Source organism: Colossoma macropomum, unplaced genomic scaffold (genome assembly GCF_904425465.1).
Source record: "Colossoma macropomum unplaced genomic scaffold, Colossoma_macropomum, whole genome shotgun sequence".
NCBI lineage: Eukaryota > Metazoa > Chordata > Actinopteri > Characiformes > Serrasalmidae > Colossoma > Colossoma macropomum.
In genome coordinates this window covers 29,405,644-29,469,376 of record NW_023494801.1, presented here as the reverse complement: position 1 = coordinate 29,469,376, position 63,733 = coordinate 29,405,644, and the positions used below count along the sequence as shown (strand labels likewise).

Sequence of the window (63,733 nt, the reverse complement as noted above, 5' to 3'; positions counted from 1 at the left end):
CTCTTTTTCACTTTTGTTTTCGAGACATTAGTTAAGACCTGTGAACGTGCACAGTAAAATCATCATTATAGACTCATTTTAAAAAACTATGACACTTTTTTATTGAAAAGTGTTCCCAAACTTACCTTTTGAACTGTGATATGAAACTTTTGAATGGTACTATGTCTACTGTAGTGGACACAGGTCAATTGAAAAGAGGTTGAGAAGACTTTTTACTCTGACATCAGCCAATGGTTGTGAATTTGAAAGGTTTTCAGACATTTTTATATGACTTATCTGTTATGTAAGTAATTTTGAAAGAATATGTCGGTTTCACAACATGTAACAATGACATATATTTCCAAATGTTTGCAGACACCTGTTCATCCTTTAGTTCTTCTAAAATGAAGCATATTTAAAGGGATTTGTTCCTCTTCAGTAGAATGTTCAGTAACATTCTGTACTTTTCTGGGAAGACTTTACACTAGACGATGGAACATTGCCAAGATGATTTGATTTGCATTCAGCTAAAAGAGTATTAATTAAGTCAGGTACTGATGTTGGATGATCATCCAACTTATCCCAAAGACATTGGATGGAGTTCCAGAGAACACAGTTCCAAAACTTCACAGACCAATGCAAAATTTCTGACAATGAGGGCAGCAGCAAATCATCCAAGGGTTTCAGGAGGATATCTAAGCAACTGCAGGGCTGTCTAGCTTCAGGTCAGTCAGTGTTCAAGACTCCACAGTAAGAAAGGGACTGGCAACAAAAGTGACATTTGTGGGAGAGCAGCAAGGCAGAAAATACTGCTATGTGAAAAAAAAAAACCTTAATACTTGTCTCACATTTTCAAAAAAAACAGCTTAAGCCTCTAGCAGATGCTTGGCAATGGGCATGGTTAACTATTGACAGTGCTTTTCTGTGGAGATTATACAAGCTGTGTGAGCACATTTGAACATCAACAATGGGTGCACCTTAAATAGATTCACTTATCAGAAGGTATATTAGTATTTTTGGACAGAACACATACATATCTGATTACAATTTATATCTAAACACTAAGATGTTTATGCAACACACACATACATACACTCACACACAAATATATACAAAGAAAGAATGATCGGGACCCCCGCTCTTGGTTTCAGCTCACACTGGCATTACTACATAAATAATATAAATATCACAGTCAAAACAAGTGGATAAAAAATCTTAAAATCTCATATCCCACACACATACACGCCACATCATACAGTGCTTAAATATGATCTGACCCTTTTCTCTATTGTATGTTTTTCACAGTGAATGCTTTTAGATCTTTAAATGTAATATTAAACTTATCAAACACAAAACACATTTTTAAATTATTATTTCATTTTATAAGAAGAAGCAAATATGTCCAAAATGTGAATCACCCATTGGAGAAGGTAATTGCCCCCTAATTACTCAAGCTACAATTTAATCAAATTCAATTGATAATGAGATTCAGCTGCTTGAACACAGCCAGGCTTGAATGTTGCCAGCCCTACTGAATGTAAGCCTGACTCATAACGTGATGTAGTTGGCACAGAGTTGTTAGAGCCACACTCAAAAGAAAATGTGGAAGAGATGAAAAAGCTGTAGAAATATATCAGTCTGGTAAGGGTTACTGTTTCTAACGTTCTATGACATCACCGAGCCTTTACCTACAATTTTTGAACACTGATTAATCTTTCCAGCAGTGACCAACTTGACAAAATTTTCACAAGAGTGCAGTGGCAAATCATCCAAAGGTTCCAGGGAAAAATCCAAGGAACAAGGCTCTCTATAGGCTCAAGTAGTCAGTAAGTGTTCACAATTCCACAAAATAAAAGACCATGGCCGCAAAAGTCGCATTCATGGAAGAGCAGCATGGCAAAAAACACTCCAACTGAAAGAAATTCCAATGCTTGTCTCACATTTGCAGCAAAAGTACCCTAAGCTTTTTAAAAACAGACCATAAGGTTTTGGACAACACCGGACTTGGACAACATGCTATCGTTGAAGGAGTCAAGAAATCTGTTCTGTATCAGAGAATTCTTAAAACCCCTGGCAACTCATTCACATGATTTTCTTTCAACTGCTATCTGTAGTTTTTGTGATGTTTTTACAAAGAACTGGCAAGAAAGAATGATGGTGGTCTTTTCTCCGGTGTCGACCAGAGGAGGATGGGTTCCCTTTTTGAGTCTTGGTTCCTCTCAAGGTTTCTTCCTCTTGCTTTTAGGGAGTTTTTCCTTGTCACTGTCGGCACTGGCGACGCTCATGGGGACTTGGACCCGTATTTTTCGGTAAATCTGCTCTGTGACAACACCTGTTGTAAAAAACGCTATATAAATAAACTTTGCTTGCTTGCTTCTCTTCATACATTTTTGGAAGTACTTTTTTCCTACCATTTTTCTCAAATTGATTTGACTTGGGTGGGACTAAATTTGGCATAGGTGACATTAGATCTGAAAGTACATTTCACGGTTACCTTTCACATGTCTACGTCAGGTGCTCATGTTCCTCTCTCTCACATAAAGGCTCTCCTCGTGCTCTGAGGCCTTGACAAAGCTCCCAGCAAATAGATTATTTTGAATTATTTCTAAGCTTTTCTAAATTTGTTAACACTGCTCAAAGGTTTATCACACCATTGCTTTTAGCAGAGTTAGAAGCTGCTTCCTCCTTGTGTGTTTCCTACTATAAAGCAATTTATTTCATTTATGAGAGTGTGATAGCTAGCAGTACACCAACCCCAGGAATAAAATGATATTTTAGCTTAGTATTACATTTTCTACTGTCCTAACATCAAGATTCACAATGTTTCCCAACAATTGTACTTTTCAGGTGTGGTGAACAATAACGCACTTGAGACATTTCTCCATATAAGTGTTGACTTATAAGCTTGTATGACCTGCGTTTTAGAAGTTTGGTCCAACAGTTCCTAGCTAGCCATTGGTTATGGATAACCAATGGCTTTCGTCAGTAATCCGATTAACGCATTTACATGCACTTGAGTAATCAGATAACGGGGAAACTCTGGGTCTACACGAGTCAGGCAGTAATTGGATTTCAGCTTTGTAACCAACCAGTAAGCTCACAGAAGAAGATGTGATGTAAACGTAACGTTAACTCAAACCCTATGCCACAGCTTTTTAAAAAAATATCTCGATACTTTGCCTGAAAATGTGAACATACAACATCTAAAAGATAATATTTAAATCCTTCATTTCATCAAGCATATAGCTGGTTTCAGTGTTGCTCGAAAAGTGTTTTGCTGCCATCCCGCGGCAACACTGCTTGCTTATTTTCGGTACCACCACCTGTTTTCGTGCATGCACAGACCGAGAAATCTAAAAGAAATCTGAGTGTACATGCTCCAAGAAATTTGATAATCTGATAATCCAGCTCTCTTTATCAGATTACTTAATTTGACTGATCTGATCTAAGTAATTAGAGTATTCTGTTTACATGACCATTTGAATGATCAGACAACTGCAAAAATTATGATCAGATTATTGAGTGCATGTTAAAGCACTTAATGTAAAATGCTGATAACAAGTAGCAGTTGAAATGGTAGCAAGTAATGCTGCTAAAGATGATGCAACAAGTTATTAATTTTAAAGGGGCTGATTTGCATGTTGGTCCTAAGAAACAGGGAGTAACTGAAAGAATGTATTTTGTGTTTGATAAGATTCTCTTTGTATTTATATTTTACTTTAAGATATAAAAACATTCACTGTGACAGATATGCAAGAATGGAGGAAATCAGGAAGGAGGCAAATACTTTGTAACGATACAGATTTTACTGTCTTCTTATCTGTAAGTCTGTCAACTTGGACAAATAAATGAGAGGAATAGATCTACTTCATTCTTTATCACTTCATGAGATGGGTGAATGCTGTCTGGTGAGTAGTGGCATGACGTCATTTGCCAAACGTCAATAATCACGACAGGCAGCTCCCTAAACATCACCCTCAATGCACAGTCCAGCTGCCATGACAACCAGTCGCTGCTGTAAATGTCCTTGTAGCCTGTGTTAGCTGATTTGATCAGCACAAGGGTCTGCGGTGCCCTCTGAAGGAGGGCCAGGACAGCTCTGCGGATTCCAGCCAGGCTTTTTAGGTACGTAGCCAGCGGAAAGGTAGTGAAGTGCGCCCAGATGGTGAACATCACAACAGAATGTTGACCTCCAGCTAGAGCATCCAGCTCTGAGGTGATGTAGTGTAAGTCCTGTAGAAAAAAAGGAAATATACAGTTAAGTTCTCTTTGATTTTTACTGAAATACATATTTCCACTATCTGAAATTAAAGAAAGGTCCAGAGCAGGTGGTTAGAAACTATTTTAACTTTTTGTTTTTAGCCATTTAGCTCCATTTACCCTCATTCATTCAGGACTTGTTCACGGGCACACTCGGGCATTTAACAGTCATGTTTTTCATACAGACAAAATAGAAAGCAGCAAGGTTTCCTTTAAACTGGCTCTGGTTTAAACTTGATGGAAGAGGAGACGTTAGCATTTTTGTTTTTGTTCATATTTTTCAAAAGAATATTAGACATGTGTTTTATTGGAGCAGAGAACCAGCCTAGAACTCTGTTTGGATGGCTACACCTGCCCATATTTTAGTGATCCAACGTGGTCAACAGTCTGTGAAGTAAGCATTTTTTGTGGCACATGCTAAGTTTATATCTCAGAGTTCTAGCCTAGTTCTGTGCCCACAAAAAAAGTAGCATAAGGCCACTTAAAGCAAACCCTACAGCAGGGGTGTCAAACTCAACCACTACAGGGGCTATATTTAAAAATTTCAACAAATCTGTGGGCTACAGAAAAAAAAAAGTTTTTATTTCATGTTGTGATTTAAACTGAACTGGTCACTGTTCATTCAAAATGCTAAAACTTCAGCAGTAAAATCTAGGTACTTGTAGTATACCTTAAAATATTACATGAATACTTTAAATATTCAAAATGTTATGTCCCTAGGAGCTCAGTCTTTTAAACCTACCTATTTGCTTGAATTATAAACCTGTCATCCTTTTTGGCCGCAAGTTCATTAATACTTGTGAGTATTTATAGCGTGAGTATAGAGTGTTTATAGTGTTCATAGTATATTTTCAGTTTATCTTGGTTAAACTGCAGCTGAAATGGAGGTGTGTAGAATTGTGTAGAATTGAGGTGTAACCATTGTCCCAAAGATTGCTGTTGGGGTAGGAGAGTCAGCGCACACATTGCGTTGCAGTGTATGCTGGGGACTGTAGTGCAGTGCGTTGTGAAACGGGCTAATATTAATAGAAAATTAAAATACTTTTGCGGGCCGGATAGGATTGTGTCGCAGGCCTAATCTGGCCCGCAGGCCTTGTGTTTGACCCATGAGCCCTAGAGGGTGCCACCTCAGTGATAGCTTTTGCTCCCTGAAAGGAATAGTTTTTTTTTCTGAGAGTGTAGGTGGAAACATATGGCTCCATGTCTATCTTTGTCATAGTCAGTCTCGATGTACCAAAATGAAAATACATGGCCAAAACTGACACTGTTTTTTATAACTGGATTTTTTTTCATTATGCTTTTGAATCAAATGTTAGTGAGGGAAAATGCAGATGTAGTCAGCCCTTTCAGTAAGAAAAATGGAGACAACAATCCATAAAACAAGTTAAAATAATGTTCATAAACTTGTTACAATATGTATAGTAGATTTACATGAAATCCAGTCTTCTCAAGTTGGTCACTGGATGCAAAGAATTACTTTTGTGTAGTCTGCACTTTGCCACCGTTATTTGTGAATTATCATTTAAAAAACCTCTGGGTACAGATGGTGTTGGTGTACTTTTCTGTTGTTTCACTGTGTACTGCATGTCAAGCAGGATGTCATGTTTTTTGGTGTTGTACTTGCTCTTTTTATTTGGCAGGAACAGTGATTATGAATTGCGTGTATAATTTTCTCTCATGGAAACTATGAAATATGTGCACATAATGACATTTTACTGTTGATCTGTGACCACTTTGGCTGTTTCAAAGCATCTGCTCTGACCACTGCAGAAGAGCAAAGGGAAAAATATGCTTTGTTGATCACTGTTTTTAATTTTCATTTCCATTAAAGTTCTTTGTAAAGTCATGATCATTGTCAGACTTTGACACTTGCTTCTAGCCAACTTAATTGTATTTGTAAAACCTTTCAGCCTAAAGTGCCATTTTCCACCATTTTTGGCCAAAAACAGGTTGCTGAAATTTCGGGGCATCCCTAATACAGGGTCCCCATGGATCCTTGAAATGAGTTATTGAGTCTTTGAGTTATTGACACATTTGAAATGTCAGTGAAGGGTAATGTTTAATCCCCTACCAATACGGTTTAAATGTATACACTTTTTGTGTTAATATTAAAGACATGCAGCAGATCTGTTGCCTACAGCTAGCTGGCTGGACTCTGCTTCTGAAACTGACTGACTTATTGTATTCCATTCCTGTAAAGTACAATTGCAGGGAAGCACTGTGAGCCTTGATGTTACGGGGTAGTTAATGTATAGTTTTATGCCTACAGTTAAGGTAAACTGCTAGCTTTCACACTCTGTTAATTGCTTATAGTAGGATCCTGAAAATGGTGGCTAACACAACAAGCAGCATCTAGATACATTACAAACAACTGTTGCGAAGGTTCATTACACAAACACTGATAACAAATTTAGAAAAACTTGGCACTCAGGACAGCAGTTTCTTTATGTGAGAGAGAGCTGACGTTTACATATTGCTAAATCTGATATTTGGCAGATCTGATGTCACCTACACCAAATTTAGTCCCACACAACACAAATTGTACTAAAGAAAATGGCAGAAAAAGTTCAAGAATCTCTTAAGAGAAAAGTCCAACAGCATTCTTTCTCTGTCTCTGTCAAAACTATACATAGAAGAAAAAAAACACCCTTCTCTGTTCCAGCATGACTGCACAAAGCAAGTTCCACAAAGACCTGTTTTGAATAGTTTCTCCTGCGGCATGCACAGAGCCCTATATATAGCGCTATACTTACAAAGAAGTGAGACATATTGGAAAAAAAGGAATACACAAATGGTACATTAGAACTCCAACATGAGATCATTTCAGTAATCCAGCATGTACACCCCAAAGTATGTGTAGGTTCTTCCCTCTGGAGTGAAAACAGTGGCATAAGTGGTCACTGAGCTGTGATGGTGATGAGGTACTTCTCACCTACTGTAATCTATGGAAAATAGTTTCAGTAGTAGTAAATCTTACTGCAGTACAGCAAAGAAATTCAAACACTGGATATTCTTTCAAGGCTGAACCACAACCTCTGCCTTGAGACTGCTGTACAATAGCAACATTAATCCATTCCACTACAAAGCCATCATGTTTCTCAGCTGAAAAGATTAAACATATGTGTGTGTAAATGACAACTAAGCAAACCTGACATATGAATTTCTTTTAGCATCAAAAGGCAAAGTGACAGCAGGAAACCAAACATTGTTCTTGCCCATCACATTCAGCACATTTTTAAAGCTTATAGACAGTAGATTATGCTGTACAGCATATGTATATATGTTTCAACTATTTAGGTCTGTCATATCTAGGTTCTCGATATATTAATTATCTCTCCTTTATCCATGAAATACAATGGAAAGGAGGAAAAGCTAGTTAAAATGCATTAAATATGGCTTTCTAACAGTGAGGTGCATGTGATGATTGTTGTATTATTACAAGTCCCCAGAGTAGAAAATGAGACGAGCTTGCAGATAAACCGTATTCAGCCTTTATTGAACAGCTGCTTGAACAACCACACCATACGTGCCTTCTTGACCTTATTTGCATATATCACGTAACATAACTGCATACTACAACATCTCCCTTTCTGAAATAAACACTGTCTAATAGCTTAATTTCCTTTCTCTGCTTGAGTGTATACATTCTAATAGGTTTCCTTTTGTTTTGAAAGTAAAAGGTCAAAATAAACTACATTTCTCCGTTAACACATATGCAACATTTTTTTTTCTAGAAAGCTGTGGTTAGACTACCCAACTTTCGACTGAGTGTAGGGATTATTCTACCCCAGGGCTCACTCAGTTTTTCCAAAGGCACCTGCTGCTAACAAAGTCTTTCAGGTGCTTTGGAAGGTGATGTTCTCTTTCTGGGTATCTTCTCTCCCCTCCAGCTGCTAAGTGAGGAGTCTCTGCAACAGGGTTTGGGGGAGGCGTGGCATCAGCTGGGTCTGGAGAGCTGATAGCTGACAGACTGTTGGTTCCTCAGGTGCAACAGACGTTGTCACTAGATGAGCTCTGTTTCTTCGCAGGATACCCCTTGGTGTGTCTATGAGGTATGACCTGGGCTGCTTTATTTTTTGACAACACAGTTCCTCTCTCTTTCATGTCCTTCACCCAAACATACTCCCCAGCATTCAAACAAGTCAGATCACGAGCTCTATGTCTCTTGTTAAAGTTTCTCTGCTGCTGCTGCTGCCTGTTGTAGTGCTTTTTCTGTTTGAGTTTGTGAAGATCTGTCCAGCCTGGATTCAGCTGCGAAGAACTGACTGGAATAGGAGTACGGATCTTTCTTCCCATGAGCAATTCTGTAGGGCTGTGGCCATTTGCTAGGGGAGTTGCGCGATACGCCATCAATGAAAGATATGGGTCTTTTGCTTTTTCAAGGAGGTTCTTTACAGTTCTCACTGCACGTTCCACCTCACCATTGCTTTGTGGAAATCATGGGCTGGAAGTTTCATGTTGGAAGTCCCATTCCGAAGCAAACTTCCTAAAGCTCTCAGATGAGAACTGTGGGCCGTTGTCTGTGCGGACAACAGCAGCAATACCATGCCGTGTAAAGATAGATTTGAAGTGTTCAATTACTGCTTCTGAGGAAGTTGAGGTGAGCTTTGCCACTTCAAAGAATCTGGAGAAGTAATCCACCACGAGTAAGTACTGCTGATCTTTAAACTGAAAGAGGTCTGCTCTGACTTTGTACCAGGGCAGATCTGGAAATTCAGAAGGGAGGAATGTCTCTTTCAAGTTTATTCTTTCTTTTGCACACACGTCACAGTTCTTGATTTCATTGTTTAACTGTGTACTTAGGCCCAGCCACCATACTGACTGTTTGGCCCTTTCTCTGCTTTTTGTAATACCAAGGTGACCCTCGTGTAGCTTTCTCAGGATATCAGCTCTCAGTGGCGGCGGAATTACTAATCTTTGCCCTTTTAGAAGCAATCCATTTTCCACTGTGAGCTCACCCGCAAAGGGCAAATACAGCTGAAAGGTTTGTTCGATGGAAAACTTGTCTGGCCATCCTTCAATGCAGAATTTCTTTAACTGCCGCAGAACTGCATCTTGATCCTGGTATTTCCGAATTTGATCCAGTCTCTTTTCTGTGGCAGGTATACTAGCCATCACAGCGTCTACATGGAGATTGGTTCCTTCTTCTAGCTTCTGGTCCCCTGTGCCTTCCACCGGAGCTCTAGAGAGCACATCCGCCAAAGCTATACTCTTACTAGCCACATGTGAGATTGTATACGAGTATCGCATTAGTCGCATTCGCAGATGCTGTATTCGAGGAGATAACTCGTCCAGGTTTTTTGAGCCTAGGAGTGAGACCAACGGTTTATGGTCTGTTGTGAAACGTGATGCCGACAAGGAATTCTGAAAATTGTTCACATGCCCAGGTGGTGGCAAGGGCTTCCTTTTCAATTTGAGCATATTTTTGTTCTGTGCTGCTCAGTGCTCTCGAAGCGTATGCTACCAGTTTCACCTGCTGATTTTCCTGCTTCCGCAGAAGTACTGCACCCAGCCCGTATGAGGATGCATCAGCCGAAACTGTTTCTGCTTTTGGGTTATACAGAGCCAGACATGGTGGGGTGCTTAGCTGCCTCTTGATTTCTTCAAATGCTTTCTGCTGGGCACATCCCCACGTTCACATGTTTCCTTTCCTCAGTAGGTCTCTGAGGGGTCTAGTTTGCTCTGCTAAATGAGGCAGGAATTTCCCTAGGTGGTTCACCATACCTAGGAAACGCCTAACCTCCCCGACATTTCCTGGTTCTGGCATGACGGACACAGCTTGCACTTTGGCTGGGTCAGTGCTCACCCCTGACCCTTCCACTATCTGGCCCAAAAACTTTATTCTGGTTTTTGAGAACTCACACTTGTTGTTCAGTGTCACTCCTGCATCTTGAAGTCTGGTTAGTGCTGCTGTGAGTTGCTGGTCATGCTCTGCTTGTGTTCTCTCGAAGACAAGAATATCGTCCGTCTGGCACACAACACCTTCAAGCCCCTCCAGAATCTCTGTCATTCTTTTTTGAAAATGTTCCGGTGCTGACGATATGCCAAAGCACATTAGATTGAAGTTGCTTTTAAGCATATCCTGCTGCTTCTTGACCAGTTCGCTTTGTCGAACTCTACTAACTGCTCTTTCCAGCGTCAGTTCGGGGTCCATTTGCAACTGTTCAGACAGCTTCTTATCACGTAAGCTGTCCACGAGTCTGTCCCGTATCATTTCATTGTGTAATGCGCCATAGCCGCAGTGCTCCAAAAGACAATAAAGAGCTGTGATGAAACTATAAGCACTTTCTCCTATTTCTTGCTGTGTTTGATTGAATTTAGCTCGGTCAAATATCACATTCCTACAAACTACGAAGTGAGCGTCTAGCTTAGCCTTTACCACGCTGTACTCACTGGATTCCTCTGCCGTGAGTCAAAGCGATGTAAGCACGTCCTCGGCTTCTTCACCCATCGTATAAATCAGGGTATTAACCTGATTTTCTTCAGCCTGAAGTTCTAAACCCGAAGCGATTCAGAATCTTTCGAACCTTTTTATCCATTTCGGCCACTCTTCTTGTTTACTGAAGTTAAACTTCACCGGTGGGGGAACTTGAAACCATTCTCTTCTCTGCACCCCTAGTTTCGCTAACATTTAGCTTGTTAAGCTAACAGCTTGGGTAGCCTGTAACTCGCTGACTAAGTCTCGAAACAACCGCTTTTTTTTTTTTTTAAAAAAACATCTGCCAATAGTGAATTCTGACACCATGTTGTATTATTACCCCAGAGTAGAAACTGAGATGAGCTTGCAGATAAACCATATTCAGCCTTTATTGAACAGCTGCTTGCACAACCACACCATACATGCCTTCTTGACCTCATTTGCATATATCACGCAACATAACTGCATACTACAACAATGATATCAATGTTTCCATTGCTGATGTTGGTGAGCTTTTTTAAATAAAAGCTAATGTTAATGAAACCAGTTACAGCACTGTTATGATGCGGTATTATAACTGTGAACAATTCTGGTAAGAGGGCTGTTTAAAAGATTATTATAATTTAAATTCAGTAATTTTATCAAATTATATTACTAAATAGGAATCTTATTTTATTTATTATAGCATATCTATAATGTTAATATCTAGCATGAAACAGGTGGTATGAGCAGTGTGTGTTTGTCATAATGGTAAGTGACACTGTTATTTTACTGAACAAAATCTGTCATGACAACTCATGACAGCATATGACATCTATAAATGTCATGGTTATTTCACTGTTATGTAGCAAGGCTGAAGTAAGGTGTTACAGTATTTTTCATGCTATAATGTTTACTGGTCTAGTGGTAGAGCAATAGAAAAAATAAAAAATGACAGCTGTAGGGTAGGGTAGCCAGTGCGGATTAAGTGAACCCCTTAATCATTTAGGTCCTCTGCTGGCCGCTCTGCATTCCAGTGTAATGGTGCAATTCACTGTAAAGTGAACTAAACTTCTAATTGTCATTTTTACCTGGTTTTGTTAAACTTTAAAAAAAAAATAAATAAAAAAAACAGTAATGAGCCGATTAACTTGAAAATTGTCATGAAAATTGTCAAAGCTGAACAGATAAACCTGTGTTTTTGTGGATGGGAGGCCAAGATGCAGAGAAAAATGTTTTCATAAATAAAAATGGGCTTTCGCTAGCTTTAGCTTTAGATGCTTTGCCTTTGCTAGTTTTTTTTAATTGGCCATGTTCAGCAGGGTGATGATGTTTTAAATGTCTGAAGTTTTGTTCTGAACGCTTTCATGGCTGCACATCCACAGCTTATTTATTATCGAGCTGCGGGTTGTCCGCTAATTGCAGGGTTGGTAGTTGGTAGTTGGTCGTTCAATCCCAGATGCTGCCTGTCCATGGCTGAATTACTGTTGACCAAGACACCCATAAAGGTTCCCCAGGCACTGCATCTATAGCTGCCCACTTCTCCTGTCCTCCTATCTAAAGCTTGATGTCAACCCAACGTTGTTTTCTGATGAATATCTGATTTTGATTTCCAACAAAACTTCATCTTTCGATGTCAAGTCAACATTGGGTTTTGACATCAACCCAATTTTCAATTGCAACCAATGTTCAATATCTATCTGTAATATACAATATTATGTTCACAATGATGTACAAGTGTGAATCAAATAAATTCCATGCATTACATATTTTCAGTTATGTTTGTTTTGCATATGTGACATACTTGGGACTGTTTTCAGCAGGTACTCATACCACTGTCTCAATGTGGAATCTCCCATCATCAGAACCTGCTTCTCTTTCAAGCATGTTGCAGTCTGATTGGCTGTGTCAAAGGACTGGGCATGGCACATCAGTGACGTCCATTTATCATGAAGATAGAATCCAGCTGGTGAGGGCGTGTCTAGTCCTGGAACACACTTAACATTCATACCTTTACACACACATGAACACACACCCACACACATGCACATGTTTAAACGGTGAGTTGGAAAGTTTTTCTGCTTTTAGGCATGTTCATGCTAAGCAATTAATTCCTAAGCTTACAGTGTCAGAATTGTTCACAGTGATGGTGATAGGAGCCATGGTCTGTACCACATTATTTGTTTAGTAACCATGATAACCTTAGTTACGAATAAATTTAGGACAGTAACTATTGCAGAGCAACAATTCTTCATAATCTTATTATACCTCTTAACTATCCATTTCTATTGTTTTTGGACAACTGTTACTGGCAGCGTAATTCACTACTAGCATAATGACGTTATATGTATTTATATTGCAAAACTGTGGATTCACTTGTGAGATGTTTTTTTTTTTCTTTCTGCATTTTAAAAATCATAGACACTTCAGGCAGGTTTACCAGTTTGAATTTATCTATTCAGGTTGCTGATGCTTGGCCAGCGATCTATGTGCCAATATCAAACGCATATCTTCACTATTATTTTATTGCTCATCTGTTATTTACATGTGCTTATGCTGCAAGAACGATATCAAGAGCAAAATGTTAAAACAGATCATGCAGACAAAGCTCTGCTACATTCTCTGAAAAAAAGACATGAAACTGTCAAACTGTCACTGGGGCAGTACCCCTCTTGTCACTAGGGTGGTATCCTCAAGGGTACATCTAAGTACCTTTAGTCATAATAATACCATATATATATATATATATATATATATATATATATATATATATATATATATTTTGTATTGATTCCACACACCCCGTCTCCTCTCCAGGCTTTTTTTTTTTCATTTTATAGTTCGGTTTTAAAACATTAGGTTACGAAAAGGTACAGATACGTACTTTTCACCTGGGAAAAACTTACTTAAGGTACACAAGTGGACCCACTGTTGTAACTTTGTTTGGTTTGGATCATCATAAAAATCTGTTCCTATCAAGTGAACTGAAGCAGGATGCTCTTAGATGCTGACTGAGACCCATTTTTGCTGGACTGCAGTTCAATTCTTTGATGTGGACCTGAATATGGTAGAGTGTTCACATGTTAGTTTAACAAGGTAGTATTAGAACATATTTAAGTTTATATTAGCAAACTGACATACATGAACTGGGACCCAGTGCATTAGTTCATGTATTGCAGTAAAAACCTTTTTACTGTTTTTACCAGATGGCCAGATTTTTTTTGTTGTTTTTTACCAGATTTTTACCAGATCTTCTCATTAACCACAAACTCACAAAGGTTTTACTGTTTGAGAAATGCTGAAATTGGCTCTGCCAATGAGTTTGTCCCTGTGCGTCTATAGGTTAGCGCTGTGTGCAGTTTAGGGAGAGAGGAGATTTTCTCAAGTAATTCAATCAAAAAGTGCTGGTTCCCCGCCCTGGTACTTTGAAAAGTGGGGGGTAACATGCCTGCTCACCCCTGTGGTTCTAGCAGCAATGCTCTTCATATCTGTACGTCTGTCATCTTGGACAAACATATGAGAGGAATAGATCTACTTCATTCTGTACCACTTTATAAGATGGGTGAATGTCATCTGGTGAGTAGTGACATGATGTCATTTGCCAAACATCAATAATCACAACCGGCAGCTCCCTAAACATCATCCTCAATGCACAGTCCAGCTGCCATGACAACCAGTCGCTGCCATAAATGTCCTTGTAGCCTGTGTTGGCTGACTTGACCAGCACAAGGGTCTGCGGTGCCCTCTGGAGGAGGGCTCGGATCGCTCTGCGGATTCCAGCCAGCCTTTTTAGGTACGTGGCCAGCGGAAAGGTAGTGAAGTGCGCCCAGATGGTGAAGACCACAACAGAATGTTGACCTCCAGCTAGAGCGGCCACCTCGGAGGCAATGTAGTGTAAGTCAGCACGGGGGGTCAGAGAAGTCCGTATTGGAAGGCCATGAGCTCTCCATATTAGTCGAATGTTGTTGCCTGTGTCCACTGCCTCAAACGGTCCAGACTTGGCCGAGGTGTACAGGTTTAGTTGCTTGAGTGCTAAAAGAAGGGAGAAGGATGAGAAGATATCGTGTCAGAATGCTAGAACTAAGGCTTTCCTCTCCAGGCTTTTTTTTTTTTCATTTTATAGTTCGGTTTTAAAACATTAGGTTACGAAAAGGTACAGATACGTACTTTTCACCTGGGAAAAACTTACTTAAGGTACACAAGTGGACCCACTGTTGTAACTTTGTTTGGTTTGGATCATCATAAAAATCTGTTCCTATCAAGTGAACTGAAGCAGGATGCTCTTAGATGCTGACTGAGACCCATTTTTGCTGGACTGCAGTTCAATTCTTTGATGTGGACCTGAATATGGTAGAGTGTTCACATGTTAGTTTAACAAGGTAGTATTAGAACATATTTAAGTTTATATTAGCAAACTGACATACATGAACTGAGACCCAGTGCATTAGTTCATGTATTGCAGTAAAAACCTTTTTACTGTTTTTACCAGATTGCCAGATTTTTTTGTTGTTTTTTACCAGATTTTTACCAGATCTTCTCATTAACCACAAACTCACAAAGGTTTTACTGTTTGAGAAATGCTGAAATTGGCTCTGCCAATGAGTTTGTCCCTGTGCGTCTATAGGTTAGCGCTGTGTGCAGTTTAGGGAGAGAGGAGATTTTCTCAAGTAATTCAATCAAAAAGTGCTGGTTCCCCGCCCTGGTACTTTGAAAAGTGGGGGGTAACATGCCTGCTCACCCCTGTGGTTCTAGCAGCAATGCTCTTCATATCTGTACGTCTGTCATCTTGGACAAACATATGAGAGGAATAGATCTACTTCATTCTGTACCACTTTATAAGATGGGTGAATGTCATCTGGTGAGTAGTGACATGATGTCATTTGCCAAACATCAATAATCACAACCGGCAGCTCCCTAAACATCATCCTCAATGCACAGTCCAGCTGCCATGACAACCAGTCGCTGCCATAAATGTCCTTGTAGCCTGTGTTGGCTGACTTGACCAGCACAAGGGTCTGCGGTGCCCTCTGGAGGAGGGCTCGGATCGCTCTGCGGATTCCAGCCAGCCTTTTTAGGTACGTGGCCAGCGGAAAGGTAGTGAAGTGCGCCCAGATGGTGAAGACCACAACAGAATGTTGACCTCCAGCTAGAGCGGCCACCTCGGAGGCAATGTAGTGTAAGTCAGCACGGGGGGTCAGAGAAGTCCGTATTGGAAGGCCATGAGCTCTCCATATTAGTCGAATGTTGTTGCCTGTGTCCACTGCCTCAAACGGTCCAGACTTGGCCGAGGTGTACAGGTTTAGTTGCTTGAGTGCTAAAAGAAGGGAGAAGGATGAGAAGATATCGTGTCAGAATGCTAGAACGACATGGATGTTGGAAGGTATTCTTCACACACAAAAGTGTACTGTCCAGGTCAACTTTAGTTCTCACCGATGCGAACAAACAACAACATGTAAACAAGGTACAAAGAGGTCATTAAAGCAGCACTATGTCATTTTTTTTTTTCTGTCAACATTAAAACATAGTAGCATTACTACATAAAAAGAAGGTCTGGCTCGATGTTTGGGTCTTAAATGCAAAATCAACATTACACTGATGACAATGTTAGATGATTCACTTACACCCTCAGAAGACACATCCTTTACCAGGTTTTGAGTTAGTTCTCGCAATAGTTAGATTCATCCACTAGGGTAGGGAGTCTGAAGCACAACCGACATTACAAAATGTTCTTCTGCACATGTGTGCAGTTACACATTTCCACCAGAGAGGTCTCCAAATCCCCAAAACTTACAAAGTGTTATACTCACAAAGGGGTGAGACATATTGAAAAACAAGGAATACGAAAATGGTATGAGTAGTAGAACTCCAACATGAGATCATTAGAATAATCCAGTATGTACACCCCAAAGTATGTGTAGGTTCTTCGCTCTGGGTTGAAAACTGTAGCATAAGTGGTCACTGCGATTTGCTGGTGATGAGTTACTTCCCACTTACTGTTATCTATGGAAAATAGTTTCAGCAGTAAGAAATCTTACTACATTACTTCCATTTACAAGATGTAAACAACAGATGTCCTTTGAAGGCTGAACCATTCCCATGTCATCATGTTTTTTTCAGCTGAACAAGGCTTTCAGTTTGTCTTTCGGCTTTCTCCACATACTACCTCCACATCTAATGAGAAAAGTGTGTTACTCCTTGTACATGTTTTCACCACTCTGAGCTCTGGGGCCTGTGTTCTTGAGTCTTTGAATGGATCACACATTAAATGCTTCATGCTGCTTTAGAAATTAAAATATTATTTTTAAAACATGTTGCATAGGAACAGCTTGGTAATGATCATATATAGTTTTACAGTAATGCAGGGTATTAAACATATAAAAACAAGCATTGTAGAATTTGCATTTTAAAGGAATAAAAATTTTCTTGAAAATGGCATACTAAGCTAGCATTTTAAGGTTCTGTTTACAGACCAGTCAATGCAGCTGATGAATGTGGGATAATCAATCAAAATTCATGTTCTATCCATGTGCCAATCTCAGTGATAAACTCTTTATGGTGCTTAGTAGCCTGGCTAAGATAAATTAATTAACCTCTAGATTAGAAGAAATCATAATAGCAAAAGGCTGAAAGGGTAGTAATACTGGCCACTGGCCAGGTAATTTAAAATATAGTTTTTTCCAAGTTAGAAGCTGTTATTTAGCTAGTGATTGCCAATGGTGTTAATGTAAGTTGGCTTGGTAGCGAAATAGCTGAATTATCATCTCTACAAAACAGAGAACTGACTAGCTGAAATCTGATTTCAAGGCTCGGCCATTGCTCAGCTAATCTTTCGAGGTCACTGTGCTTGAAAATTGCTGTTAGTCAGCTAGGTAACTAATATCCAGCTTAATTAACAAAATTACCTAATATAAAAAGCAGCAGGAGAGTGAAAGGGACCCTCTTGAAATAAAGGTGCCAAAAAGGGTTCTTTGCATGATTTTGCTATAGAAGAACCACTTTTGATTTCTTGAAGAACCTTTTAATTAATAGTTCTGCAGAGAGCCATTTTTGTAAATGAGATATGTGATTGTGAAAAACCTTAAGGTATGAAGAAGAAAGTCTAAGAAGAACCATTACATTGGTATAGCATACTTACATTTAAATGCATTAATTTCAGCTCAAATTTTGCTTTCAAACACAGTTCATTAGGGAACCAAAAGAGGCTCTTGCATCAAACAAAACTTTGTAGGACCTTTATTTTTAAGTGTGTATTTGCTACATTAACCTGTTGTAAAACAGAGTGAAATAAAGTTAGAACAGCTGTGTGTAAATGACAGCAAAGAAAAGGAAACCTGACAATTGAACTTCCTTTAGAAGCCAAACGCAAAGTGCCAGCAAGAAGTCAAGCATTGTTTTTGCCTCTAGCATTTAATGGACCTGAATATAGCTGCTCAGCTGCTAAACACATTTTTAAAGCATACAGACAGTAGATTATGTTATACAACATATGTGTATATGTTTCAACAATTTAATGGGGCTCTTATATCTATGTTCTTGATATTTAACCTTTTTATCCATGAAATTCAGTAGAAAGGAGGAAGAACATGTTGGTTGAAATGTACTATTCTAATTAGATAAGGCTTTATAACAGTGAAGTGCATGTAATGATACCACTAGTTCTATTGCTGAGGTTGGTGAGCTGTTTTGTATAAAGCTAATGGTAATGAAGTTACAACACTGTTATGATGCTGTAATAAAACTGTAAATAATTCTGGTAAAAGGCAGAATGCTGCATGTCCATGTAAAAGATGATTTTATTTTAATTTATTTTTATTTATTATATTAAATAATTTAAAAAATATTGAAAATCCATAATTATAGCCAATTTCAACATGGGTTACATTTTAGATGACTAGATAGTTCCCTTTTTCTAATCAAAATATTCTAGTTTTGATTTGTAACAAAAATTTGTACACATTTTTTCAATGCTATTTTTTACTATGAAACACCCAACAAAATCAAGGCTTACAGCAATTAAAAGTGTTCTGTTGATCAGATATGGAGAAAGAGGAGTCTGACAGGATTACTCAGCAGCAATAACATGGAAATTAAAGAGTCAAAAGTTTTAAAATCTTTGTTTAGCGATGTGTTTCAACAGTTATTTTAGCTGCTGTTATACATTTTCCCTTTTCTTTTTTTTGTAGTTATTTCCTATCTATTCTAGCCCTCACTAAACTAAAGAGTCCCCTCATGACGGGTCACATGGCTAGCAGATGTCCACCTCAATTAGGTGTTTCCTAACTTACAGTGCAGGGGGGTTCTTGTCCCTAGTAGGGGACTAGAGCAGAATGTCTACTGTCCTCAGTATGCGCACAAACAGCTACTTGTATACCTCACAACAGACTATTTGTTGTCCTGATTGCTCTTAACAAGCAATAGCTGTAGGACAAATACTATGTCCCCATTGGAAAGCTGTTGGTCAGACTGGGTTTAAAAGAGATAAGGGGTGCGCTCTTTTCAAATAAAGAATATCCTTCCTGCAAAACCTTGTCCTCCTGACCTCTCTTCCTGCCGAAAGACAAAGACTTACAACACTGCTTTACTAAATACGTAGTTAGCAAAGTTCATGCCAGCCAGTTAGCCAGTCCAGTGCGAGTGAGAAAACTTTGATAAGCAAACATATATTTCATTCAGTATTGATGATTTGGTCCATTATTTCCATGGTTGAGAAATATTTGTTTTGATCCATAGGGACTTTTCAGAGCCTTTATGAATCAACTAAACTGGCTAGCTAGCCTGATATCTCTGTTTTCTGTCCCTTTCCAGTTTGTCTCAGGCTCTTTACACTGACCGAACAAGTGTGTGAGGACGCTTCTCATACATTGTCGTTGAGCAGTCACAACTAGAGCCAAAACTAACTTTGCTTAATTGTCTTTGTATAAATGCTGGTTATCTCTTACTTCTATCTTCAGTTCAGTTCAGTTTAGTTCAGTTCAAAGAAACATGGAGACTTTGTGAAACTGTAGCTGGAGAAAGTTCTTAGATTAGTTATGCAGCCTTAAGCAATGTGGGTATGACATGGTGATGATCACATCCATTGCTAGGATATAATAGTGAAGAACTTCAGTAGTTGTTATAGACAGCTCATTTCATATTCCTGTTCTTTACGTCCAGGTATTCTCATTTTTACAATGTATTTTCAATACTACAAGTAGAATGCCTTTTACAATTTCAGTGTGCATTACCCCTTCAGAGCTGAACTGACAGCTCTGTGTTAATTTCTATCTCTAGGATTTGTTTTCATATGAAAGAGGTGGGAGTCGGCTTTAAAGTGAACTTAACTAGTAATTGTCTTTTTTGCTGGTTTTGTGATTAAACCATTTTGTTTAAAAAAGCAATCAACGAGTATCTGACTTTGAAAACTGTCAGGAATCCACAAAAGCATTCTAAAATTCTGCTGTGGGTTAAAGATGCCCTACAATCAAAATTGTGTTTTTAAATGGTTAACTCCTCTTGGATGGCTTAATACGGTAATATAGACTATTTGTATAAAATGTGCTACACACCACATTTTTCCAGTCCCTGAGATCCAAGCACAGATGATAGCTGCGGGAAGCAGCATGACGCTGCGCTGCCAATAGCAAACCAGGACCAGCTGGTTCTCATTAAAGGCAGCATGAGCATGTGAGCCAAAAAGAGAGAAAGAACTTGTTGCTCGACTCCCCCTGCTCTGTGGCCTCAGCCATCATATCCCACGGCGTTAGCATGAAGTGAGATTTGGCCACTACGTCTGAGGGAGGGACTTGATCACCAGACTTTGCTGCTTCCCTTCTAGCAGCAGTAGACTATCATGTAACAGTTTCACTAAAAGTTTATTTCAACTCACTAAAGCCTTACTGATGGAAGTTTAGAGAATAAAGACTAAAATCTGAGCAAGTAAACCTGCATATTTGTGTGTTAAGTGGTTAGCCTAAACTATTTTTGCTCCACATTCAACCATGTTTGCTAGAAGCTAGCGTTAGCCTAGTGAGAAAACCTAAGCTTTGCACAAAACTATGCAAGTTCATTCTGGCTCACTGAGACTCACTTTTGACCCAGATTTGGGCAGATGACATGTATTGTGTGCTCTTAGCCTAAGTTACTCTTAATTTATATCCCCTAGAGCACCTGAGGCTAGACACAGCACATATGACACAGCAAAGCTTCTGGAGTTTTTAAAGAGCTCAGTGTCACTGATGGACTGATGTACACCAACCAAAAATATCCAGCCAGCGCAGCAACAAAGCTATTGTCTCCTATACATCTACAAGGTGGAAAATGTCAGTGTCACTGCAGTTCTAAGAATGATCCACAACTCAAATAATACTGGCTCTGTGGTGGTCCTGACCATTGGAGAATGCAGTAAAAAGGGTATTAAGAAACATATGTGGAAAAAAGATACAGTTTGTCATTGTTCAACAACTCGGTTGGATGCGTCAATAATATTTTTAATAAATTCCACAACCCTTTGGCAACAAAGCAAATCCTTTAGGTTGGGGTTGCCAGCAAGCTAGCTATCTTGTTAACAATAAATAGCAATAACACAAAAGTAGACTTTAAAATTACTGCTGTTATATATAACATTTTGTTTGTGTAAAGTGTGAATCAAATAAATTCCATGTATTATTATTTTTTTATGTATGTTTTGCATATGTGACATACTTGGGACAGTTTTCAGCAGATACTCGTACCACTGTCTCAACGTGGAATCTCCCATCATCAGAACCTGCTTGTCTTTCAAGCATATTGCAATCTGATTGGCTGTAGGGAAAGACTGGGCATGGCACATCAGCGACGTCCATTTATCATTCAGGTAGAACCCAGCTGGTGAGGGTGCGTCTAGTCCTGGAACACACTTCACGCTCCTACCTTTACACACACATGCATCCACACACGTTCAGACACATGCACATGTTTAAACAGTGAGTTGGACAGTTTTTGCTTTCTGTCATGTTCATCACTATGCAATACGTTCATAAGCCAGAGGCAGATCCAGGCAAAGACATGAATGGGGCCCTTCTCAAATTACAATTTACAGCTAATATAAAGCGAGATTTCATTTCATTCATATTTCTGCACAGTTAACTGGTTAAATTGTCAACAGTCATTCAGAGTTCTTTGATGTGAAAGAGTGAAAGTGTTTACATGCGCTTAATAATCCCATTTAGCAGTTATCTGATTACTCAAGTGGACATACAAACAGCATATTCAGATTTCTTAGCTCATATAAGGCCTAGTAATATAACAAAGAAATCTGATAAAGAGATTTTGTTTTTTGCTCAGTAGTCAGGTTTTCAAAGCATGTATAGCCTCACTCTGATTTTTGGAATTTTTCTCAGTCTGTGCACGTGCAAAAACAGACTGCTGTCCCAGAAACAGCAAGCAACATTTAAAACAGTACTTGTGAAATGGCAACAAAACAAGGCTGAAACCAACTACATGCTTGACAAAATGAAGAATCTGAATGTTCTTTATCTTCTAGATGATGTAAATTCACGTTTTCTGCCAAAGTGTACCAATGTTTAAAAAAAAAAAAAGCTGAAGCATGACATTTGAGTTTTACATTACATTTACATCGTCTTATTCTGTGAGTTTATTGGCTGGTTGCAAAGCAGAAATCCAATTACTGTTTTGCAACTGATTGATGTACACCTGGAGCTTCCCCATTATCTGATCACCCAAGTGCATGTGAGTGTGTTAAATTAATAACTGACAAAATCAAATTTTCTGCAGCTGTCTGATTACTAGATGCATGTAATCACATTCATTGCTGTGGAATCACATACCAAAATGGAATATTCCCATTATAGCCTAGACTGGGAGAGGAATTATTGTCAGCACTGAAAATAATCACTATAATAACAAATAAACGCCCTTTTAGTATGCTTCATTTTTTGGCATTATGGTCATTTAAAACAATTGTTCAGTGAAAGATCAAGTCCCTTTACCCTGACCACTTCTTACTGTCTCTGTGGCCATTAAATATAATCTTGTCAAAATGTTCTCAGCTTTGGAGACTGTCTTTTTGTGCAGGCACTTACTTGAGTTCAGGTCATGATGAGACACATTCACTGTGATATCTCCAGGTAGATATTTATTGGTGTAGTCACTGCAGACAGAAGAGGGGAAAGAGTTTTCTGTATTAATTGTAAAAGTATTCACATTTGCAAGTGCACAGCTGATAAATCAGTGTGAGTGCAGAAGTATTTTTCTGTGCACATGAAGTCTTCAATGAGCTACAGGTTTTTTTGTATTTTTTGCATTTATTTCAGTGGAAATAATGGAGTGTTCAGTGGAGCTTTATCAGCCCTCCAACTCTTCCTAGAGGTATTCTGTGGTGCTTTGTCACTCCAACTTACACCAAAGGTGTTCACTGGATCTTCATCACTTTAACTCATCTCAAAGATATTCACAGCATCTTCATCACTCCAGCTGAGAATTTAAGAACCTTATTTTCACTGCCAAATGTCAGAATAAGTTCCAAGGTGTACCTAAATTTGTGAGAAGGTACTCAGACATCCAGGCTGGCCCAAGATATATTTTGATTATGCCTATAACTGTATCCAGAGGGAGTACATAGATTTAAAACACTGTAATTGTTTGGTTTAAGCCATGTTTCAGTTAAAAAGAGAAAGCTTAAATCTTTGGCCTTGAGAAAATATGTACATTCATGCCCTTGTGAGTGAGAGATCTTGTGTTTAGTAAACCCAGGACTAATCATGTTATGTAAAGACTATATTACTTGTACTTTAGGGTGGTTTGCTGGGTTAGCACAACAATACTGCTTCATCCTAAAGAACCCTAGTGGGGTGGTGAAGGTGAAGGATTCTATGGTAGGTGTCCAACACAAGGTGTTGAGAATAGTTTATGACAAAATGAAACATAAAGAGAGACTTTTCTCTTTTTTAAGGCTATAAGTTCTCAAACCAGCCTTAAGGACCGTCGAGATGGTCCATGTTTTTGCAAACACACACACACACACACACACACACACACACACGCACACACACACATACACACACACAAATACAACCACCAGGTTTCTGTTTGCTTTGCAGGTGATCTGTAGTGTTTGCCGCTGTGTGGCAGCAGTTGCCAGTCCTCTAAGAGATAGTGTCCTGTTACAGTCACTTAGGAATCGACTGTCCTAGACATCCATGCATTGCAAGTTAATGCAATCCTTTCTGCTGTACTCATAGATTCTTCAACTTCAAGCTTTACTTCTCTGAAGAACTTTGATACAACTGTGTTGGTGAAAAAAGTCACATACCTGGCTTCTAGTGGACGAGTACGCAGACACAGTCACCGCCTTCATACGCAAGTGTGTTGATGACGTAGTGCCCTGCAGACAAGTCCGCGTTTACCCCAATCAGAAGCCCTGGCTGAACTGTGAGGTTCGCTCCGCCCTCAGCGCACGCAGCGCTGCATTCAGAGCGGGAAATACGGAGGAGTACAAGCAATCCAACTACGCTCTCCGTAAATCCATCAGAGCAGCTAAACGTGCGTACAGAATGAAAGTGGAAGCACAGTTCAACACAGCCAACACACGAAGCTTATGGCAGGGGTTAAATACAATCTCTGACTATAAAACTGCCTCTCGCACTCTGCCCAGTACCAGCGCTGATCTGCCGGACGAGCTTAATAACTTCTACGCTCGCTTCGACGGGATTCCCGCAGCACCACTGGAGAGCGCCCCGCCCACCGCTGATCCCAACGCCCCCTCCGTCTCCGTAGCTGATGTGTGCAAAGCCTTCAAGAGGGTGAACCCACGCAAGTCAGCAGGACCAGATGGCATTCCCGGGAGAGTGCTTAAAGCCTGCTACAGGGAACTAGCAGGAGTTTTTGCAGACATCTATAACACCTCACTGTCTCTCTCGGTCGTGCCAGCTAGTTTCAAACTAGCCACCATTGTGCCAGTTCCAAAGACAGCTAGTATTACCTGTCTGAACGACTGGCGACCTGTTTCCCTGACCTCCATCGTAAGCAAATGCTTTGAGAGGCTGGTCAGAGATATCATCTGTTCCTCACTGCCTGCCACCCTGGACCCACTGCAATTTGCATATAGGCGGAATAGATCCACCGACAATGCAATCGCCCTGACCCTGCACACTGCCCTCTCCCACCTGGAAAAGAAGGACACGTATGTGAGAATGCTGTTTGTAGACTACAGTTCAGCATTCAACACAATCGTTCCTTCGAGGCTCGACTGCAAGCTCCGGGATCTGGGTCTGAACAGCACACTGTGCAGCTGGATCCTGAACTTCCTGACGGACCGACGGCAGGTGGTAAGGATGGGAAGTATCACATCCTCCTCTTTGACCCTCAACATCGGAGCCCCCCAGGGTTGTGTGCTCAGCCCGCTCCTGTACTCCCTGTACACCCATGACTGCACTGCTAGACACAGCTCCAACGTCATCATAAAGTTTGCTGACGACACAACAGTTGTGGGCCTGATCTCCAACAACGATGAATCGGCCTACAGAGAGGAGGTTAAAATCCTGGAAAACTGGTGCCAGGAGAATAACCTCTCTCTAAACGTCAGTAAGACCAAGGAGCTGATCGTGGACTTCAGGAAGCAGGAGACAGTACACCCATCGATTTCCATCAATGGGACTGCGGTAGAGAGGGTCAGCAGCTTTAAGTTTCTCGGTGTTCACATCAGCGAGGACCTGACATGGGCAGTGCACACCTCACAGGTGGTGAAGAAGGCCCACCAGCGCCTCTACTTCCTCAGAAGGCTGAGGAGGTTTGGCCTGAACCCCAGCATCCTTAAGACCTTCTACACCTGCACTGTGGAAAGCATCCTGACGGGCAGCATCACCACCTGGTACGGGAACTGTACTGTTCGTGAGAGGAAATCTCTGCAGAGGGTGGTGCGGACAGCACAGTCCATCACCGGGGTTCAGCTCCCTAACCTATTGGATTTATACACCAGTCGCTGCCTGAGGAAATCCAGAAGGATTATGAAGGACCCCTCCCATCCTAGTCACTGTCTGTTCTCTCAGCTGCCGAGTGGTAGGAGGCTCAGAAGCTTAAAAGCCAGAACCAGTCGGCTCAAAGACAGCTTCTTCCCCCATGCAACCAGGCTATTGAACAGCCAGTAATCACTGCTCTGCCCAGCCCAACCCTTCCCATTACACGTACGTGCACCCACTGTACTCCCGCACTTTACTTGCATAGCTGGACTTTGAATACCTATCCAAAGACAATACTCTCCCCCTGCGCTTCCACTTAACTTCCTGTACCTTGCACTTTACTAAATACTCTGCCACCTACTGTACCATCTTCTACCTCCACACCTAGTGTGATTACTTGCACATCTACATAGCATTGTAATATCCATTACTATATATAGTATATAGTTGATTACACTCACTCTACATTCCCAGTGCAATATTATATGTCTCGGTGCAATATTATTATTTTTAAGTTATTGTGTAAGATTATATGTATATATTTTAGTTAAATTGGTTTTATCTATTCTTCTATCCTATCTATAGTTTTGTTTATCTATGTGTAAATACTGTTCTCTGCATAATTTGTGGAACTCGCACTCAAGTTTTTCACTCACCTGTGTCCCTGTACTCTTGTGATGTGACAATAAATCTGATTTGATTTGATTTGATTTGATTTGATTTTCTAGTGTCTCATGCATGTAACAAAAGCCCTTATTTTCCACAACGTTATATGGAGGCAGATCTTTGCACATGAAGTAGGTGATGGATTGTGTTATTTTCTTAGCTCTCAGAATTGGAAGGTAGCTTTGTCAAGCTAAGAGTGTCCAGTGTTGTTTGTTTTAATCGAGACGTTTCAATGTTGGCTTTGCTGTCATTGGTTAACGCAATCTCTGGATGGTGGCGTGTAAAGTGAGCCCTCATGTTCATAGTATTTTATTTTCATACAACAATCCTTTCAAACTGCATGGGTCATATCTATGTCCTTCATCCCTTCCTTGTTAAAAAATTCAAAATAATCCACATGTTTGATTTAAACATGGACGACGCATTTCTGATTCTTTTTCCGATCTTTGTTTTGACTTCTTCCACTGTCACTTTGGCTAAACTTACTTACCTAGCCTAACCTAACCCTAGTGGACTGAAAAAGCAATTGATTTTAATCAATCTTGTACCAAAAAGTTTAATGTGTATTTGCAATTAATATAATTAAATACTGATACTTGGCATCAGTATATCGGTACAGTATTTCCAGGCAATGTATTGTGATAATATGCTGTATTGATTTTGCCCCCCACCCCCCCCAGCATTTACCTGTGTAACAGTGTGGACTCCAGTTTGGACAGCTGTGCTTGGTAGCCTCCTATGATATGGTCCACCCAGGCTGAGCATGGCAGACGGCTGGGTTTACGACAAATCCATGATTCTCCAGTAATTGGATTTTTGTATTCACAGCAGCATTGAGAGTTCTTTAGCAACCTCTCACTCCTCTGGGCATTACACACCACTTTTTCCTCAATGTTGAACCTTCTGAACACGCCCTTGAAGAACACCTTGTCTGGATCTCGCTCTCTGTGCCTAAGTAGCACCTGTAATCCCAGCAAAAAAAAACTCAAATCAACACCATTACATTTAGTTCTCCTCCTCAAGCTCAGACCAGTTAATGTTCATAGTAAAAAGAAATTTACAGACGTTTTCTCCATTCCTGCTAAATGTAGCCAATCAACAAAAACATGTTTGGTGTCTGATGTTTGCTTCTTTAGTTTTGCACCGGAGCTATGTGTGCAATGTAGCTAACACACCCCATCAATTAGCAAGTGTGCAAACTGCATCTCTACATTTGCCTTGTAATTTCAGTTCAAAACTAAAGAAACAAACTTTAGACTTAATGTAACAAATAATTTTCTCCATGTCAGAGTAGAACCTGTCATTCCAGCAAAAAAACAGGTGAAATTAGATCCATCTCGCTAAGTTCCAGTCTCCTCCTTAAGTTAATTTCAGTTAATGTTCATGAAATCCTGCTTCAAATGTAGTTGATCAATCTAATTCTTGCCTAAGGTTTGTTTCTTTAAATTTCCATTAAAGCTGAGGGGGCTAATAAAGGTAACAAGTAATGGAAGATTCACCAACAATTAGCATCATGCAAGCTGTGTAGCTACATTACAATTCAAAAAAGTAAAGAAGCAAACTTCGGACACCAAACATTTGAGGTAAGGGTGAATTACATAAATTAGATTTTTTCGACAAACGACCACTTATATTAGTTCTACACAGCACTGCATTTGCTGCCCACTTATTAGGTACTCTCCACTAATTGTCCACTTACAATATAGGTGGGCTTTGCAGCTCTACAATTACAGACTGTAGTTCATCCAGGGACGCAATGTTATTATCAAGTTAGATGTTTTTTTTTTAAGTTTAAATACAATATTAAGCTGTTTTTGGTCTCTGGCCTCTATTTCTGGATACACTTTATTTCATTATACATCAACCTGTGTGTTTTTTAGTGATGCCATGATGCCATGCTGTTGAGGGACATGCTTCGGCTCACTGTAATGAAAATACAGCGTTAACTTAACCGGTGCACAGCTATGGTAGATTTTGAAAGTATATAAATGAAAATAGAAAAAATAAATACTCCTCTGTAAAATATGCACACATTAGTCTTTACTATGCTAATTATTACATTGTGTAGATCTCTTTATTATTATTTTTAATATTATTATTATGAGATCAGGAGATGATGCAGCACCCTCAGCAACCCCACTTTCCACATCCCTGAGTCCATCTGTTTCTCTGCAGAATTTGTAAGCTTCCCTTTCAACCCCATGTCAATCCAACCATTTTCCAAAAGTGGCGGGGGGGGTTATGACTGTATACTGTAACTGTATTTATGCTTAGTTGCATTTATTCTAATGATGTGGTGTTTTTACAAGCAAAAACATTCCTATTGTCATGAACAATGTTTTCTAATAATAGGCTTGGTCACTAGGATGTTTGCACTGTACTGTATATGGCAAGTGCATCTGATAGGGTAAACAAAACCTGTATATACATGGTAGAGGTACCTCATAAAGTGGTCGGTGAGTGTATAGTGCCCTATATAGTTGGTGAATACACTCTTTAAAGCACTACCCTACACACCTGTACAGCCTCACTGGAGTGTATCATCCTTATTGAGACTTTGGCTTGTCCTTCCCAGGACAGCTTGAAGGTAGCAGTATAAGTGCCGTTGTGGTGGTCAACCACCTCCCCATATACACTTGCTTTTAGTTCTGCATTAAACAGCTTTGCTTGGAAGAAATCTCCGCCGTATGCTTTTGAGTTGTTTAAACCATCTCTTGCTGTTATGATCACTGTGATATTGTCCCCAACACTGTAGTTTTTGTGTGGGTTCTGCAAAACGTATGAGCTTGTATGAGGACTAGTGGTCTGATTGGCTGCAATCACAGAGGTAGGAGGAGCTGGCCACTTCAGCGCCTTTTCTATGGATTGGAATTCTGCAGGCGAGATGAAGGTGGGGTCAGTTGAAAAGATGTGAGCAGAGTCAGACTGGGAGGCAGTTGGACAATTGGACAAGTTTGCAAGCTTTTTGTCCATCGATGGGACTGGCCTTCTCTCTGGTACTATTTGTGATATGTTGCTTATGAAATCACCAGACAGTCGTTCCTGCAATAAAGGATCAACAATGAGTTAGCCAGCACTACAACCAGGCCAAGTACATGCATGCACACTGGCAGTAAAAGTGACTTACTGATTATGATGTGCTTATCATGTCTGTTGGCTTAAAGGATGATATTCCAACAAGACAATGTAAGATACCACAAAGTTTGTTAAGTGAAATTCAGACAAGATTACTATGGATGATCTGTGGACAGCAGTGAAGAACATGTGGGATACAGTTACAGGTTATATGTCTTCATTTTAATCATATATGCTATTTTTAAATGCAAAAATATACTTGCATAATGGTTTCAAATAAGAAGCTAAGTGCCTAGCATGTTTGCAAAGTTCTGCATATGGTAAGTAGACCTGATAAAATGGACAATTAGTCTAGATACAAGGTAGGTGTTGCTAATAATTTGGCCAGTGAGTGTATAGTGCCCTACACAGCTCGTGGATACACTCTTCAAAGCACTAGCCTTTACACCCCTACAGCTTCATGCAATGTATCAGCCATACTGAAACTCTGACTAGTCCTTCCCAGAACAGTGAGTCATGGACAAAGCAAATATAGTCTACAACACGACTTACATGTGGCTGTCCAGAGAAAAACATTTAGCTCCAAACCTTTATATTTACTGGTGAAGGCAAAAACATTTTAACTTTTGATAAGATTATATAAATACATTTTATTCCAAGTGGTGTTACTGCAGTTAGTTCAGTTGGTCCATACATCATAAATCTTTAGACAACGTAAAGGACAACTGTTGGGATGAAATAAAAAATAAAAATTTACAAAAACGAAGGTGCATGCTTTTTTTGAACAGTGACATTAGGGCGCATTTCATCTCATGTTGTTGAGTTTAGTTCTGCTTCAATGTTATAGCAGGCTGGGGGTGTTGGACTGAGGGCTGTCAATCAAAGGTGCTTTTCAGAATAATAGGCCATGCCACAACAGTTCTCAGATAGGTCCGATTTTTAATTGACACTTTGTAATTTTAGTATGATACAAACATTTTCACTGTGCTCCCTGGGACATAAGTAACCAGACAGGATAAACATATCAAAACATTTGCTAAACATCATGACATATGTCCATGTGGGCTTTTTTTTTTTTGACCGCCAGTTGACATATCAGTTTACATTTCATTTGACTTTTTCCTTCTTTGTGCAGGTGGATTGTATAATGTCTGTCCTCCTCAGAAATATCTCTTGAAAAATGTATAACTTAGTGATAATTTTGACCAGGCCTTTGATAATTAAGGCACAGTCTCTGACTTTTGCACAGCACTGCATATCAGCTCAAAACAAAATTGTAGTGGTCTATAATTTTTTATTGGGTTCAATGCTCTGTGAAGTTCTGTAAAGCTTGTCCAACTTTGCAACAGTGGCTATGTAACAACATTTGTGGGCAGATCATGAACAGGTTTATTTAAATACTGTCCCAATTCAAATATTTCACAATTGGTTATAATATTGGTATATTGTTAGAACTGAGAAATTTTGTGCATGTGTTCTTAAATATGTAGCTAAGGATTTCTTAAATCCTTTAGCTACAAAAATAACTTTGTGAAAGCCCACAGTAGGATTGACACCCTCCTCCAAAATTACAACATTCCCCAAATTCTTCAAAATTCAGTTATTAAGCAGTGCATGCAGAAGCAAGTTCATGCCAGCATACTTTTTTATGATTATAGTGTTTCGTTACATTTTGCAGTCCTGTTAACAGTGTTCAAATGTTTGCCTAGTAGGTGTGTCCAGTACATCAGTGAGGAACTATTAATCAGTTGTTTTCATGGTACAAAAAATAATATGCCTTGTGTTGTAGTTATAGTGATTTGTGTTTAGAACTTACCCAAAACAACCAAATGATGGCTACGCTGACAGTTAAGATAATGACAGGCCTGATCAGCTGTTTCCGCATTTTCCGGTTTATCTGCTGGAGAGGACACAGTATTACAGTAAACCATTTGGGTACCTTTTATCATCAGCATCATCATCATCATCATCATCATCATCATCCTTATAAAAATCACCACCACCAATAAAAACAACATCAACAGCATTATAGTGAGGGGGCTACAACTGTAGCTAAAGAAAGCTACAGAATGCCTGCAGACCATCAGTACTCTGGAAATCATGTGAAATAGTTCACATGAGAGTTCGACCATGTACACTTTGAATGCACAGTGAATTTCAGACTGTGCTACTGAGATTTGTATGTTGTATTATATATGAATTATATTTCGATCAATTTTCCAGAATTGTTCTATCAAGTTTGGCAATTGGGGGGGGGGATAGATGTTATTTTTACTTAGGAAATCAAAAGAATATCATTTGACTGAGGTGCCAAAACTTTTGCACACAAGTCTATGTGAATGTATTAAAGACTGTACCTCATTATAGGCTGAAGATCACCAATGAATTATCAACCAGACCAGGCTTAGCATACTGAGCTGGATGATATTTCATAGTAATATTAGTAACATAGCAATATAAGTATGATTGGAAGATTGAAAAAAATTAAAATGTAGTACGTTATTTAGCATACAACAGAAAACATGATTCATTAGAAAACATTGTTTTTAAAGTGTCCAGTCTCAGGACTAGCAATCCTAGCAATGTCCCAGCATGTATGCACATTCACTTTAAGCGTTACCTTTTTGGGTGCATGTGGCAACAGAAACAGTAATAAAAACAACACAGATGCTGTTTATCACTCATACTACTGCTGTGATTGTTCATCCTTTAAAAGATTTTAGTAAAGTAGTGGCACTTGTGGAAAAAGGGGAAAAGCAGGAGAAGCAATGTCTATGTTTAAAAAATGCAGCAGTTTCACCAGCAGGGTCAGTGGCATGCAGATGAGGTTTGCACAGCGTTCTACAGCAGGGAGCTCCATGGTGGTCACACTGGTCCAGAAGGCTGGCGAGCAGTGGGCACCCGATCAGGGCGGATGAAGCAACAGCATCAGACCACACAGGATGGGCAGTTGTTCAGCTCGGCAAAGAAACACACAGGCAGTTAGTTCTGTTAAGAGCGACTGATTACAGTGTACAGTGTTAACATAGTGCAGCAGAGACTCCAGCAGGTCTAGCTATTACAGTCTAACTAAAGGGAGAGCCAGAAGTTAACAGACATTAGGGCTCCCTGAGATGTGAGCACCCCTCTGCTGCACTGTCAACAAATTTGAGTTAACATGTGAGAGCAACGGGATGACAGCACCAACACTCCCAGTTTACCATAATACTCTATGTCCATGAACCCCTAGATCTGCAGCCTCTATCTAAACAGGAAAAACTAATTACCAAAAGCTTGACTAAACAAGTAGGTTTTTAGCCTATACTCAAGCCACAAGACTCAAACACTGTCTGGTAATTTATTCCAAACCTGGAGGGTTTTGTATGAACAGGCTCTACCCCATGATGTAACTTTATTAATTCTAGGTACTAATAGTGAGTCAGCACTGTGTGAGCTAAGTAGATGTGATTGTCATAATACGGAATAAGTTCACTCAAGTACTGAGGAGTGAGGCCGTTTAGAGCTTTACATGCAAGTAAAAGAATTTTGTACTCAATGTGGAATTTAACTGGCAACCAGTGTAGGTTTCATAAAACTGGGCTGATGTGGTAAAACTTTCAAGTTCTTGTAACGAGCTTGTTGAAGCTTTTGCTGGAACATCCAGACAGCAGGGCATTACAGTAATCCAGCCTTGTGGTAATACATCCATGAACTAGCTTTTAAACAGTAGCTTTTAAAATAGCTTTTAAACGGTAACTAATTAAACAGTCTCTAGCAGCTTTTAGACCAAGAAGAAGAACCTCTGTTTTGTCTGAGTAGGAGGAAGTTACTCAACATCCAGTCTTGTATGTCTTTTACACAATCCTCAGTCTTATTAAGTTGAAGTTCATTATCATCATCATCATCATCATCATCATTTTTGGTTGATATATACAATTGTGTGTCATCAGTGTAGAAGTGGAAATGGTTGCTGTGTTTACTGATAATGGTACCCAGAGGTCCTAAAACAGAGCCTTGCAGAACACCATATTGTACTTTTGCAAGAACAGATGATTCACTGTGTACATTTACAAACTGATAGCGATCAGTCAGCCTATCTAGTAAGATAGTGATCTGTCGTATCAAATGCCACAATAAGATCAAGCAGAAGCAGCAAAGATGCATTTCCTTGGTCAGAGGATAATAAGAGATCATTTACAAGTTTCACTGCTGTTTGTACTATGAGGGACTCTAAATTCAGACTGGATTTTTTTTATCTATGTGATTCCTATGCAAATAGGAGCTTGGTTATTTCTGGCAAAATTTCTTTGAGTAAACTTGTAAGAATTGGATCTAATATGCAGAATATGTAGAAGATTTTGAGGAAGAAATAATTTTAACCAGCTCAATTTGTTGAAGTAAGGTAGACGATCTCTGCATCTTAATAGAATGATGAGGTAAATGTTAATGCTGTGTTTTTTTGTGAAATAGGCTGTAGAGAGACTGTATTGTCCTATTGCGTTAGTTTCTCCATGCTCAGTACTCAGTGTGCAGTGTATTATTTTGAATGAAACAGCTTTATTTGAAACTGTTCAGGGACAGAGTATTTCATGTAACCTGGACAGAGCGTTTACATACAGTGTGAGTGTATATATTGTAGACTTTGTCTGTACACAAACGATTATTTAAACGTACAGTGTGAGTCACTAAAAAAAAAAAAGATTTCTAAAATCGCACAGTGTATGTCTGGCTTTGGTCTGGCTTTGCTTTAGCTTTGTCTGATCTCTTCCAAGCAATTTTTGGCCAGAATCAAAAGTACTGAACAGTGGCTGCTTTTGGTTTTGTGTATCCTGTTTCCTCTGCACATGCAGCTACAAGTCAGGTTTTAGCAGGTCCAGACATGATCTTGGGTTTCTCCTGAAGAGCATAGCTGGCAACTGACCCATAGTTTGATGAGAGAGAAGTGTTTCTGTAAGCAAGTAAAGCTTTTGCTATTTTCTCTTGAAATGAGGTCATGTCTTTGTACATGGCTATCAAGGACTGCTGAAATGACTGAATAAACTTCTCCAAAAGGTCATTCATGGCTAGATGGTAATGGACAGAGGTAATGTGCTTGATACCTTTTTTTTTTTTTTGACAAAAGCTTGGAACTCCTCTGAACTAAACTGGATCCCATTATCAGTCACCAACTGTTCTGGGAAGCCAGTATGTGCAAAGATATCACAGAGACTGTCAATTGTTTTAGAGGACGTAACACTTCTCTCTATGAAAATTTTGGCCATTTTATGTATGCATCAACTGCTACCAGAATCATCTGGCCAGGGAAAGGTCCAGCATATTCAATGTGACTCTGTTGCTAGACTGTTTATGGCCATTGCCATGAGTGCAAAGGAGCTTTCTGGGGTTGTTGCTGGGTTTGTTGACACCCTGAGCATGTCTTAGCCATGTCTTCTATTTGACGGTCAAGCCCTGGCCACCATATGTAGCTTCTGGCCAGGCTCTTCATTTTAACAACACCCAGGTAATCTTCATGAAGTGCTTCCAATACTTAAGAATTAGGCCTAGGTGGCACAGTCTTTCTCGTACCCCAAATAAGACAGCCTTGAGAAATAGACAACTGTTCACGCCTAACTGAATATTCAAGAATCTGTGGATCACCCACAACAGACCACCCTTTTCTGGTCAATTTGTGCACCTTGACTAGCCCTGGGTCTCGGCTCATCTCTCTCTGTATTTGAATGAATGCTTTAGCCTAATTACAATTAGCTGGGCTTATTGACCTTGATGTAAATGTGATAGGTCTTTCAGACCTGTTAGGCATGCAATGCGTAAACCGTGTGCCATTGCCATATGATGAAGCATCACAAGCTAGGCACAGGGGAAAACTGAGGTTATAATGAGTGACCATGTTTTCTGAAGTTATCAACTCCTTCACTTTTCAAAATGCTTATTCACAAGTTTGTGTCCATTTCCATTTGATCTCCAGCTGCAACATGGATAGAGGACCATGAGAGGATCAGCAGAACTTTCTGGTAATTTATAAGACCCAGAAAGTAACACAACACAAAAAACAAAACAGAAGTCCATTTGCATCAAAGCGAGATGCAGGTGTTTGCAGAATGCCACAGAGTTCACCCCAGCTCATTTGTGCATCACTCTCACCATCCATCCATTTCATTCAGGGGTACATTCCCCCCCACTCATCAAACTCCAGAGCTATTCCAACTCAGCTATAGACTGTAAAATTACTATAGAGAAAGAGTGAGAGCGATAGAGAGCGCTTGAGAGTGAGAGAGTGTGAAAGAGTGTGCCCATAAGAAAGACAGAACGAGAAAGAGCGCAAGAGAGAAGTGTATAACAAAACACCATAGAAAAATTGCTCCTCTCTTAGCATGGAGACGGAGAAAATGTGGAGAGGACTTTAAGAATGTCATGGTTGAAGACACATCTTTGCTTTTGACACATCTTGCTTTTACATTGAGCAGATTGATTTTTCCTGGTTGGGTTGAAGCACAGGTCCAGCTGATACAGCTGACTGATAGAGGTGCACTGCAGGTAGGCTAGCGGGCTGCTGTGCCAAAGGCTAAATCAAGGGTAAATGCTATCATTACACCGGGTCTAGCAGTTCCTTCCGTATGTCTCTCTAATGCTCCCTCAATAACAGCCTGGACTAACATTAACTCAGACGGTAAGTGACTACACAGCAACAGATGAGTGATTACCCATATATAAAAAAAATGTTCCATACAAATACAAAAAAGTATGTATCAAATATATATTTTACATACGAAAATGACCAAAAAATGTGTTTGTTAAATATGTTTTTAAAATGCATTTATTCGCAATTGTTACTATATATTTTTCAATTGCATGTTGTTTTAACAAAGGTTACATAAATATACATGAACTAAATGAATGGGCTCTGGTTTCCTCCAACAGCCCAAAGACATGCTGTCAGGCCAATTGGAGATCCTAAATTGCTCTTAGGCGTGAGTGTGCGTGTGTGTTTGTGTGTCTGGTCTGTGATGGACTGGCGACCTGTCCAGAGTTTTTCATGCCTTCTACCTAGTGAGCAATGAGATAGGCTGCAGCACCCCCATGACCCAGGAGGAGAGGCAGCTTAGAAGATGAATGAATGAATGAATCAATCAATCAATCAATCAATCAATCAATCAATCAATCAATCAGTCAATCAGTCAGTCAGTAAATAGTGTATCAATACCTACAACACTTGCTTTTGCCATGTTAAGAGTTAATTTGCTAATACTTGAAATTAAAATACTGGAATACAAATTCATTTCAAAAGGTATTCCAAACAGTAAAGAGCTATTTTCATACATTTCATGTATTTCGTACATTTCATACATTTTCCAAGAGCTATTTTCATACAAAACCAATTTTGTATGGTTCATTTCTATGTGCAATATTTCCTAATAATTTTAAATAAATGTATTTTAAAAATATATCTGATTAATATGGCAATATATTCTGAAATACATTTTAGTGTTTGGAATGTATTTCTGCATGGATTGCAATGTATTTGAGATGTATTTTAAATATATAAAAATACATGTCCTTTTTTATTCCATATGGGTACTGAAAGAAGCCTGGCTCTGCCATTCATGTAAGGGGCTCCTGTGAGCGTGTTTTTCCCACAAAGTACTGCTGTTACAAATTTTGTCATGAGCATTTTTACTGCTGCTTGCCATCCCACACTGCTGATGTGTTAAGTTCTGTCTATTGGTGCACATGCATGTGTCAGCATGCGCATGCATCGGAAATTCCTTTAGAATGAATGCTATAGAATGAATGCAGTGAGAACGCTGCTAAACATCAAGTTCAAATTACTTTTTACACTCTACTCATATAATTTTAATGAATACAAATTTTAACAGCACACACACACACACACACAACACACACACACACACACACATTTTCCAAGCCGCTGGGTCGTGGGGGGAGCTGGAGCCTATCCCAGCGGTCAATGGGCGGAAGGCAGGAAACACCCTGGACAGGTCGCCAGTCTACCACAGGAAATTTTAGCATAGTCTACTGTTTCTTCACTGTTTTTGAGCTAAAAATATGAGGTGAAAAAAGACTAGGCTAGTAACATTAGCTGAGATAAGAGATCATTAACATTTGGTTGTTTATAAAAGACTGACTGCCTTTGTGAATTTTAAATCACTTGTGATGATCTGTGGCTTCTTGTGTTCTCGATATGGCTATAATGAACATTGTGATGATAATGTGCTAAGTGGCTCCCTGTGAAACTGAACAGTGCTTGGAGTTGCTGAGTGCCGCTGAGCATCCACATGAAGTGTCGGCACTGGTCTGTGTACACCCATTAAAAATTTTAATTTAGAGATTGTGGAGTGATGTGGTGATCTAGTGTGTGGTGGCCTTCAGACTGATGTCACATGATATTAGTTCAATGTTCTTGCATTAAACACATTTTTATGGTTAAGAAAAGGTCACTTTTTGGTCAAGATGATGTTTGCTTTCCACAAAACAATAACTTTCCATCAAATTCAAAGCATAATTAAATGTCTACTCTTCTACTTGCAAACACAAATGTGGTATTAAACAAAAGTCTAGAATCTGATTTTTTCTCTGCTTGTTTCAGTGTTGAAGCTGATGATTGCAAATGGGTAATCATCAACCACATGACCAAGTGCTTTCTGTCTGGACAGTTGATGGATGACTACGCCAAAGACTGTGTACTTTGCATACATAAATCAACTGTAGGCCTTCCTCATAATACATGGCATAGCTGGCCCTGAGAGTGATGTTGTTCAGGAATAGGTGTGGTGTGTTGGTGGGAAATTAAACCCTAGTCTGCTGTGTGGTTTTAATTGCAATGTTATTTCTTTTAATTTGCTTGTAGTTTGGAGAACAAAGGTAAAAATCCTGCTTAGAGCCCAACAAAGGCAAGGGTTGATTAATAATCATAGCCATTATTAGCGAATTAGTGGTGTCAGACTAAAGTTAAGGCAAGGCGAGTTTATTTATATAGCACTTTTCACCTTCGTATCTGGTTGTAATGCAGCTCTGCCTGAGGGCCCAAAGATCATGGCCATCCAGTATTGGTTTTCAGCCTTGTTTCTTGCATACAGAGAGTTCTCTGGATTCTCTACATCTCTGAATGATGTTATGTACTATAGATGATGAAGGTTTTTGCTATGTTATGTTGAGAGAAGTTATTCTTGAATTGTTGCAATATTTGCCTGCACAGTCTTTCACAGAGTGGTGAACCCCTCCCCATCTTTACTTCTGAAAGACTCAGCCTCTCTGGGATGCTCTTTTTACCCAGAGAGGCTGTCAATATAGACTTGTTGCCAATTAACTTTATTTGCTGTGAGATCGTCCACCAGGTTTTTTTTTTCAGCATTACACTTTACCAGACTTTTGTTGCCCCCATTCTAACTTTTTTGAAACGTGTTGCTGGCATCAAATGAAAAATAGGCAAATATTAAAAAAAAAAAACACAAACTTTCTCAGTCATCTTGTTTGGAAACAGCATTGTAATATTATGAGGAAGGTCATAAATTATCTATCTAGACAGGAGCTATCGAGTTCAATGAGTATGCAGTAAAACTGCACAATAGTATAACAAGTAAATTCTGGGTCCACCTGCAAATGCATCTAGATCTGCCCCCTTCATCTGAGACAAACAATTCTCACGGTCAATGTCATTGTGATATTTTGGTGGAAAATATAAATCATGTACAAACAAACAGCTTAAATCATTGGCATAGACAGAAATAAACTGCTGGGTAGGCCTATGAAAAGTGGGTAGGCCAACCTGCTAGATACAATTTCCAAACATGCTATGTCTCACAATGTCATAACACCAGGCTACAGCCTATGGCTGACAGCAGTGCAGTCATCACTCTACCTATTCCAGTGCTTCAACAATATAAAGATACAAAACAATAACAAGACTATGAATACATCAATGAGAAAACTGGATTTACATAAACACTGCAGTACCTGTCACTATAAAGCATCTGCCCGCCACACGCACAACCTTTGCCCAATGAAAACGACATAACTGAATCTTTTTTTGGTAGCAAGCAGAACATGCAAGGCATCTGTAGCAGCACCATTAGACATGCACTGAGACCAAAACACCGTTTGATATCTTATAACTCCCAACTCTTCTTTCTGATTGATAATATATTTCTGCCGGTATTTTTCACACTGCTCTTTCAAACCAAACCGTGCACTGAAACGTTTGGTTAAACCTTCAATCATGTCATCAATTGAAACATATGCAGTGCCACCAGAGGGCCCGAAGATCATGAGCATCCAATATTGACCGTCGACATTGTCCTTTGCGTACAGGGATTTCTCATTTTTACTTGCTTTTATGATATATAACATTTTGTTTTAAACAGTGATCAGCTTTTTGCAAATGGTCAGGAAGAGTGTTGTAGAGTTTTGTTGGGGTCCTAAGGGTTAAAAGGATACAAAATTGCGCATTCTGACAAAACGATGAGGCTGATGGATGCAGTACTGCGCTACAGAACGTTACATAGCACGAGAAATCAAGTGTTAAATGTTAGTGTTAGGACTGAATATCCCTGTAATTCTTTTGTAGTTGAGTTGGGGAATTCGTGTCCATCCACACAGCGGTAAGTTCAATTATTTGCCCTCAGTAGTGCAGAGATAATGTGATGTCCTACCAAATCATGCTTTTTTGCCGGCTGTGTGCTTTGTGAATTTTGGTACACACACGTGAGATCATTCTGGCGATTAATAAGTCTGTCTTAAAGGCTGGACAGTGGTCAGGCTAGCGGAGAAAGGGAGCAGAGAGAGTCAGAAACACAGGACAGGAGCTATCAGACCTCCGTGTGGACTGTCGGACAGACGAAGACATTTATTTGCTTCAGAATCTAACAGGTTGTAACTTGTGGAAGGGGTTTTTCTACAAGTGCCACATCGCGGCTACGTGGCTGCCTGGGCCACTCGGGTGATGCTGCACTGCAGCTGTGAGGCTGCGTGGAGCGGTGGTCTTCGGCTGCAGGAAAACCACTTCGTGGCCTTCGAGGCTTCCCGGGCCGGCCGCATGTGTGATGCAGCTGCGGACTGAGACTTCTCCCTCCGGCTGAGGACTCTTTCCGTATTAGTGACTGTATACCGTGATTAGCGGAAGCCCACCGCTAGCTGTGGGAGCTGTGGAGAGAGTGTGTGTGTGTGTGTGTCTGTTTCTGATTGTAAAGCGTACTTGAGCATGGGAAAGATGCAGAAGAAGAAGAAAGAAGAATAACATCATAATTATCATCATCATCATCACTTTTATTTCTATAGGCTATATAAAAAAAGTGATGGTGATGAAGATGATGATGATGAGTTTTTGCTGTAGATTAGAGAAAACCTGAGGTATTACTATTATTATTATTATTATTATTATTATTATTATTATTATTATTATTATTATTATTATTACTACATTCACTACAACAGGTTTAATCAATTATCTTACGTTATTAGTTGATCGTTGAATTCTGCCTATGATGAATATTAACCGAATAAAACAGCTGACGACTTTTTGCAAGAACTATTACTGCTCATTCAGCTCTACAAACAGCCCATAAACAGCGAATTGGCAGCGCATGTCTTAAACAAACCAAACGCCTTTATAACACAGTAAAGAACGTTATTTGTGCACTAACCGTTATTTCCGGTTTGTAGCAAACAACAGGGCGTTGCGATGTAACTGTCGTACTATAAACTCCAAAGACAAGTTGCCAAAAGTTTCAACTGCAGTCAGATGTTCCACTGGACTACTGTAACTGGATACTTCCAATAGTGCCGTAACAGCCCCAAAAGAAGAAGAATCTTCCAGTTCCTGCATCAGAGTGGAGGCATAAACCCTTCATGAACTTTAGTTTATCTCACTTATAACTGCTGGGAGTTAATTTAAAGTATATACTAAATACGTTTATATGTAAATTCATACTCACGCTTCTTCGCAAGTCCTTCTCGAGCTGAACCGTTAGGTTGGTTTGTTTTTGGGTTTCCAAGACCATTGAAGCCTGGTGAATCGCACTTTCTCTTTCACTTCACTCATTTCCTCGTTGCCATTTTTGCCTTCACAAACTAACGCAGAAGCTGAAAAACTGCGACACTGACAACTTTTTTTTTTTTGGGGGTGGGGGCGGGTGTGCAAAAGCAATAAGATTCTAATGTTTTGCACACCACAACATGGGGTATGTATTCATTCTCTCCATTTTTGTAAGCTCTCTCATGTTCCCTCACGTTTGAACTTTTTCCACATGATATCCATTTTACATCCTTATGACCTTCATATTTTTTTTTTTTTATTCAAAGTCTTGAATGATTTTGTGGTGTAGTTAGTATCAATGTGAAAAAGCACATGGACCACAGATACACATAATACAAAAAAAGCCGTTTAAAGTACTGAGTCAGTTATCCTTGTGAAGTCATAAAAGACAAGAACAGATGCACAGTCCTTATATAGCTTTGGGAATTTGTGAGTAACTGATGCTAACTTTACAGGGATGAAGTTCATTGTGAAATACAGAGGATGTGGTATTTTGAAAACAGAAAAAAAAAAAATTGTCACAAAATATGTTCTGTTATTTTCTTCATACCAAAATACCAAATAAATACCAAATAAAACATCTGTACAGCAAAACAAGAATTTGGCAGTACAATAAGAATGGATTAAAGTTTCTGAACAAAATTTCTCTGTATAAGTGCCACTTCAAAGACTGTCACATTATGTTAAGGGGCTCCTGTCGGGTGCTCTTGCCATGTGCCACTGTCATGTAGGCCCTGTCATGTAGGACCTGTGATGTACCACTGTAATGACTACCACAGAATACTAGGGGGCTCTTTTCTCACTGTCAAGTCACTGTCATCTAGGCTGAGTCACTGTAATGACTGCCACAGAAGGCTAGGGGGATGATTGATATACTTTCTAAAGCTTTTTGATTATATGTGTATCTGTGCTAATTGTGTCTTTTTTTTGTATTTTTATTGTTTGTTAATTAATTAATAGTAGCAGTGGTGGTAATAATAATAATAATAATAATAATAATAATAATAATAATAATAAAAACAAGTAGTAGTAACGTTACATCAGAGAACTCGTAGAAAGGAGAATTACCACTCTGTAATGTCTTCGGAGTCTCTCAAACAATAGAGGGCGCTCCTGAGCGAGTCCAAAAATGAATGGGTTAATAATAAGTATTTGTGCATTTCCCGAACACTGAATTTTGACACCACTGTTATATTTTAAGAGCTTTTAAACCCGAGTTATAGGAGTTTAAAATGGTGCCTCATGTATGTTCATGACGTCAGTGAGTGTGAACAGCCAATAAGCTGCTCTGTTTGCCAACCAATCAGCACTCAGTAGCAGCAATGCTAATGTCCTACTGCCCAAAACCCATTTGCTGTAGAAAAAAGGAAATATACAGGTAAGTTTTCTATGCTGTTTTATTTTCAGTATTATTATTGTGTTATTTTCAGAGAATCACGTGATTAATGGCAAAGGAAGCCTCGCTTTCTGCCCAAATAGTAACTGCTTTGTTTATGAAGACTGGAAACCGGCCCTTCTCCAAAACAGACTCAGACCCCAAAACTGTGAAACTACTTTTAGCCTAGTGGCCTATGGAATGGAGCATTATTTACACTGGAATGTTTCAGTGACTGATTATGCTGGTGTCATAATCAGTCACCGATTGTCAGAATGTTTATGAATCTCCACCTGACACACCAAACAAGCCCAACTGACAGTGTGAACAAGTCACTGAATTTAATCCTGTGCCAGAAAGAAACAATTGAAAACTGTCACCAAAAATAAGTTTAAGTGTAATGAACAATCAAACTTACACAACCAAAGGTGTGATGTCCACAACAATTTAGACTAAGTAAAGGGAAAGTCAATCATTCCAGGTTTTTCCTAACCAAAATCAGCTAAAATAACTGAATACACACCAAACAATTTTGTGCAAAGCATTGTCAAGTGTTGAAATAAACTGCTCTAATTTAAGCATTTCAGCAAGAAATGTACAGACATGACATTCAGAGTCCTTTGTTAAACTTCAGCAACACTTTAGCCTCGAAATTCCCACCAGTGACCCTGGCTCTGCATAGTACTATTTGTAATAGTCTATTACAAAAAAGTTTTTTCCGCTTTAGCTAAGCCAGGGATCGGCAACACACAGCTCTTCTACTGCCCTGTTGCGGCCTCCCAGTAATATCTGTCTGCAGAGCCAGCCACAGTTTCATGCCAGCAGTTTCACTCTAGGAAGTTCAGGCCAGTGTCATTCAGTGCAGTTAACATTTCAGTCATTTTAGGCGGGTTTCTAATAAATTTCTGATAAATTTGCATTGGGCTAATGTATAATTTAAGCTTTAGGCTAAAACAAGTTGTTTTTGAATGCATCCCTGCTGAAAAAACCATTAAGTGTTTCTTTCAGTTTCTGGTGGTTTTGTAATGTGTTTTGGGTTTTTAAATGTGTTAATGTCACAATGTAAAGGAACCTAATGGATCCTGGTTTAACAAGTCACCAATGGCTCATTCCATATGCATTTGATGATTTCCTAATGGGATTTGAAGGTATTCTGCAGGAAACTACAGTGGTCTAAATTGGAAACCATGAAGCCAATTCCCATTAGAAAGCAAAACCATTAGGTTTTAATCCTAATGGCTTCTAATGGTCCTTTTTCAGCAGGGTAGATATTCACAGGGTAAATACAACAAACTACAGCTTATGTGGCCTGGGTAAGCTAATGGGTTTTGTAGACACCCCAAAAGAGTATTCTACAGAACAAACTGGGCAACATCGCTCATATATTGGCAACGGTATCCCTTCCTGAATGGTAATATGCATGGCAACACATACTAGTTGCTGTTTACTCCAGAAATGTTATAAATGAGCTGACCGGCCATGGGTTGAAATATGAATGGGACCCTCGTAACGCTCAACTTTCCTATAAGGACTTTGTTTACATGGCACAATCGCGCTGTCCTGAAACCGCTGGAGTGAAACTGTGGGTGTGAATCTGCGGCTCTGTGGCTCTGCAGTCAGACCTTCCTCTGTTGCGGCTCTACACCAGAACTAGAATTTTAGGTAAAATAACATAATTGTCCTTTGCTGTAAAATAAAGCTCTGCTGATCGTTATAACACACAGTTCCACAGAGTTTTCAGAATAAATGGTCTTAAATGCTGGAGTTAATGTCTAACTGCTAATTCACCCTTTAACCCTGAAGATCAGCGCATAGACTGCTTGTCACACAGCGAGGCAGACAACCTCGCCTAGCTAGTAGCTATCGAATGAGCTGGTGAATGAGAAGCGACTTCAGTCTCGTAAAGAGGTGAACACTGAGAGACATTTTACAAGAAACTCTACTTTCGCCGAAAGACTGAGGTGCAAGGAAAGCAGCTATAAGCAGAGTAAGTCTGTGTTTCGTTTATATTATATTTTTAGCCTGAATTAGCACATTAGCACATACTGAGACATATCTACAGCCAAGATGTTGAAACAGATATAAAATGGTAGTGGCTCCGAAGGTGGTTTCATTTTTGCTGAAAGGACAGAACGTTTGCAGACACCTGTTTATCCTTTAATTCTTCTGAAATGAAGTGTATTTGTAGAGGTTTGTTCCTCTTTGCTGCAGTAACATCCTGTCCTTTTTTGGAAAGACTTTACACTAGATATTGGAATATCGCTAAGATGATTTGTTTGCATTCAGCTACAAGAGTATTAATTAAGTCAGGTACTGATGTTGGATGATCATCAAACTCATCCCAAAGATATTGGATGGAGTTCCATCACTCCAGAGACCCCCACCAGCAACCCCTTAATTCTAACCCTGTCAACAGATTAGAGAGTTGGGCAGAAAACAGCTCTTGGTTTCAGCCCACACTGGCATTATTACATAAATAATACAAATATCACAGTCAAAACAAGTGGATAAACAATCTTAACACATACAAATACATGCCAGATCATACAGTGCTTAAATATGATTTGACCCTTTCCTAATCTTCTCTATTATTGTATGTTTTTCACAGTGAATGCTTTTAGATCTTTAAATGTAATATTAAACTTATCAAATACAAAACACATTTTTAAATTATTATTATTTCATTTCATAAAAAGAAGCAAATTTGTCCAAAATGTGAATCACCCATTGGAAAAGGTAATTGCCCCTCTATTTACTCAAGCTACAATTGAATCAAGTTCAACTGATAATGAGATTCAGCTGCTTGAACACAGTCAGGCTTGAATGTTGCCAGCCCTGCTGAACGTAAGCCTGACTCATAACGTGATGTAGTTGGCACAGAGTTGTTAGAGGCACGCTCAAAACAAAATTTGGAAGAGGTGAAAAAGCTGTAGAAATATATCAATCTGGAAAGGGTTACCTTTTCTAACGTTCCATGACCTCACCAAGCCTTTATATACAATTTTTGAACGCTGATTAATCTTTCCAGCAGTGACCAACTTGACAAAAATTTCACAAGAGGCCAGTGGCAAATCATTCAAAGGTTCCAGGGAAAAATCCAAGGAACAAGGCTCTCTATAGGCTCAAGTAGTCAGTAAGTGTTCACGATTCCACAAAATAAAAGACCATGGCCACAAAAGTTGCATTCATGGAAGAGCAGCATGGCAAAAAAATAACTCCTAACCAAAAGAAACTTCACTGCTTGTCTCACATTTGTAGTAAAAGTACCTGAAGGCTTTTAAAAACAGACCATGAGGTTTTGGACAACACAGGACACGGACAACATGCTATTGTTGAAGGAGTCAAGAAATCTGTTCTTACTTACTTAAAGCCCCTGGCAACTCATTTACATGATTTTCTTTCGACTGTTATCTGTAGTTTTGTGATGTTTTTACAAAGAACTGGCATGAAAGAATGATGGTGGTCTCTTCTCTTCAGACATTTTTGAATTTACTTTTGATTCCTACCATTTTTCTCAAATTGATTTTGGTGGGAGTTGGGTGGGACTAAATTTGGCATAGGTGACATTAGATCTGTGAAAGTGCCAGTCGTGGTTAGAAGTATGTCTATGGCAGCTTCTCGTGTTCCTCTCCCTTACATAAAGTGACTGCTCTCCTGCTGCTCTGAGGCCTAAACAAAGCTCCCAGAAAGATTTATCACACCATTGCTTTTAGCATAGTTACAAGCTGCTTCCTACTTATGTGTTTCCTACTATAAAGCAATTAATTTCATTTACGAGAGTGCAATAGCTAGCGGTACACCAACCCCAGGAAGAGAATGATATGTTAGCTTAGTATTACATTTGCTACTGTCCTAACATCAAGATTCACAATGTTTCCCAACAATTGTACTTTTCAGGTGTAGTGAACAATAACGCACTCAAAACATTTCTCAATGTAAGTCTTGACTTATAAGCTTGTATGACCTGCGTTTTAGAAGTTTGGTCCAACAGTTCCTAGCTAGCCATTGGTTATGGATAAAACATTAGTGCTGAGCATTCAAATATCGGATGCAATATGCACGTGATCTACCCCTCATAAGCTTCATGAGCTCTCGAGCGTAAGCTGCAAAATGTAATTAGATGTCTGAAATGACCATTAAACAGCTTGTCCTCAATTTTGCACTTTTACTCAACACTTCAGAGATCATTAAAGAAGAGGGAAGTGGTCTATTTTCCTACAGGGTGATTCTTGTTCTACAAAATCAAATATGTATTTCTGAACCACACCAATCCTGCTTCCTCTGTGTGCTATTTCTAGCATTGGTAGCAGTACTGAAACTGGCCCTGGGTTTTTTACGTTGCCAGGGAGACACCACAGTCAATGACAATTACAGAGACACGCCCATACAGTTTTGGAGCATGTATCTACTATAAAAGTCATATAATATGTTTCTTGAACATAACACTGATAAACAGTTTTCATGTGGCACAATGTTTACTATTAATGTTGTCAGGGGCTTTAAATAGAATGCTTGTTCATCTGTCCATGAGCCGCAGATGAAACATGCTCAGGTTCTGCATCAAGACAGTGAAACAAATCTAAGAGGCTGATAAGAAACAAAATTAAATGATGTGGAGTGGCGTAGTCAAATTGAGCAGTTCATGCTCAAAAAGCTACCAACATTTCAGAATGAAAGCAGCTCTGAAAAGAACACAGGGCTCAGATTTCTTCACAACAATGAGTGCATTTACATGCACTTAATAATTAAATGCAGAAAACTGCAGAAAATCAGATTTTGTCAGTAATCCGATCAACACGTTTGCATGCACTGGAGTAATCAGATAACAGTAAAACTCTGAGTCTACACGAGTCAGGCAGTAATTGGATTCTCAGAAGAAGATGTGACATTAATGTAATGTAAAACTCAAACCTTATGCCACAGCTTTTTTTAAAAAAACATTGCACCACTTTACCTGAAAATATGAACATACGTCATCTAACAGATAATATTAAAGTCTTAAAAGATAATATTTAAATCCTTCATCAAGCATGTGTTTGGTTTCAGCATCGCTCCAAAAGTGTTTGCTGCCATCTTGCGGCAACGCTGCTTGCTTATTTCCGGTACCGCCGTCTGTTTTCACACGTGCACAGACTGAGAAATCTGAAAGAAATCCGAGTAAGAATATACATGCTCCAAGAAATCTGATAACTAAAATCTAAAATCCAGCTCTCTTTATCGGATTTCTTAATTGGATTTCTAGACCTTACTCCGATCAAAGTAATCAGAGTATTCTGTTTACATGACCATTTGAATAATCAGATAACTGCAGAAATCTGATTATGATCAGATTATTGAGTGCATGTTAAAGCACTCAGTATAAAAGGCTGATAACAAGTAGCAGTTGAAATGGTAGCAGTTAATGCTGCTAAAGATGATGCAGCAAGTTATTCATTTTAAAGGGGCTGATTTGCATGTTGGTCCTAAGAAAAACTGAGTAACTGAAAGAATGTGTTTTGTGTTTGATAAGATTGTCTTTGTATTTACATTTTACCTTAAGATATAAAAACATTCACTGTGACAGATATGCAAGAATTGAGGAAATCAGGAAGGGGGCAAATACTTTGTCACGATACACAGTTTACTGTCTTTGTATCTGTAAGTCTGTCAACTTGGACAAACAAATAAGAGGAATAGATCTACTTCATTCTTTATCACTTCATGAGATGGGTGAATGCTATCTGGTGAGTAGTGACATGACGTCATTTGCCAAACGTCAATAATCACGACAGGCAGCTCCCTAAACATCACCCTCAATGCACAGTCCAGCTGCCATGACAACCAGTCGCTGCCATAAATGTCCTTGTAGCCTGTGTTGGCCGACTTGATCAGCACAAGGGTCTGTGGTGCCCTCTGAAGAAGGGCCAGGACAGCTCTGCGGATTCCAGATAGCCTCTGTAGGTACGTGGCCAGTGGAAAGGTAGTGAATTGCGCACAGATGGTGAAGATCACAAGAGAGTGTTGGCCTCCAGCTAGAGCATCCAGCTCGGAGGCGATGTAGTGTAAGTCAGCACGGGGGGTCAGGGAGGTCCGTAATGGAAAGCCATGAGCTCTCCATACCAGTCGAATATTATTGCCTGTGTCCACTGCCTCAAATGGCCCAGACTTGGCAGAGGTGTACAGATTTAGTTGCTTGAGGGCTAAAAGAAGAGAGAAGGATGAGGATATATCATGTCAGAATGCTAGAAACACATGGACATACTCTTTGTATGCTGTCAGAAAAAAAGTGTACTGTACAGGTCAATTTTAGTTTCTAATGGTACAAACAATGTAAACAGGGTACAAAAAGGTTGTTAAAAGTACACTATGTAAATTTTTGTCAAACACTAGAGAGAATCCAAAATGAATAGGTTAAACATTTTTATACACAAAAATGAATTCATTCTTGAAGACCAAACAGCATAAAAAATTTAAAGACTGCCATTAAAAATATGTCAGCCTTAAAATGTTTTATGCTGTTTTGAACTCCAGTTACAGGACTTTCTGACTTTTCTTTATTCAGCCAATAATCTGCTCTGCTCACCAACCAGTCAGCTTTCAGTAGCACTAATGCTAGCATCCTACAGCCCAAATCCCGATTACTGTAGAAAAAAGGAAAGTTTTCTTTGCTTTTTTAGTGAAATACATCTGAAATTAAAGGAAGGTCCAGAGCAGGTGGTTAGAAACTATTTTAACTTTTTGTTTTTAGCCATTTAGCTCCATTTACCCTCATTCATTCAGGACTTGTTCACGGGCACACTCTGGCATTTAACAGTCATGTTTTTCATACAGACGAAATAGAAAACGGTCAGGATCCCTTTAAACTGGCTCTGGTTTAAACTACACACTGATATCATTGTTGATGGAAGAGGAAAGCAGGAGATTTTTGTTTTTGTTCATATCTTTCAAAATAATATTAGACATGTGTTTTATTGGAGCAGAGCACCAGCCTAGCACAGTAAGCATTTTTTTGTGGGACATGATAAGTTTATGCCTCCGAGTTCTAGCCTAGTTCTGTGCCCACAATGCCCCATGCACAACTGCTGCCTGTGTACACAGGAAAGAATGGATGCTGAGTGGAAAACGCCTCATTTTACTGTAATGTAAAAGCAGCATACGGCTACTTAAAGCAAACCCAAAGCAAACATGTTTTTTTTTTTTTATTTCATGTTGTGCTATAAACTGAACTGGTCATTGTTTATTCAAAATATGCAAAAACTTCAGTAGTAAAATCTAGGCACTTGTAGTATACCTTAAAATATTACATGAACACTATAAATATTCAAAATGTAATGTCCCTAGGAGCTCAGTCTTTTAAACCTACCTATTTGCTTGAAATAGAAACCTGTCATCCTTTTTGGCTGCAGGTTCATTAATACTCAGGCTTAATTTCTGAGCTGCAGTGTTTATAGTGTTTATAGTTTATTTTCAGTTTATCTTGGTTAAACAGCAGCTGAAATGGAGGTGTGTAGAATTGTGTAGAATTGAGGTGTAACCGCTGTCCCAAAGATTGTTGTTGGGGTAGGAGAGTCAGAGCACACATTATGTTGCAGTGTATGCTGGGGACTGTAGTGCAGTGCATTGTGAAATGGGTTAACATTAATAGAAAATTAAAATACTTTTGCGGGCCGGATAGGATTGTGTCGCAGGCCTAATCTGGCCTGCAGGCCTTGTGTTTGATACATGGGCCCTGGAAGGTGCCACCTCAGTGATAGCTTTTGTTCTGTGAAAGGAACAGTTTTTTTCTGAGTGTAGGTGGAAACATTTGGCTCCCTGTTTATCTTTGTCCATAGTCAGTATTGATGTACCAAAATGAAAATACTTGGCCAAAACTGACACTGTTTTTTTATAACTCCATAAAACAGTTAAAATAATCTTTATAAAATCATTACAACATGTGTAGTAGATTTACATGAAATCCAGCTTTCTCAACAAGAAAGTTGGTCATTGGATGCAAAAAATTACTTTTGTGTAGTCTGCACTTTGTCACTGTTATTTGTGAACTGTCATTTAAAAAAACTGTGTACAGATGCCGTTGGTGTACTGTCTGTTCTGCTTCTGTTGTTTTACTGCATGTCGAGCAGGATGTCATGTTCTTTGGTGTTGTACTTGCTCTTTTCATTTGGCCGGAACAGTGATTATAAATTGCTTGTGTAATTTTCTCTCGTGGAAACCGTGAAATATGCGTCCACAGCCACATTTTACTGTTGATCTGTGGCCGCTTTGGCTGTTTGACAGCATCTGCTCTGACCACTGCAGAAGAGCGAAGGGAAACAAATGCTTTGTTGATCACTGTTTTTAATTTTCATTTCCATGAAAGATCTTTGTATGGTCATGATTGTTGTCAGACTTTGACACTTGCTTCTAGCCAACTTAATTGTATTTGTATAACCTTTCAGCCTAAAGTGCCATTTTCCACCATTTTTGGCCAAAAACACGTTGCTGAAATTTCGGGGCATCCCTAATACAGGGTCCCCATGGATCGTTAAAATGTGTTATTGAGTCTTCAAAAAGATTTGAAATGTCAGTGAAGGGTAATGTTTAATCCCCTACCAATACGGTTTAAATGTATACACTTTTTGTTTTAATACTAAAGATATGCAGCAGATCTGTTACCTATAGCTAGCTGGCTGGACTGTGCTTCTGAAACTGATTAAGGTCACAGCACTGTTATGATGCTGTATTATAACTGAACAATTCTGGTAAGAGGGAGAATGTTGAGTGTCTGTTTAAAAGATTATTATAATTCAAATTCAGTTATTTAAATTTTAATATCACTATATAGTTATATTCTTATATTTAATACAGCATATCCATAATGTTAATATCTAGTATGAAACAGGTGGTATGAGCAGTGACACTGTTATATTGCTGAACAAAATCTGTCATGACAACTCATGACATCATATGACATCTATAAACATAACAAGGTTATTTCAATTATGTAGCAAGGTTGAAGTAAGGTGTTACTGTATTTCTCATACTATAACATCTACTTTTGTGGTAGAACAATAGAAACAATAGAAAATGATAGCTGTAGGGTAGGGTAGCCAGTGTGGATTAAGCGAACCCCTTAACCCTTTAGGCCCTCTGCTGGCCTCTCTGCATTTCACTGTAAAGTGAACTAAACTTATAATTGTCATTTTTACCTGGTTTTGTGATTAAACCTTTTTTTAAAAAACAGCAGTGAGCTGATTAACCTGGAAAATTGTCATGAAAATTGTCAGGAATTCAAGAGTGTTCTAGAATTCTGTTGGGGTCTAAAGGTTTAAGAGCCTCTGCACTCAAATGTGCTTTCAAATGTTTAACTCCTCTAGGTTATATTATGGTTATATAGACTATTTGTATCAAATATGTTATCATAGGGCATAGTTCACATGTTTCCAGCGCCCAAGTTCCAAGCACTCACAACAGTTGCGGGAAGGGGCCTGAACCGGCACGGCCGATGCCAAACCAGCAACAGGTGTGTATCATTAAAGGTAGCACAAGCACCTGAGCCAAGTGGTAGAGAAAAAGAATTATTGCTGGATCTGAGTTTTGCTAAGTTACTTTCACTCCACGTAGTGTTAGCCTATCAAGAAGGCCTAAGCTTTGCACACAACTAAACTGCTTCATTCCTGCTCATTGAAGCCTCACTAATGCAAGTTTACAGAATAAAGACTCAAAGCTGAACAGACAGTCCTGTGTTTTTCTGGATGGGAGGCCAAAACGCAGAGAAAAAAACTATGTTTTCATAAATAAAAATGGACCCTTGCTAGCTTTAGTTTTAGACACTTTGCCTTTGCTAGTTTTTTTTAATTAGCCATGTTCAGCAGGGTGATAATGTTTTAAGTGTCTGATTAAGTTTTGTTCTGAACATTTTCGTGGCTATACATACACAGCTTATTCATTACCGAGCCATGGGTTGTCTACTAATTGCAGGGTTGGTAGTTCAGTCCCAGATGTCTCCTGTCCACGGCTGAATTACCGTTGACCAAGGCACCCATAAAGTTTCCCCAGGTACTGCATCTACAGCTGCCCACTCCTCCTGTCCTCCTATCTAAAGCTTGATGTCAACCCAATGTTGTTTTCTGATGAATATCTGATTTTGATTTCCAACTAAACTTCATCTGTCGATGTCAAGCCAACATTGGGTTTTGACATCAACCTAATTTTCATTTGCAACCAATGTTCAATGTCTATCTAACATTAGAGATTGATGTCAAATCAACATTTCCAACCAAAATTAAACTTCTGTCCAGCACAGGAGGTTGATGTCTTCCCAACACTGTTTTTTGACAGAGATCCAACTTTGATTTCCAAACAAAATTGAACATCTGTCTGACACTGGATGTTGATGCCAAGCCAACATTTGTTTCTGATGTCAACCCGATTTTCATTTTCAACTAAAATTCAACTCCAAATCTGTCCAACGTCTTACTAGCATCGGTTTGACATTTGGGTAGGTTTGTTCATGGATTCAGCCTGTTTATATCAAATTCTGACCTTATTTCCTGCATGTCACGACAGAAATTGAAATTCTAGGCAAAACTGAAAAGACTAGGCAATATTTTTCCGGTCTTCAGCTGTCCAGTTTGATGTGCCTCTGCCCACTGTAGCCTCAGATTTATGTTTGTGGCAGGCAAGAGTGAAACTTAATGAGGTTAACCACTGTTATATAGAGTGGTTATTCATGTTCACTGTAGGATTCCTGTCAGGTCAATTAATTATTGCATGAAAATAATTATTGCCAAAATATGTCAGACAAAATTATTGCTGTAATATATAATATTTTGTTCACAATGATGTACATGTGTGAATCAAATGAATTCCATGCATCACTTATTTTCAGTTATATTTGTTTTGCATATGTGACATACTTGGGACAGTTTTCAGCAGGTACTCGTACCACTGTCTCAACGTGGAATCTCCCATCATCAGAACCTGCTTGTCTTTCAAGCATGTTGCAATCTGATTGGCTGTGGGGAAAGACTGGGCATGGCACATCAGTGACGTCCAGTTATCATGAAGATAGAAACCAGCTGGTGAGGGCGTGTCTAGTCCTGGAACACACTTAACATTCATACCTTTACACACACACATGCACACACACCCACACATATGCACATGTTTAAACGGTGAGTTGGAAAGTTTTTCTGCTTTTAGGCATGTTCATGCTAAACAATTAATTCCTAAGCTTACTGCCAGAGGCAAATCCAGGCAAAGACAGGAATGGAGCCCTTCTTATATTACAATTCACAGCTTATTTAAAGGGGAATTTCACTAACTTTAAGCATTTCTGCACAATTAAACTGTGAACAGTCATTCAGAGTGGCTCAATTTGAAATGCACCATCCTAGAGAATCTTACGGTGTCAGAATTGTTCACAGTGATGGTGATAGGAGCCATGGTCTATACCACATTATTTGTTTAGTAACCATGATAACCTTAGTTACGAATAAATTTAGGACAGTAACTATTGCAGAGCAAGTTCATAATCTTATTATAACCCTTAACTCTCCATTTCTATTGTTTTTGGACAACTGTTACTGGCAGTGTAATTCACTACTAGCATAATGACGTTACATGTATTTATATTGCAAAACTGTGGATTTACTTGTGAGATGTTTTTTTTTCTTTCTGCATTTTAAAAATCATAGACACTTCAGGCACAATTTCCACTGCTCCTCTGATGACCTTCATGTGTTAATGTTGATGAAATTCATCAGATAAAATAGTAAAGTGATGGTGGTGATAATGAAGAGACAGAGATCACCATGTGGTTGTTTACAAAGAGGAATAACGTAGCTTGGCTCGGATGCTGGCTAAAGAATTTGGGAAAAGAAAACTGAAACTGGGATGTGATGACAACACGGGGAAACACTCACAATATTCTTAATCTCCAGTTTATTGCACTTTAACTTCATTTTGACCTTTTAATATCGGTAACGGCAGCTGTAACTTATGTTTTAATGTTCATATGAAAAGATAAGATGAAATTCCTAAATTAAGACAAGATTTGCTCTTGTAATACAAGTTTGTGAAAGATCTTATCTTGACCTGTCAGATATTAACTAAAGACAAATAGAAAAGTTTCTGTAATACGGCTCCAGATGTATGAAGTGTTTAATGCCTTTAAAAGCTATCATATGAAATTGTTACCAAATTGTACCTATTGTATGAGACAAAGTTTTGCTATAATTTTAAGGTACTATTTTGGCCTAAAACATTTTAAAAGACAAGAAAATTATGGCATAGTGGTGTATGCAGGGTTTTTTTTCTTTCAGATTTACCATTATTTTTCCATTAACAAAGTTACATATAAAAGCTCAGAAGATATATGCAGGTATTTTTTGATTGTAATTAAAATGCTTATATTTGCATTGTAGCTATTACAACCCATGGTTCCTATCACCAGCATTGCAAACAGTGTTGGCTTAATACTGAATACACTGTCTTAAATGTATTCAGTTGCGTATTTTTTATTATTATTATTTTTTTTTTTTTGCATTAGGGTTATTTAAAACAGAAGTTCAGGAAAAGTTCAAGTCTCTTCACCTTGACCACCTATCAGTGTCTATATGGCCATTGACACTAATCTTTTCAAAATATTTTCTTTGGAGGCTTTTGTGTGGAGACTTACCTGAGTCCAGGTCTCGATGAGACACCTTCACCGTGATATCGTCTCCAGGTAGATTTTTATTGGTGTAGTAACTGTAGACAGGAGGGGGAAAAGAGGTTTTTCTTTTAATTTCATTTATTCAGACAAAGTATTCACTACATGTGCATTTTTACTGTAGACACTGCGTGTATACTATGGACTGTAACAACTAAATGTATGTGCTGGCTATAATGCATTTAGTATATGCAGGCTATAATGCGTTTTGCATGTGCAAAAGCACAGCCAGCTGATGAATCAGTGTGTGTGCAGAAGCATTTTTGCACATGCACAAGAAGTATCCAGTGATTTTTTTGGAAGTTTTAACTACATTTGTTTCAATGGGAATAATGGAGCATTTTAACACGTTTCAGCAATGGGTATGTAATCGTAATATAAAGTGGTAAGTAATGAGACGGTGAATCTGAATACTTTTGATCATGTATCATTACTAACACATAATGAGGGAGTGTGCCTTGTCCTTTAGGCCTGAAACATACTTCACGCAAGGACGCGAACGCAAATGACAGCGCTCAGCCAATGCACTGCAAACACTCTGTCCTTCTGTACAAACTCACTGCTGTGGTGGTTAAAACACTCAGTACTCAATGGGGTGATAAACCACGAATTAGAGAGGGATCTACTGCTTTTCCAGCAGCCTCAACAGCTAAACATTGACAGTAGAGGTTTATGTAAGCCATCTTTGCGTGAGACTTCACTGCTCGTCTGCTATGGCAGTTGAGAAAACATGCTGGTGGTACAAGACTGCTTTGACAGGCTTGGCTGTCATTATAGCTCCCCTTGTTGTAACACTCAGATTGCAGCTTGCACTTGCGTTGCGTTATAAAATGCTTCGTGACACATTTTTTAACACAACTACTCGCAAAACCCTGTCTGTGTAGCTCAAAGTGTCTGCGCTCATGTCCTTGCGTGAAGTATGTTTCGGGCCTTTCTGTACAGCAGTGCCTTCAAGTCAGGAGCACAGATCCCTTGTCACATTAAACCTTCTCTTTAGCAACTTGTGTCTTGTCTTAAAGCTCTAGGGTGGTAGATCTCCAGGACCTGGACTGAGCACCCCTGTTGTAGATTAAAGGGTGATATGTAGTGTGAAAAGTTTGTGAAAAACACAAGTTGCTAAAGAGAAGGTTTAATGTGACAAGGGATCTGTGCTCCTGACTTGAAGGCACTGCTGTACAGAAAGGCCCGAAACATACTTCACGCAAGGACATGAGCGCAGACACTTTGAGCTACACAGACAGGGTTTTGCGAGTAGTTGTGTTAAAAAATGTGTCACGAAGCATTTTATAACGCAACGCAAGTGCAAGCTGCAATCTGAGTGTTACAACAAGGGGAGCTATAATGACAGCCAAGCCTGTCAAAGCAGTCTTGTACCACCAGCATGTTTAAGTGTTTAATTGCCTCTTTCAGTTATTAAAACAGAACTTAATTTGACTTGCTGGTTGTGCCACCTGACTTTTCAGACTGATTCCAAACTAAGCACGCATCTATTTAGACACCCATAGAAATCTTTGTCCTTGTACTTCTGTTTATACTTAATATTTATTTCTAAAATGCATAAATATTATTATAATAATTACACTTTTTTCACTGTTTTGCTGAGGTCAGGCCACTTGACAAACTGAACCATTCTAACCATGAATCAAAAATTAAATTTTTTCCAAAATTTGTGGGCTACTGACCACGGCATTGCACCATGAAGATCAATTGGGCTCTCCTTTATGAGGCAATACCCTGGCCCCTATTATGTACTCCCCCTCGATGTAGTTATAAGCATAATCCATGTGCATTCTGGGCTCCCATGGATGTTATAGGACCCACTCACAAGTTTAATCAGAGTCTGAATCTTATTCTAACATTTAGCAGTGAAGAGTGGTGTTCCACAAGGCTCTGTTCTAGGGCCTGTAATGCTCTCCCTTTATGTGTAGCCCCTAGGACATATAATTTGTAAACATAATGCTAGATATCAGTCTTATACTGATGATTCACAGTTATCCGTGTATGTGAGTGGAGTGGATCAGCAGCAATTACTGCTCCCCATTCAAAGCATTCTGTAATCACTCTGCTCTCACTCCATTCTAGGCTTTTTATTTTCACTCACCATTCACACACGAGAGAAAACCAACTTTATATCCGCTCCATATTCTTCAGTATTACTATATATTATATGTATATGTCATATATATTGAATATCTGGCCACAAGGTTAAAAACCAGTATGGAGGTCTTTGTTTTTTATGGTGTACACGAACAGTGCTCAATCCTGCTCCAGGAGATCTACTACTCTGCAGAGTTAAGCTCCAACCCTAATCTAACACACCTGATCCACATTATGAAGGCCTGCAGGGACATCTGAATATTAAAGCCAAGTGTGCTGGATCTTAAAGCTCTAGGGTGGTAGATCTCCAGGACCTGGACTGAGCACCCCTGTTGTAGATTAAAGGGTGATATGTAGTGTGAAAAGTTTGTGAAAAACACAAATTGCTAAAGAGAAGGTTTAATGTGACAAGGGATCTGTGCTCCTGACTTGAAGGCACTGCTGTACAGAAAGGCCCGAAACATACTTCACGCAAGGACATGAGCGCAGACACTTTGAGCTACACAGACAGGGTTTTGCGAGTAGTTGTGTTAAAAAATGTGTCACGAAGCATTTTATAACGCAACGCAAGTGCAAGCTGCAATCTGAGTGTTACAACAAGGGGCGCTATAATGACAGCCAAGCCTGTCAAAGCAGTCTTGTACCACCAGCATGTTTAAGTGTTTAATTGCCTCTTTCAGTTATTAAAACAGAACTTAATTTGACTTGCTGGTTGTGCCACCTGATAACACTAACTATATTTAAGACATACAATGCACATAGATATAAAAGCACACATCCTTTTAATAATACGTTTATAAACTGTCATTTTGAAAACCTTATTAGTCATTCACCCATGTACAAAAATAACTTTATCTAATTCAAGCTGTAATAAAATACCTCCTCCTCTACTTACAAACACAAATGTAGTATGAAAACTGAAAGTTTCCTTGCATTCAACACCTGCTCTGAAAAATCCAACCAATGCTCACTCTTAATTAATCCAACCAGGGCCCATTCTGAGTTCATGAATTCATAGAACTAATCCTCACTCTAAATCAGTGGTCTCCAAGTCTAGTCCTGGAAAGCTACCTTCCTGCAGAGCTCCAACCTGCATCGAGTAAGCTGCCATGCCCCTTACTTAACTCTAACACATCTGATTCAGCCAATCAGGTACTTGGGAAGATGTTGATTAGCTGGAGCACGAGTGGCAAATTGTGGTTGGAACTAGGCTCTGTAGGAAGGTAGCTCTACAGGATCAGGGTTGCTCTAAATGAATCCAACCAATGCCTGTATCATGAAATATCATGAAAATATGTTTAAAACCAACAGCTTTTCTGTCTTTGTCTTGATGACGTAATTAGGTCAATTAATTTACCTGGGTGTTTTAAGTAATACACTTTTGTCACTTTTGGTGTCAAAATTATATCAAAATGTATTCTGATTCCTTTCTGTCAGAAATGAAAGTCAAACTAAAGCCTTTCCTACCTTTTTATCTGTCTGGATCATCTGCCTCTTGTTGTATGAAAGCACAATATAATACATTACAACCGAGTTTATAAAGGAAACTAGTGAAATGGTTCACCTTTGTGCAACACTTTACTGCCAGGTTCAACATCATCCAAAAAAAATTGGAAACATGCTTTTAAAACTGCAAACCACCCTTCCTGCCTAACATAACTAATCAATTTAACTCTGATTAGTGATATTAAACTACAGACACTGTTGGCTAGTGAGCTAGGTGCAAATGTATGCCTTTGAGTACATTTAGCAAAGGTTAGTTAGCAAAACAGCAGGCTTAGCATCATGCAAGGCTGTCAAATTCAGTGAAAACCTATTTATGTGGAACAGACCTACTGTAAGAACTAATGTTGTGACAGGTGTAGGTTAACTGGCTGCATAGATTGTCTGGCTACGACTAGATGCCTCTATGGCAGAATGCTTTAATCACACACACACACACACACACACACACACATCATCTAAACCGCTTATCCTTCTGGGTCGCTGTGGGGTGCATTAGCCTATCCCAGCTGTCATTGGGCGGAAGGCATGATACACCCTGGACAGGTCGCCAGTCCATCGCAGGGCAGACAGACAGCATGTCTTTGGACTGTGGGAGGAAACCGGAGAACCCGGGACGAGGTTGAAGGGGGCTTAAAGGTTTCTCATTGTGGTTTATCACACTGAATAGTTAAATGGGTTTCACAAAGACAAATTCCAGCAATGGAGCCCAGCTCTGTTTGCTGTTGAGACGAACCAAAAAGTCTAAAGCTTCGGAGCTTCAGTTCCCTCTGGTTCACTCCAGCTTTCTCTGGCCCAGTTTAACCCCTGAGTGCAAGTCAGCATGCACCAGTGATCGTTAAAAGAAAAAAAATCGTAGTTAGACTCAAGACCAGATGAGATTCAATGGCCGAGACAAGTCTGAGTACAAATACTAGTCCAATCAAGTCAGAGACGTTAAAAAAGGTCTTGAGTCTGAGATCAGACAAGAACTACAGCCCTACTTGCAGCTGGTTACACAGGCATTGTCTGCCAGCCAAAACTATTAAACTGTTTTTATACTGTCAGACAGACCCAGTTCTCCTGTGAAATACAGGTCTACTGCTGCCAACTAAAAGATTCCACAATGGAAATGGAGCAAGGAGCCAGAGATTGTCAGCTTTCAGAAAAGGTTCCCAAAGTCTTTGCTAATGTCTCATTAGTCCAGAATGTTGCAATCAGCGTCCTTGCAATAACTAGAAAGTTTCACCATATTAGCCCAATGTTATCAACAGTACACTGGCAAATTTCTTAATCATCAGTGGTGGACTCTGTTTGAAGGGCAAGGGTGAAAAAAAAGGGCACCTACTGCACAACATGAGGCCTCACCAGCATGTAAAAAGCTATGATGCATCATGTATGATGAAAGTCTTCCTTGATTAAGATTAATATTGCTATTAGGTGTTCCAAATCACACAGGGAACTATAAACCTTTATAGTTTATAGTTCATAGTAAACACTTCTGAAGGGGAACCTTTTACATTGGTTTCACACACACACATACACATGATAATGTCAATGAGAAAACCATGATTTGGGAGCTTAGCAGTCCGTAGTAGTCACCCTTAAATTGATTGAAAAAGCAATTCACAGCAAACTTTAATTACACTAAAATAATCGCCTTAGGGAAGGATTCTTACACTTCTGCGTGATTTCTAAATTGAGTCCACAGGTTAGCAGTGTCATTCCATTCTGGCAGAGCAGCAAAGGCATCTGGAAATGGTATGTAAAGCTCCGCAATTGGAGCAGTTCGCGCAATCGTGTTTCTGACGACATTTTGCTTTTCGAACGCCCTCTTCATGGAGCCACATCTTCTGTACGACTTCAGTGCCAGCTTATAGCGTTTTATGACCCCTTAAATCGTCTTCACTGCAAAAAAAGGCATGAAAAATCTGTCATACTCCACAAATACTGTTCAACAATCATATGCATGAATATCTAAAATTACAGTCTTGTCTCTTTGGAAAATCTGACTAATAATGATGGGAAATTTCAAACATGATTTATTTATTTTAATTACTTGAAGAAATTCTATGTGCTGTACAGTTAAAATGACAACAACAACAAAACCAATACTGTATTCCTATGTAAGCTAACCAGCATGAAAATGTCTAATTACTTCAGTGGTTGGTAATATCACTAAAGTGAAAATTTACTATGTACAAGACACGAAGCGAATCTTAATGATCAACACATTTTGCAGCTATGGCAACGTCTAGGCCTGCAACTATTGAAATTTGTTTTGAATATCCAAATATCTTATAAGAAAAGCTCAAGACATGTTTCACTTTAAAATTCAATGAAAAACATTATGTTTTACTCTTACTGTTATGTATTATTACGGCTATTTTTAATACTACTAAGAAACTGAACAATAATTACTATAATTATTACCATCACTTACTGTTAGGTTACTTTTGTATGAATGCTGGAATATATTTATTTATTATGCTCTTTATTTACGGTCTTTTACAAGTTTGGACAGCCCTCCTCAAATCACAGATTCTGTTGATTCTGCAAGTGAAAATAAATGAACACATCCACTATAACAAACAACTTAAATATGGCATAAATGTGGCAATTTCTAGTAATTTGCTGAATTTAACACATTTAAAAAAATAATTTATATATATTTTAGCTTTTGTAACATAACATATTTAAAGTGCCGTAAAGTCTGCACACGGCACATTTTTTAAAATTTCCAATATGTCAGTGTCAACAAATAAAAAGTAATTGTGGATTAAAATGATTTTTTTAACTTTTTGACCAAGGGTGTCCAAACTTTCCCATACGGCTGTTTGCTCTTTAAATAAACTTATAAGTTTATTATGTAACACAACAAAGTAATGAGAAAACATAACTGATAAATAATTATTGTTGTTGTAAGTAGCATAAAGTGCTAATCCAGGTAAGCTTGTCCAGTCTAGTTCGACAGGGTCAGTAAAGACTGATGCACGAGAGCAGACACCCAGTCTGGTCTGAATTTCCTTTTTTCTCCAGAGAGCTTGCTAGTCAGCACAAGCTAATTGACTGATTAATGTAGAGCAGCAGGAAACCTCTGTCCTGCCTCTACAGCCAAGAAGTGTTTGCTTTGACAGAAGACAAGACCAACCAAAACGTGCAGTTTTTTGTTACCTGTGAGCAGGTACTTTGCTAACTTTAGATGTGCTACTCTTTGCAACATGTTACTTGCAAAAAATGTGATGGTCACAGTGGTATTTCTACATGAAAGTAGTCTTCTAATGGTGCTGTACATTATTCTGAATTATGAAGACTTTATTGTATTAAATGGCAAAGAACTTTGTATTGATCTAATTCATTTATTAAATTACTTTTTTGAACGCATATTTTTTCTGAACTGTGATTTTTTTCAGTTTTCTACAATATTGCTCTTCCATTATGTTGCATCAGAAGACAATCATTAAAATGGCCACTGCAATATTAAGTCTAATAAGTCACAGAACTGATACAGACGAATAGAACAGGAACATTCGGTAATGAGGTGGAGTCGGAAAAGGAACCAGGAAGTAGGGCTGGGCGATAAAACGATAACAATAATTATCACGATATAACTTTTCCGATATGACATGTTCGATAAATGTTCGATATAATACACCATCCTCACACTTCCACGTTCAGCGAAAGCCTTTGTGGCGTTTTCTACTGCAAGGAAAGCGACATTACTCTGCTGTCGCCAGGAGAGGGCGCACTTCCGAGTTTTTCGACATGATTGGAGAGGGAGGGGGCCACGAGTAAGATGAGTCTTTAGCATCGGCTGAAACGCGGAGTTATACATTCCCTGTTTGAGGGGAGCGAGCGGCGATCTGTTCTCCTGTGACCAAGTGTGAGTGACGAGGTCAGTGGTGTAACTATACTGTCCTACAGCGAACTCACCTCTTTCTGTTACGTTACATCCTAACAAGCTTTAGCAGCGATAAATCACAATCACAATCCTCAGAACTACAGCACTGTTACAGCGCTCGGACAGTCATAATTTAGTATGAGTGCATTCCCAAGCAACGAAAGTGAAAGAAAGAAGTGAGTTCATGTAAATTACAGCCCTGATTTATACGAAAGTAAACTGGGGAAGCTGTGAGGCATTGGAGAGCAGGAGAGCGCTATCTTTCCAGGCTAGCTGTTTTTAGCAGCTGGCTAACTTGAAGCAGCGCACTGTCACTCACACAACACGGAGAACTGATGATACTGTAGATCAAACAAGACACAAAAGCACCGCTTTCAGTTTAAACATACCTAAAAAGAGGACTCCGTTTGTCTGGTGTTGATATTTTGCGGTTCACCCCTTAAACTACTACGATAGTATAGAGAAATCCAGTCGTCGCTAGCTGGTGTCTGAATACTGTAATGTCATTTGTAACGGGGTAGCCGAGCGCTCGTCACCAGCTAAAAATAATCTGTTTTCTTTCTTAAATTATGACTATTACAAAAATAGCCATGCTTTTCCAGCTGGCAAAAGCTCACCAGACACTTTCTCCCACTCTCCCGTGACAGATCTGTGAAATGTTCCATTGTTTGGCGAGTGTTCTTCATGTTCTGAACATAAAGGATAGTTTAAAACACGATATCGATATCGAACGATATGAATTTTGTTTATCGTGATAACATTTTTGGCCATATCGCCCAGCTCTACCAGGAAGGGAGTGAGCAGAAGAATACGCTTATTCACTTACTACGGGTCCTGCTGTTACCAAGTCGAACATTCTCGCTATCA

General features: G+C 39.1%; 1 protein-coding gene across 6 annotated transcripts; it reads right to left on the bottom strand.

The window, feature by feature from the left end:
- Positions 1-3,746: 3,746 nt before the first annotated feature.
- Positions 3,747-41,358, bottom strand: LOC118821008 (NXPE family member 3-like). Of its 6 annotated transcripts, none has more exons than XR_005008301.1 (13): positions 41,238-41,358; positions 40,947-41,122; positions 31,127-31,210; positions 28,753-29,277; positions 26,923-27,197; positions 22,696-22,763; positions 21,317-21,523; positions 15,375-15,950; positions 14,826-14,977; positions 14,093-14,668; positions 13,543-13,694; positions 12,441-12,647; positions 3,747-4,212 (listed from the first exon to the last, which is right to left on the bottom strand). XR_005008301.1 is itself a non-coding variant. In XM_036589417.1 (8 exons), the coding sequence occupies exons 1-7, from the start codon at positions 32,168-32,170 to the stop codon at positions 15,418-15,420; spliced, it is 1,752 nt and encodes a 583-aa protein (XP_036445310.1). In that variant the 5' UTR covers positions 32,171-32,232; the 3' UTR covers positions 14,754-14,977; positions 15,375-15,417. The 6 variants fall into 6 exon arrangements, 1 of the variants encoding a protein (XP_036445310.1); XR_005008302.1 differs by having other exon boundaries at positions 31,127-31,207; XR_005008298.1 differs by lacking the exons at positions 40,947-41,122; positions 41,238-41,358 and adding an exon at positions 32,111-32,232.
- Between the last annotated feature and the right edge of the window lie 22,375 nt (positions 41,359-63,733).

Coding starts and splice junctions, on each gene's coding strand:
- LOC118821008 (XM_036589417.1), bottom strand. CDS start 32,170: ATGGAGCTCCCTGCTGTAGAACGCTGTGCAAACCTCATCTGCATGCCA. Junction 21,524..22,695: donor TCATCATGACCTGAACTCAA/GTAAGTGCCTGC, acceptor GTGTGTGTAAAG/GTAGGAGCGTGAAGTGTGTT. Junction 15,951..21,316: donor TCTGCTGAAAACTGTCCCAA/GTATGTCACATA, acceptor CCCTTCTTTTAG/CACTCAAGCAACTAAACCTG.